This window comes from Zea mays, chromosome 7 (genome assembly GCF_902167145.1).
Source record: "Zea mays cultivar B73 chromosome 7, Zm-B73-REFERENCE-NAM-5.0, whole genome shotgun sequence".
Taxonomy (NCBI): domain Eukaryota; kingdom Viridiplantae; phylum Streptophyta; class Magnoliopsida; order Poales; family Poaceae; genus Zea; species Zea mays.
The window spans coordinates 28,606,075-28,678,163 of record NC_050102.1 but is presented as its reverse complement, the minus strand read 5'-3'; the positions used below and the strand labels follow the sequence as shown (position 1 = coordinate 28,678,163).

The 72,089-nt window shown below is 47.0% G+C and overlaps 1 protein-coding gene across 1 annotated transcript; it reads right to left on the bottom strand.

Annotated features, from left to right (window-relative positions):
• Window positions 1-20,005: 20,005 nt before the first annotated feature.
• Window positions 20,006-22,095, bottom strand: LOC100381307 (uncharacterized). Its single transcript, NM_001195855.1, has 4 exons — window positions 21,994-22,095; window positions 21,836-21,889; window positions 21,679-21,730; window positions 20,006-20,261 (listed from the first exon to the last, which is right to left on the bottom strand). The coding sequence occupies exons 1-4, from the start codon at window positions 22,083-22,085 to the stop codon at window positions 20,130-20,132; spliced, it is 330 nt and encodes a 109-aa protein (NP_001182784.1). The 5' UTR covers window positions 22,086-22,095; the 3' UTR covers window positions 20,006-20,129.
• Between the last annotated feature and the right edge of the window lie 49,994 nt (window positions 22,096-72,089).

Genomic DNA, 72,089 nt, shown 5'->3' with positions numbered 1-72,089 from the left:
AGGTGAAAAAGCTCAAAAGTCTTTCCTAAGGGGATGCAGAGCTTAAATGCCACCGAAATAGAAGGTGAAGAAGCTCAAAAGACATTCCTAAGGGGATGCAGAGCTTAAAAGACTCAAAAGACGTTCCTAAGGGGATGTAGAGTCTTGTGTATTCCAGTGTGGGCGCGTGTGTGTCTTCGGCATCACCATCATTTAGCATCCTATCATCATATCATTCCGCATAACATTACATCATACATCATATCGCATCAACAACAAAAAAGATTGAATACGAAGCAAATCTTCGGCAATACTTTGGTAAAAGAAAATGTGCTGAGGCACGAAGTGAACTTTAGGAAATACGTTTTATCGGACTTACCAAAGGAGGGGTTTCTTTCTTTACGAAGCATGAAAAGAAGGGAAGGTGTTTTTTCGCCGACGGCTCAAAAATGGCATGTGCGTAAATTTCATGCATCGTAAAGAAATATATTACAGTAATTTACATGTCTGATTAATTGTTCCATACATCAAATATTACAAACTATTATTACAATAAAGTCTAATCTTCCCTAAGAATTTTTTCCGCGGCTTCGTTCAATAGCTTGTCGACGACTTCGTCGACAATAGAGTTAGCAACGCTTATTACATCTAGGGCTTCCTTCATGTCCGGATCAGCCAGGGGGTTGTATGGCTCCGGCAGCGGTGACAGTTCAGCTGTAGTAGGTAAACTATTAGTTCAAAGCCACAAAGTAAGTACCAAAGCTAAAATTTAAAACCAATACTATGCGCCTTTCGCGTTCAGCAGCTTCTTCAGCTCGCCGAGCTTCTTCTCCGGCTTCATGGGTGTCTTTTTCATTCTTCTTTATAATTTCGTTGGCCAATTCTCGGCCACCGTTCACCTAGACATCAGAATAAAATTTTCCGCCCACCAAAGTAGCTTCGGCTGAAGGGTCTTTTGTGTCGTCTATGGAGAAGGCGGCTTCGGCCTAGGCTGTAGCTTTAACATGATCGCATCCAGCCTTCTCCAGAATAGCCGCGATTCCCCGAGCGCTAGAGAAAGCACATATATCCCCACGATCGCTTAGGATTTCTTCGAAAGCTTCGGCTTCCCCGCTTATCCACTCAATAACGCCCTCGGGGTCGTCTCGGATAAAATTCTCCTCAGAAGAATAAACACCCACTTTGGAAAAGCTAGTTTTCAATTTCTTTACGCAATCCAAGGATTTTTCAAAACATCTTTCCTTGGATTCACGAAGCTCCTCAACATTTTTCTCTAGCTTGGTCTTCCACCATTCACTAATTTCTTGGCCAGCTTTTGTGAGAGCGCAATTTTCATTGGCTTCGGCAAGTTTTTTACGAAGATCTTCAATTTTGGCTTTATAAGCTTCGGATTGAGTATTAAATTTTGCTTCATCTTCTTTTTTTATCCACCAATGAAAGTAGAATTTTGTCTTTCTCCATGACCTCGTTTCTCAGCCTGATAACCTCTGATCGAAGGTTGCTGAGAGCTATAGTGCAGCTCTCGTCTTCGACATTCTTTTGCGCCCTTAGTGCGTTGCTAAGGATTAAGCCCTGCAAGAAAGAATAAAGGATTAGCATGAGAATAAAAGACTTCATTCCAAAGTCCATAAGCCTCAAAATTCACAACTTTTGTACCTTCAGACTGTTATATGTGAGGTTGTCCGCGAGGTCAGCCTTCATCATGGCGCAGAGCCCAGCTTCGAGCTTCAAGAAACCAATACTTTTGGCCATCTCCCAGCAGACGGATAACTCTTTGTTGTCCGGGAGGCAGTACAGAAAATCATCTTCGTTCGTACCGTTAAACACTAATGTGGCGGAACTGCCCGAATTATTCCAACTTAAGTGCCTAAGTCCCGCATTAGAGGCTAGACCACACTTAAATGGGAATAACCCGTCAATCCCTCAGATCTAGTCCGACGAGGCCACTGACAGGATCAAGTACCACAGTCTCACTCGATGGTGAGTCACAGAGCAAATACAATAAAGCATAAAACCATACATTAAGGAGTATTAAACTTATTACATCATCATCGGAGTTTTAGCAAAAGTAGTCATCATTGTTCGAAGTGCAGCGGAATAAAACTAACGGTAAATAAAAAGAGAGATGGGGAAGCCTATCCCATCACTCCTCATGCTCCTCCTCAGCCGAGGCAGGGTCCCACTCGACTGTCCAACCCGGTGGCAAGATGGACGGCCAAGTCACTCCAGCAACCATATCCTCCAGAGAACCTGTAAAATTATGCCACAAGCAAGGCTGAGTATACTAATACTCAGCTAGACTTACCCGGTGTGAGGAGTCTACTCCTCTACCTCTAGACATGCAGTTGTTTGGCTGAGGGGTTTGGTTGCCAAAAGCACTAGCTGAGTTTATAAATCAAGTTTTTAGCTTTGTCAAGTTTTAGTGTGACTCTCTTAAGACTAAATGTATACCTATCTAATCATACATGGTATCAAACATTTAGCAATCAATAGCTTTTGCCGAGTCATCTCATTTCCACTTGTTACTCAATGTAGCAGCATGGATCAAGCAGTCTCATTAGCTGCGAGAAGCAGACGATTCGAATCGAGTTTTTATCCTTGCAAGGTAAACCTAAACACACGACGTGGCGAGGCACTCCATCCCCACACACATCAACCGTCCCCATCAATTCTCCGTCAGCAGATCAGGGCTCACCGCCTTGGCGTACAATGCCTCACTGACCCTGACTGCCATCGTGCAGTGACCGCACTTGTACCCACCATAACCGGAATGGGAGACCACATCTCAGGTTGCGTGAGGGGATATGTCCACTGCCAGGTTCACTCAGGTACTAGGCTTACCGATTTACCATATTTCTCGGCATGTGCTTAGTACATTCAAACGCTTGACACACGGTACCACACCTTAATCCTTATTCCAATTTCCGTCTCGTAGACAACGCATCCCCATGGATTGTTGCCCACAGACCATCATCATTATGATATAAAAATGGATACAACCAATTCCTGACCTCGCGCGAGTGTAAAAAAAATCACTCGACTTCTACCGAGATCCCTAAATAATAAAGCAGCTACTCGACCTAGCATACTAGTATTCATCTCAATAGGATTCCTAAGATCATGCAAGTAGGGTTTCAAACAACTCCTACACTTAAGTGCACATTCAATCCTACAATCATTAAGTGTAGTAAAATAGCATAATAAACAGGTTATGCATAAAACCGGGGCTTGCCTTCCAAAGCTGGGGCAGGCAGATCCTCTAGGGCAGGCTCTGGTGCTGGATCCGGGGCTACCTCCTGAGTAACTCCTTGCTCCGGCACGAGGATGTACTCTCCGCCCGCGAGGTTGCAATCTATCGAATGCAATGAATAAGATATATGCATGCTATGATATGTAGAATTTAATAACCATTATGCCTTAGTGCAGAAAACTAAATTAGTTAATCATTTTAGGGTTTCTTTGTCATAAGAGGCTCTTAGGGTTTTAGGCTTATTAGTTTAGGTTTGAGGTTCTTGCCTAAGTATAGTGGATTAATACTTGGGATGCCCCTTAAATGTTTTAGTGGGTACTCAAGGGGTTTTGCTGGTTTAGTTAGGGTAACATTAGTCTCCACTATTAATTCCCCTTTTTCAATTTCTATTTATGAATTCTAGTGTGGGTTTGAACTACAACAGTGATTCAACTCCTTCCAAAAATTCTGAAAAATTTACAGTGGGTTACTATTGGTCACTGTAGTCTGTCCTATAAATCTGAGGCCCATAATAAATAAAATATGCCCTAGACAAAAATAACAAAAGTTGGGGCAAAGGGGTCACTTTGCACTACAACTCTTAACTAGGGGTGGGTTCTGTCCTAAGGGTCATTTTTGCTGGTATCTAAAAGTAATAACATGCTTCTGTGCCAAAAATCACAGAAGATTAGTTGGTGGTTATTTAATTGTGATTTTCTAAAGTTTAATGTTAAAAAGGCACTTACTACTATCTTGTTATTTGAAAAATGTCAAACAACAGATTTCATATTTTTCCTATGTTTTTAATAACAAAACATTAGTTACCCCAAGGTTTGGGGTGTTTTCTCCTTGGGGTTATTTTTCTAGGGTTTTTCTAAGGTTTCCTTGTTTTTCTAATTTAAAAGGTATCTCCTTTCTTTTGCACTAAACAAGGGTATAATAAATTTTTCTAGTGAACTACACTGAATAAGTAAACTAACAAAAATGTGGGTGCTCCCTGGTTCTTTATTTAAACTACCTTTTATATTTTCTTCTACTTTAAGCAAAAAGTGATTTAAATGGCAAGCTCTACCTTAAAGGGGTGTACAGAGGGGTTTATTATTTTTAAACAGGTTAGGAAGTGATTAAGTACTTCTCTAAATTTTCTTAACCCCAGTCAAATAGTGTAGCTACTTTTCCTTATTTCTTTTATCTTTTGACCAGTTAATTATTTAAATCATAACTTCAAAGTTTTCTGCAACACTTAGGGGTTTTATATTTTTCCTAAGTAGTTTACATTATTTAGGATCTCGCAAAATTGGTTTGACTCGATTTGGGTAAACCAAACTGAAGTTATGAATTTTTCAAGTTCTGTTTGGATTTAAATCAGAATATTTTTAAAAGGTTTCCTGGAAAACTACTTTGCACCGAAGACCCTGGGTTCTTTCTAAATCAATCCATTCATTTCTACCCCTGCGCTACTATTCTCCTGAGTCACTGAGAGCGCACAAAACCCCCTGGCCTTTTCTTCTTCCCCCCCGAGGTCCCTCCCCTTATGTAAACAGTACCCGTGGAAAGGAAAAGGGCGGCGCGGCTTACCAGCGGTGAGAGAGGTCCGACGAGGGGCGGGGTTGGCTTCGAGAGGTCCTAGCGGTCACAGCGAGGTACGACTCGACGGCGGTGGTGGCCGGAATCGATCGGTCCACGTGCGCAGGCGGGTGATCTCGTCAGCGGCGAGTGTTCCGGCCTAACCACGGCGATCTAGTCCAATTAAACGGCACGATGAGCTCCACGGGATGACGTAGAAGCTATGCGCACAGGGAATCGGAAAATGGTGCAGAGGCTTACCCGGTCTACGTTCACCGGCGGTTGGGTGAAGTTCGGCGACCGTGGACTAGCTTCTCTGGCGAGGCAAAGTCCGATTCCTTGCTCGGGGAGCTTCACCGAGGCATGCACGGTGTATTCCAAGGGTCGGGCGTGGCTGGGAAGGGCTCTGCATGCCGGTCTACGGTGGCAGGGGATCGGGTGGCCGCGGGCACGCCGTTTGCAGGGCAAACGCCGGTGATCTCTGGCTCCGGTGAGGTCGAGCGTGCGCGAAGGAGTACGGTCGACATCTATGGGGGCTTTATAGGCGTGGGCGCAGGCAACGGCGCCGGCTCGGCTTTGGCGCGACGCGGGGCACGCGGGGGCGCGCGCGGGCGTGCTCTGGCGAGCTCAGAGCGCGTCGAACACGTGGCTCTTTGCTTCTGTTCGTGTTCTACCCTCTGCTGAGTGGCCAAAACGTGCGAATCTTGCCCTAAGACCTGTGAGAGATCTCTTCCCTGTACCTAGGGCTACCTAGTTCATGTGAGTTCCAAGGGGAGATGTGGTCGGGTTAGAGAGATATGGGGGTGGGAAGTTGTCTCTGTCCTAGCTGTCCAAACCGAGACAAAACTTGTGCCAAGTCGTGTCAAACGATTTAGGGTTGGGTTCAAACTTCTCCAGAGTGTTCTAGAGGTATTTTGGCGCCACTTTGTCAATGGGGCCAAATGGTTTTAAGTTTGGGATCAAGGTGAACATGTTTGATCTTTGGAAAGGGGGTGGTTTTGGACTTAGAAGAATTCTGATTTTTCTTTTGTGCTTAACCCTTTGGTGAATCTTTTGGGGTTTTTCTGAATTCTTTTTGGGGTCACTTTCTTACTCTCATTTGTGGGGTATCTAGTGTACTACATCTTTTATAATTGGCCCAAGTCATGATCATATGGTTTTCATACCCTTTTGTTCATGCTTACTTCTAGTGCTCCACTTGTCCAAAAGGGGTTTGAATTAGGGCTTGGGCAATTCTCACCATTATATGTGCATAACAAGCCAAGGTATGACTTTTAAGGTGGGTTGCACTTACTTAGGATCTTGAGCTCCAACTTTGGTGTACTTTTCCCAACTTAAGTCACATGTGATGATGGGCTTACTTGTGTAGTCTTGAGTGAAAACCCTAAGTAACACCTGGGGTGTTACAACTAAGGCCCCCTTCGAATACTTCAGTTCCCGGGCATAGTGTTTGGCTTCAAAAACTTCTTCTTCGGATAATCTTTTTCCCGAAGCATGTCGAATGATATAATCAAGACCTTCGGACGGTGCTTCAAGAGTAGGGGATTTGGATTCTTTGGCCACACTTTTCTCTAGAGCTACGCCAGTATCTGGAGATTCTTCTTCGGCCCTCTGCTCGGCTGCGGCGAGCTTCGTCTCAGCAGGCATTGAGGGCCCAGCTTCGGTTTCCGTATGTGCTGTAGCAGCTTCGGCAACCTTCTTCACAGGATAAGGAGTCAGCGCTCTTGTTGTTTCCACAATGGCGTCTAGCATGCTAGCCATTCTTCTCCTCTTGGGAGTGGTGGCGGGAGCTTTTGCAACCTTCGGCAGCTCCGCTTCTACTGGTTGGCTCAGAATTTCTGGCAGATCTGTTGCCTTTTCTAATTCTAGCTTTCTGGTTGTCTCATCTTCGGCTGGCTCGACTATAGGCACCTTCGGCACTACATTCGATTCTTTAGGACTCCGAGCGGCTGGAGCAGCCGGTTCCGCCTCGGCAGCGGAAGATGTCTCGTCACCAAATTTCGGCATTGTGGTCGTTTCAATATATCTGGGCCTGTGGGTCAAAACTTTGATTTTCTTGCCCTTCGGCACAGCAGAAATGGCCGAAGCGGCAGCTTTCCTCTTTTTTCCCTACTTTTGCAGGGATAGCAATAATCAGGATATATAAAACCAATCGCATCGAAAACTCTGTTTAACCTTTTCTTGCCCCGACCCCTGAAGGCTGAGGACAAAGCATCATCTTTGGCTTTGGTATATGCCCCAAGTAACTCGTTGCTAGTAGCATCAATACTTTTCAGCCAATCGTCATTTGGTTCGTCAAACCGATCCCTGAATCTGAAGGTATATTTTAATCGAACTAATCCACCTTTGATGGACCCGACAACAGTCTCCTTCGGCATCTCCCAGTTATCCATAAGTGGCCACACTCTGTAGGCTATGTGCTCTTGGATTATGTCTCTTGTGCCAATGAAAGCGCAGACATTGCTGAAAGCCTTTTGACACGCTTCGACATCACTTTCAATCGCCACCCTCGGTCTTCGAAGGCCGAAGCGAGACCATATGGGGCGCTGGATAATTTCCTTAATGTCCTCCCTCTCAATCAGATTATTCTTAACATAAAACCATTCCTCCATCCAGGCCCCGGGCCACCTCTTCCAAAATGTTGGAACCGGGTAGCTTGCATTGGGACGAGCAATAAATCCATAACAACCGAAGTTGTTGTGATACTGTTCTTTGCCAGTAGCCTTCGTCTCGTACAACTGTTTGTGCAAATTGCAGAAACACTTTGCGCTTGGTTCTAGCCCTTGGCTTCTATCTTCAACACTTCAACCACAAATTTGCTCAATGGGAACCGAAGGCCTGCCTTCAAAAAGCTTCGGTAAACGACAACTTCATTTTCTTCAGGAGCAGGGGCGGTGCTGTCTCCTCCAACCCTCACAATAGACATATCACGAAAGTACCTTACCCTCATGGCGTCAACCTGACTTTGTTTAATGGTCGACTTTCCGAAGATAGTATGGCTTGGCCGCCAGGGTCGATCTTCGGAATCTTCATCTCCACTTTCCACATCAAAATCATCACTGTCATCAGAATCTTCAGATAAATCTGCCATTATCTTCTTGGTAATCTTCTCTATATTTGTTTTTTCCATAGATCCATAAAACCCAACAATAAAAGGGTCCACAACCTTCTTCTCCCCGGCCACCTTCGTCACCTCAGACAGCTTCTTCTCCTCAGACATTTCTTCAAAACTCCAGTATATCACAAAGATTGAAAATCAAGCAAGAGTTGATGGCAAGAGATTTAGAAATTTGAGAAAACAGCGCAAGCAATAGAAATGGCGTAGCAAATGCCGCTGTTGTTGGTTTCTATTTATACGCCTAGTGCATTGCAACTTGGCGGGCCCCGTTTGTCATTGACTTTCGCTATTGTAGCGAAGGGAAGGTGTTTTTTCGGACCTTCGGCTTAAGGCCTTCGTTCACGTCGCAGTCTGAATTCGTTGTTACAAAAACAAATTAATATTGCGAGAAGCTACTGTTGGGGGCCTTCGTCTTCTGAAGGTCCTCAAAAACACGACTAACATGCTTTCCAAGTATAATATACTATCACAGGAACCTTCGGCTTTGAGATGAAGGTGTGCACGACATGAAAGGCACGATTTGGGAGAAGGATGAATCAATTTCGAAGCTACGGATGAAGAAGCTTCGGCTTAGTGCAAGGGCGGTGATGGAGAATGGAACCAACCTAAAGGGGAATATACTGCCAAGTCCTCGACTGATTACTCTTTAGTCAGTAGTGTCAAGGACATGGATGTAATTTTACCTAGGCTGCGTCTTGTGCCTATAAATAGATGAACAGTAACACCGTACTGTTCACGCTGACTTGTAATCACTTGCACGTCGCTCTTGGATTCTCACGTCCTGTCAAGCCGAAGGTACAAATGTAATTAATATCATTAATGCTTGTTCATGATTATATAGAGATGGCAATGGGTACCCGCTACCCGAAACCCGGTGGGTTTTTGCTCTATTAGGGTATGAGTTTGGGTCAATTTCTCTACCCATGGGTTTGTTAATGGGGTCAAATGGAAACCCAACGGGTACGTGGGCATGGGTTTGTTCTTCCACTACCCATACCTGCAAACTATGGGTTTTCAAAACCCGACTTAAAATCAACATTCCTTATAAATATGTCTCATAATATTATTAATTGAATATGTTCTAATTGAAATAAACTTCATGTAACAAATTTTAGGCTAAAATTATTTATCACTTGTTTCTTTTATGCTAGCTTATTAATGTATTGATTGTCATTTACATGATGAATTATTTTTTATGTTGATGTTAGTGGGTATGGGAAACCCGTTGGGTACCCGAAACCCGCATGGGTATGGGTTTGGGCAAAAATTTATACCCGTCATGGGTATGGGTTTTTTAGCGGGCGTGTTTTTTCTTCGCGGGTATGGGTTTAGGCAAGTAATACCCAGCGGGTTTTTACCCATTGCCACCTCTATGATTATATAATGAAAACACAAATAATCTGATGATTTAATGTGATTATTCATGTTCTTTTCTATGTTTCTTATGTTTATGCTTTCATTATTACATACTGAAATGATGAAGGTATGTCCTTCATAACCTTCGTCTGAAGATCATTATGTCCCAAGGGAGATAATGCTTCGAAAGACGAAGGTCTTTAACCATTAACATTTGTGTTGCCTTGTTCTTAACTCATAGCATTTGAGAACAAGTCCCCAACATACCTATGTCGCCTCATACCTATGTTGCCTCATAATATTTGTGTTGCCTTGTTCTTAACTCATACCTATGTCGCCTCTAGATGCACAGGTCTTCGCCGTGTCCTTCTCCGACAACGAACAGGTATGCCCGCCTCTTCCCTTCCTTTCCTGCTCTACGAAACCTTGGAAGTGGGGGAGGCGAGGGATAGGGTCCCTAATTTACTGTCTATGGTACCCGTTCGATGGCTCGACATCGCCTGTCTACATGGCATTTCCATTACCACGGTGTCGACTCGGTATGCTTCTATCACTTCTATATACCTGTCACCCATCCTTCTGTCATTGCAAAAATTATTGTGTTGTTCCTCTATTATTTTGGGTGTTAGTTTTTTGTGGTGCTAAGGACTAAACATAATTTGGGTGTGTTAATACTTTATTTATTGTCTGCACATGGTTTGTGTTCTTCTGATGATGGCTCATGAATCCTACAAAATATGTGTTAGGATTTATAGATCCATGCGGGCACTACCACATGGTGCTCATCCCATGTATTCTTGGCTCTTGAATGCATTAGGTCATTTATGAGACCACATTGGCGTAATGGACTCCATGGTCTTTGAGGTTGCTGAATTTGATGGAGCAGCAATGATTTGTCATGCTAATAGTAAAAGGAAAGGTTATTTATTGTTTTAAACGTTAGTAATTGCTACGAAGTACCATAATTTCTATGGAGCACATCTAGTTTTTATTGATGCCTTACTTTAGCAATCACTCCATATTTTGATCTATCTTTTTCATAAGTTTGAGTTCATGTGACTTATTTTAGAAACTTGAGCTCACAAACTTCTTATTTGGTCTCTGTATGGTGGAATTATGTCATTCTATAATCTTTGTTTCTTCAGTCAATCGTTGTGAACTCTCTTCTCTTCTAATCGCTTCCTTCATTGGTCGTGTTGTACCAAGACATATTGGATGTAGTAAACAATAACATTAGTTAGTTAAATCAAAAAGTATATTATGCGGAGAGTGCAATCAATAAAAAGTATTGAGATCTTTTTTGTAGATAGTTTACGTGAGTATCGTTGTGAGCCGTCACAACACACGGTCAACCGACTAGTTGTAAATAATACAACCGTTTATAGCACACTATTAATAATTCCATTAACTACCCAGATTCACTTTTATAATTAAAATCTTACTTCAGATAATGCACTACAATTTGCACCATTATGTGTCATAAACTTACATACGGGGTGGGTGCGTCTCGGCATACTCTGCCCCGACCAAAGAATACTTGCGTCATTGTAACACGTGATGTTACACTACACGTCTTTCAGTTATCTGCAAGACTACATGCAGTCCTCGTATACGTAGGAATAAGACTGGGCGTTCGGGTTACCCGTTTAATTCGGGTCGGGTAGATCGGGTTTTGTTAAATTCGGGTAATAGAAATTGTTACCCGATAGCAGCCAAGAAAAAACGCTACCCACAAGTTTGGGTACCCGCAAGTTCGGGTTCGGATTCGGGTATACCCAATTTACCCGAAATATATAAAAGCACAACTTGTCTCTTGTCTGAATTTTTCCAGTACAATTTATAGTCCATACGCCCAAAGGCCAAACCGCAAGGCGCCAAAGCACATTACATGTACGTGAATGAAGATACTTAAGTACTTGAGTACTTGACATGTGCTAACAACTTGAGTACTTAACATGTGCTAACATGAAGATACTTAAAAATGCGACATGCAAATGCAAACCACAACACCGTGAACACATTACACATTCAGACATTCCAGTGAAACAGTCACAAAACACAGATCCACAAGTTGTTCTCCAGGGCTCCATTGGCACTTTGACTGGCTAGCACTGGCAGCAACCTAGTTGTAGACCTTCAGTCGGCCATAGTCTAAACTGTCCAATAAAGATTAATGGATCAAATTTGGGCACAACAACACCAGCATAATTGAAAAACATGCTAAAAACTCCAATTACACTTGACATCACATACCTTCAAGTACTGTGTGGAGCCATAGTCGAGGTTTGAACATTAATGCTTGGTGTTTGTGACCTGGATATGCTGACAGTCACAGTTGGCTGCTCATTCTTTTTTTCCTTTGCCACCATATTCTTCTATCCACTCTGCAAATGCATAGCATAGTTACATATTTAATATTACATTCCTTTGATTCATAAATGCAATCAAGGAAGGAAATATGATACCCTTTTCTATTATTGCCAATTCCTCTGTACTCTCTTTTATGTCAACAGTAGGTCTTTGAAGCCAATCTTGCATGCATACTAAAGCCTCTAACATGAACGGAGTAAGAGAGGTACGAAAGTCATCCAAAATACGTCCACTTGTGCTAAAAGCTGACTCCGACGCTACTGTTGTGATGGGTATAGCAAGCACGTCACAAGCCATGTGACCCAAAACTGGAAACCTATTTGAATTGACTTTCCACCAAGCAAGAATATCTATTTTTGACTCTGGGTCTTCTGTTTCTTCAGAGAGATATTTCTCAAGTTCAGATTTGTTGGTGCTAGTAGAACAATTGTTTAATTTCATCTTCTTGGCAATTTTTTCTTTAAGCATTCCTCGCGATACTCTCTTAGATTTATCAACATCAACCACTTGAACAACTTCTTCATTTGGAGCATACATGGTCTTATATTCTTCAAAAAGCTCTATCACAGAAGTATTAATTGCTTCCCAAACCAATTTACCTGATTCCTCACCAAATATCTCTTCAACACTAATCTTTGTGTACAACGATAACTTGTACCTTGGATCAAGTAAGGCAGCCACAAATATCAACAAATTGATGTTCTCTTTCTCCTTCTCCTTTCCCTTGCATTTGTTGTGCCCTTTATCCCTTTCTTGCTCTTGTTGATGTCCTTTCTCATTGTCTTTGCTGTTGGTGTGCCAAAGTCCCCAATACTTATCAAATTTCTCTTTCATTATGTTCCCCATTGAAAGTTGCAAACTATCTTCACTACTCAGCCATTCTTGAATCAGCATACATATTTCTCCTATCTCATGAAAGAAACTGTTACTGGTGACTTGGAGAGAAGAAGATATACGAACAGTAAGGTCATAGAAGTGTTGTAGAAATTGTGCCATCTTCTTTGCATTATCCCAATCATCTTCATCATGATGCCCTGGACCATCTCTTACTTCAAACAAATCAATGACATAATTTGTGTCACCTTCAACTAATTTTAAAAACACTTTCTCATAAACAATTGCAGCCTTCAACATCAAATATGTGTAATTCCACCTTGTTGGCACATCAAGTTTCAAAAATGTTTTGTTGTCCACATTCTCTTCTTAAGCGATTTCTTTGAACTTGACCAATCTTGAAGTCCCATTTTTTATATATCTAACAGCAGCCCTAACACACTTAATAGATTGGTCCGCTTCTTGCAATCCATCTCTTACAATAAGATTCACAATGTGGGCTGCACACCTCATATGCAAGTACTTGCCCTTGGCAATGTTGGTTTTCTGCAGCTGCTTCCTCAAATAATCAACACCACTGTCATTCGCACTTGCGTTATCCATGGTTATAGTCATTACTCTATCCAAACCCCAATCAGCTAAGCATCTTGTCAAGTTCTTCCCAATATCCTCCCCCTTGTGACCCTTTACCATGAAAAAACTTATCACTTTCTTGTGCAAGTTCCAATTTTCATCAATAAAAGTTGCTGTAACAGTCATATATCCATCTTGAACCTGAGAAGTCCAAGCATCTGTTGTCAGGCACACTCTCTGACAAGAATCTTTGAACAACTTCTTGAGCTTGGCTTTCTCTTCAAAGTAATGATGTACAATATCCCTTGTGCAAGTTCTCCTAGATGGGACTTGGAAACGAGGACAAGCTTTGGACATAAATTTTCTAAAGCCAGGCTTCTCACCAAAACAAAAGGGTTGCTCATCTTCTTTTACCATCTCAGCAAAGGCATCTCTAAGTGCTTCTTGATCAAACCTCCAAGTGGCAGGAGCTTCCCCATGACATGCTTGCAAGGTGCCTTGCTTCGAGTCCTTGTTGAAAACATGAGGATTGCGTTTGCATGTACCAAAGTGTTTCTTCAACGCAGATGTTCCATGCCCCCTTGTGTCAGCCTTGATTTCATGGTGGCAATATTTGCACCTTCCAGCCTTCAGAGACCCTTTGTCATCCTTGATCTTGATAAAATGTTGCCACATCTCAGACCTTGAAGCCATCTCCCTCCTCTCGACTTTCTCTTTCTCCTTCGCTTCCACATTAATGACCATTTTTTTTATTGTCGTCAGTTTTGTCTTGCACTTGAGTCTCTACTTGCACCATTGTCGTCTCCTGACTTTTAAATTGAGTCCTGTTGGCTAGTGACTTAATATTATCCTCTGGTTCTGGCATCTACATAAATCAAAATTGAACACTATAATCAATTAATCATTCACTAATATAAATACAATAAGAACATATCATAAAATACACATCACAGGCCAAATTACAATATTTTCATATTATTAAGTTCTATCTCTTAAATTGTTCAGTCAGTGTTCCTTTTGACCATTTTCCAAATTTATTATTAGGCTGCAGGTTAGGGTTGCAAATGCTCTATAAAATAAATTGTCCTATTCAAGAACAGTGTCACTCACAGACTAAAAAATAGTAAGGGGAATAGGGTTCCAGGCTAGGACTAGGAAATACATACATTGCACGACGATTCCGATGTGGTTGTTGTCCTTCAATCTCCTAGTCACCGGCGGCTGGTGACAGGTGACCTGATGATGGAGGTACCGGCGGCCAGGGGAATCGGTCGGTAGTTGGGTACTTGGGTTAGGTGAACTGGCATGGTGAAGAATTGAAGAAGGAACAAGAACCAGTGACCTGATGATTGGTGAAGAATTGGCCGATGTCTGGCTCGGGCACCACCACTCCACCGAGGACGAGGGACTGGAAATCTGGAATGCTGGAGAAAGGTGCCTGGCGGTGATGGGTGGCGGCTGGCTACTTCTAGGTTTTGCAGGTTGCAGCGTCGCGCCTTGGCTAATTGGCTTGGACCGTTGGACGCTTGGTGCGGTGGAGCCTTAGTGGGATCATGGGCCATGGCATGTGTGTTATACGTGATCACGCACGTCCAGTCCAAGGCCCACTTCTCCACTCCACCAGACCACCACGCCCACGGTGTGCACTGTGCAGTCGCAGGCGCAGCAGGCCAACAGTCACACTCTGCAAACTAATATGAGTACTTCGGGTACCGGGTGCTACTACCCGAAATACCCAAACTAATTTTGGGTAATAACATTTACTATCCAGATTAGACTTCGGGTACTGAGGGTTCGGGTATTTCGGGTCCGGGTCTGGGTTTTTTGGGTTCGGGTAGCGGGTAATATGCCCAGTCTTACGTAGGAAACAGATGCGCTACACACTAGAGTAAAGAACGGTGGTGTGTGAATTAGACAATTTAATTTCTCTCTAAGCTATAACTTATATTTTTAAGTCAAAACCTATATAATACAATCAAGTTATCTTTTGTGCAACTATGATTTCGTCTAAATATTGCTATATTTTACCATAACATATATAACATAAATTCTAAACCTACCCAATAGCCTATAACTAAGCTAGATAGGTAAAGTACACAATCAAGGTAACACAAAATATAAATGTGGAAGCTTAAATGAGATAGAGATATAAATTGTTGTTGACACATTGGCATTTTTATTAACGTATCGAAAAGCGCCCAAGCTTTTCCCTAATTCTCGTTTGAGGCCCAAGCAAGGGAATTTTCACACGAGGCCCAAGCTGCGATTAGGTAACTCCGTAGATAGCTCTAGGTCTTCACACATAAGTGTGGTGCTCCGATTGTGGCCTCTTCCGGATGCTTCCCATCGTCTCCCTATTGAGTTTTGGTCGAAACATCGCGAGCCCCATTCCCTCCAATACTCGATAGCAGCCACACCACAAACACAATCAATATGATCTCACTACATCCTCTCCTGATACACCTATTACAATGACGCGCAGAAGCATCAAGGGGTAAGAGGTGCGCCTGACCTCACTTCTAATCACTAGGCCTAAATCTAGAGCAAGAGCCAAAGATAGTGGTATAACTAATATAAGTACTTCACAAATTACTCACGCTAATCATCAAGTGATATTGGACCACTTTGGTGTCTAGGGCTACTAGAGATGAGATTCAATTGTCTTGGTATGTTCCTTAGTTTCCACTCATCTCAAATGGTTGGTCTGGGTCCTAATTATAGCCCCAATCAGTGCACTAGTCGTTGGAAAGCCCACTCAATCATATGCACACTTTCACACGGTAATACAATCAAAACATATATTATGGTCCAATGCTCTCTCATCGCACCATGTGTACTCAAAGTTTGATTCTAGTCATTACAACACATTAGCTAGTTTCTGTTTAGTCTGATGCTCTCTGGTCCAACGATCTTTGGACTATAGTCATATTGTCTGATGCCGTACAAAAAACTCCTTAAGAACTACCAAGTCCTATCAGACTAGTTGGATGCCTCCCCATCCTACACATTGATCAATGAGCCCTCCAGTGAACAGTATCCCCATCTAGTCCAACACTGTCTAGGCCATCAATCTGAGAGTCACGTCCAACACCCTTCCCTCAGCCAATTAGGTCCACCATATAGTCCAAGACTCTCTAGTGAACAGTACGAGTCTAACAATTTCGTGGGGTGAATAGTACCAGGATATGTCCTACGCCTTGATACCATAGTCCAAGGTTAGGGTCTGACACCCTATAATATCTTTTGTTCTTTGTTTATTTACGATCTTTGTGTACATTCGGGTTCCTTCTCATGTCTTGGATTTTGCATGTTGTTATAGATTTTCAAAGAGTCTTCTATTGTATTTCTTGAGGTTTTTATTATCTTGATCACCACTTTGCCTTCTATTGGGGAGCACATGAACCCAAACACGATATAGGGGGGAATGAACTATATTGAATAAAGATTTCTCATGTCTATGAACAATATAGGTTGGGGGTATTTATAGGGGTCCCCATTTTCATAATTCTTATATAAAGACTTCCTGCCCCTGAACTATAAAGTTAAGTTTGTTTAGGGTAATATGATCTTTATCCATCTCCTACAACCATTCCCTGATTAGTTAGTCTTCGCATGCATGTCCATGCGTCTATGTTGCAACAAGGACTTCATCATAGATTGTGATGCTTTCGGTATAGGCTTCGGTGTCATGCTTCCCCAAGGTGATGGCACCATTGCTTTCTTTAACCGAGCAATGGCACCTTACCACCATAAGCTTATAGCTTACACTCATGAGTTTATTGGCCTTGTAAAGGCGATGCATCACTAGTGTCCTTATCTCTAGGAGAGTGCCTTCATTGTAAGGAATGACCACTTCAACCTCAACTTCATCCTGATAAATCAGTGCATATATACTATTCCATAGCATACATGGGTGAGCAAGATATTCGAGTATGATTTATGGTAGAGTCTCAACTAGGCAACTAAATTAAGATGTAGGTGCATTGTCATGGCGGGATGTAGGGGAGATCATCCATAGTATTTTGGCCCCAACCTTCCTTAGATACATTATGACCTAAATATGTTTTCAATCCATACGAAGATGTAATAAGGGTCAATATGGTTGATGGTATAGAAACAGAAGTATGGACCGAGATGGATGATATGTTGTTTTTTAAAGGAAATAATTTTGTTTCATATGCATCAATATTGTGGCCGACTATTCTAGTTGAGGTGCATGAATGCAGACATCAAGGACTCTAGAAAATATTACATATACTGCTAGCATCTTTTATAACCCCCATATTATGGCACGAGTCACGGAATTTGTATGGGGCTGCTCCATCTATCAATGGCACAAATGAGAACTGCACCATGTTGAGTTATTGAAGCCCCTTCTTGTTCCATTTAAGGTATAGAGTGACATAGCCATACATTTTTATTGAAGGCTTTAATAAAGTGTGTAATAAATATGTAATCCTCATGATGATGGATAGGTTCTCCAAATTAGTTTATTTACTTAATTATGTTGGACCACCTTACATGGCTACCTCGATAGCTTAAGCTTTTTAATATATTATCAGAGTATATGGGTTTCCTTGCTCCATAGTGAGTGATCGTGATACAATTTTAACTAGCTTTTTCTTGTTAGAATTGTTTTGGCCTGTCGTAGTAAACTGCATATGAGTTTCACTTTTCATTCGCAATCTAATGGACAGTCAAAGGTTACATAAAGGATCATCATCATGTACCTCTATTGTCTGGCTAGTGATCTTCCTAAATCATGATTACAATGATTGTCTTGGGTTGAATTTTGTTAAAATGCTTCTTACCAAACTAACACTTAAGTGCTATCTATTTGAAGTCCTCTATGGCAAAGAGCCCCTCATTGGCCCGTATTACTATCATACCAAAAGGAGTCCACATGGATAGCAACGGTGGATTGCTAGACAGAGGACAAAGACGATTTTTTTGGAGAAAATCAAGGTTTCGTTGGTATAGGCCCAAGTAACAATGAAGCAATTCCAAGATAAGTCGCAAGGAACATGTTTTTTGTAGTACGTGAATGGGTTTGGTTGAAGCTGCAACAACTAACAGTTGTGGGAGTCATGATAGTTGCTCACTCTAAGTAGAGTCCTAAGTTTTATAGCCTATATAAAGTGCTTGAAAGCATTAATGAAGTTTCTTATTGATTAAAGTTTCCCTCAAAGGACAGCATTCATGATATTTTCCATATGGCATTGGTCAAGAAGTATAAAGGAGAGGCTTCAAATGTAATCATTCTTTTACTTGAGATATTACATGGGTGTGTCATCCCTGCTGCTAAAAAATGATCAAAGCTTGACTAAATCATGGAGTGTGTGAAATTTTGGTGCATTGGGTAGTTAGGCTAGCTATAGACTTCTCATATGAATAATTGAAAGAATTTAAACAAATATTTCTAGAGGTACAGCTTGTGGACAAGTTGATTGTTGGTGAGGGGGAATGTTATTCTTTTTCTATTGCCGCCAATACCAAACAAGATGCAACTAGGAAGCATAGCCAAACCAAGAATGAAAAAGCAACAAAAGTGACTAAGATTTGACAATCAGGTAAGTTTATAAATAGAGATATTCTCAACTAGTTTATTTAGGAGTTAGTTTGTTGCTTCCCATTGTAAGTCAGTTTGTTGTTCCCTAATTTGTTTAGATTGATTAGTTGGCTTTTCAATAAAGTCAGTGGCATATATCTCTATATAAGCACCATAAAATGTGATACAGAGAACAACAAAGAAATAAGAATTTTCTATAGGAGCAATTCCTTCAGCACCCTCGGTGAGTCTCACATTAGTGCAACCAACAAAGGGATCCGAACCTTTATTGTGTTCTCCCCCACAATCCTTTTTATTGCTCTATTCTTCCCTACGCACACCCCCAAAAGGACGAGAACACATCATTTTAGTTCTTTGATTTTGTAGGGACATGTTAACCACTTCGAGTAAAGGAGAAGCTACATTTAAATTACTAAAAAAATATGAAAATAATGGTTGTCACATATTTATGCACATGAGTGATGGATGTGAAGTGAACCACAGGAGTATACACCAGGGACTTGGTGGAGTGATGGATGTGAGCCACAAACGGAATCCACAAGAAACACAGAAGAAACGGACGGTGGAATTCCTAAGGCCTCCTAAACCAAGATTGCAGTGCTACAGAACAGTCGAATTACACATGTTGCTGGCATTGGAGTGAAAGGGAGGGTGTGGGAGTTGGAGCAAGGAGGCAACCGGGCCATGTAATTTATAGACTAGAATGGTACAGGCTTCATTACATATACCTTGGTTTTAGTACTGTTGATGCCTGCTGCGAAAATGGCAGTTTAAGAAATTCCACTCATCAAGTCTTGGGAGGGGACTGATTTAATCAAACTATCCCTTACTTACGAATAAATGCCAGATTACCACTCACAAGCTATCTAATTCGATAATAACAATATAAAATCTTCCACATCTTCATGCTTATCACTACTAATAAATAATTTTCATTAAAAGTGTGCTGAATTGAACTACATTACTGTCTTCATGCGGAATTATTTGTTTGTCTTCATGCGGAACTATTTATTTTGTCATTCCTTTTATCATTACCATCCCAAATGCTGGATTTACTTTAATCAAAACATGCAAGGTGAATAGAACAATAATTATTTCTCCACAGACAAAAATATATATCCCATGGCATTATTCTGAAAAGAGGTTTGTGAACATTATCACTTCAAACCTATGTAAGTCGCAGCTCTTTAAGACTAATCCCACAGTAAAACCATCTAATTAAAAATTTTAATCAATCAACATAACAACATTATGTACCAAAGTGAGCATGAGATGGGCGCTATCCTTTTCATTCGCTACGTTAATTCAGGTTTAAAAATAGAATGGCCCTTGTCATTCAGTACTGCCATGAGTTCATGGTTAGTGCCCCAGTAAAATAAATGTGCCATCATTGCCACATTAGAGTAGAAACAGGACAAATAGCTTTTTGCTAAGGATAAGTGTCTCATAATTTTCTGATACCGTGCTTACAGATGATCATGCTTCTTTACGGAACACATGCAACCAGTTGTGGTGCATTCTAGTTCAGAATGGCTTCAAGTCTGTATTAACTTAAGATCAGCTACAACTCCCGAGCATTCAAGTTCACGGAACCAGGCTTGCTGCTTCTTGTGGAGTCTTTTGGGGCGTTCCAGAACTCTGCTGATTGAACTGACAGCATAGTTAATCTGTGATGGAAACAACCAGCTGTTAAATATCAGGAGATTGTTTTACAAATATAGCCAAATCAAAGTTTTTTTCCATTTCTCTCTTTATGATTGGGATAACCTGCATGATTGATGTACTCAAGTAACCACAATAACAGATGTGTAGAAGTAGAGTGGATATTATCATCAATAAAGACTTGTTTGGGAGCCAGGGGATTGCAGGAGAGTGAGGAAGCTAAAATTCCTTTGCTCCCAAACAAGCTCTAAGGATCCGTTTGGATCCCTTCATTTTGAAGGAATTAGAATTTACTTAATAGAGTGTAGGTTATTTGCTTTGGAATTTGACATTCCACTACTTTCTAAGATTTAGATATAAGTCTATCCCAAATTTATAGCATGAAGGGTGGAAATTGATTTTATGTATCACTAGTCTATGTTTTTATTCTGCAACTTATAACCGAAACTGAAACACCAATCGGTAGATGAGGGGTGCAACTTATAACTTCGGTACAAACTGAAACACCAACAACCGAAGATGTCGGTTTTTAGTTTGGCTAAGCACCAATCGGTTCTCTGTTTCTCAAAAACGAAGTTTTATAACACCCAAAAAACCAAACCGAATAAACCGATTGTCCACTCCTTCCACCTCCGCCTAGCAGAGCCGCCCGCTACCAATGGCACTGCCAAGCACACACTGCCCCCACACCACTTGTGTCTAGCAGACCTGGCCCCTGTGGCTTTCTCTATTCAGCTTTCCATGCTCACATCATGATTCCCTGTGGCTCCCTCCCTTCAGGTCCCTGCCCTTTTGGCTCCTCTGTTCAGCACCACATTGCCTCCCAAGATGCTCCCTTTAGAATCCTATCCTATGCTGAGTAGATGAGGGGTTTCAGATGAGCATTCTCAGATGATTATTTCTCTGATCAATTCTCCCATTTGATTGTGCGTTCCTGGCGATTAATTCCCCCGTTCAGATTTGTGTTCCCAGTTATTTGTGCTCACATTAATGTCCTGCCCCATCTTCCTAGCATTGCTTACTCCCCTTTTGTTCAGACCTGTTAGCCCCAGGTCTCCCATTGTCCTTCTGATGGAGACCCTAGAACACTGGCCTGACCTGGTCTGCACATTGTGACAGGTAAGGTTACAGACATAGGCCCTTCTGCTCTGCAATGCTCTTTCAGTCCCCTCTGCTCTCCCGATTAATTGGTTTGTTTCAATTCCAGGCTCCTCTGCTGTATTCTTGCTCTGTCTGTCGATTGGCCTCCTTTCAATTTTTGTTGCAGGCAAACTTTAGTTCCAAGCTAGTATGTCTGGATTTAGAGTTCATATTTTCTTACATGTCCCCGCAATCCCCGCAATCCTTTCACAGCAATCCAATCCAGCAAAGATAACCAAAAAAAATTCAGCACATAATCTAACTTGTCAGCGAGGCGATTACCGAGCACGCCGCAGCGCTCACCAGCGACCGCGCCATCGTCAGCGCACAGAACCTGAGAATCAGCATGGAAGATATGAACTCATCATTCCTGTACCAGAGTAGAGGCTGGGAAAATGGGGAAAAGAAGGAAGTCGGAGGGAGTGTTAGAAGCACTAACATTCCGCGGCCGCCGGAGAGGGCTTGGTCGGCGGGGTGCGTCCATTCGTCAAAGCTGCGGGAGAGAGGAGGGGCGAGGGAGCGTCAGAGCACGGAATCAGGACGTCGGCGGATACCGCAGGGGGGAGGTGGGGCTGCGGGTGCTCGTGTGTCTCTTACATCCAGCCGTAGCGGCGGTCGAATACGAGGCGGCGCGGACGGCGGCGGAGGTGCGGAGCCAACGAATCGGTGGAGGACTGAGCCGCCGCCATGGCTGGCGTTGACGCTGTCACGCTATCCGCACTGTATATACCAATGTTTTAAATAGCCAGCTATAGCATTTCACCAGGTCTAAATCTAAGAGATGCACCATTTAATGCTAATTAAAATTAGCCGCTAATAATTTTATTTAGCTCGTTAAATACATAATATTAGTTTGATTTAGCCACTAAACATGTAACCTTTTTTTACTGTTCGAACCTTTGAAACATTGAGGCCCAAAAATAAACTATAGGCAGGTCCTTTAATTTAATATTTGTTAAGCAGTGGTTAAATGTCTTTTACATGTGTCGTTGAACGTCGTTGAACATTGAATTTGCATATACGTTGATTTATTATTGAATATTTAAACTACTACTTTAAATTTTCAGATTCAAATAATAAACATTTAATTTATCAATAAAGTTATGTCATTTTCTTTTAAAAACCCGTTAAATGGATTAGCTCGTAGCTATAGTCTTTATAGTTTATCAAAAGCTCGTCGCTAAGGCCCTTAGCTGGACATTTAAAACAGTGATCTATATTAGTGTATCAAGAACCTAACGTGGGCGTCTTCTCCCTTCGCGCGGACACTCTAGACCCGTCTCATGCGCACCGCCTCGAAGCACAGTGCTCTCTCAGCTACTGAGCTATGGACCCCAGCGCCCGTGTAACCAGCTTCCGCACCTGTCGAGCACCCAACCCCGACCGTGCAGCCACCACATCACATAAAAAATAGTGCAAAACGAGCACTTGAACTCAAGCCCCCTCCTCCAAAAATTTGGAGCTAACAACCAGACTACACATGCTTAGTGTTTAGAAATAAAGAATAAATTGTATTTGAATAAATATTTGAATATCTATTTATATGATATATAACAATTATAGTAAATACGGGCAACCGGCTAGTATACTATTATTAACTAAAATACATTTTTGGTATTTAACCTTGTCTATTGTGTCATTATGGTCCACAAACTTTTAAAATATATTAGTTCGATCATAAAGCAATGTTCGAGCCTTAGTTGGATCCAAACGGACTGATTTCGCGATAGAGCGTAACATTGACATATTGGGAAGAAAATTCTGTATATACCGGATGTAAACGCTATTTTTTACAGCCTCCCACATCAATCACTTGAAGGCCCACAAACACAGATCAAAATTTACAAAAAAAACCCTTTATTAATTTGTTTTTCTTCTATTTATATGGACAAGCAGCTAAAATATGTGAGGGGCTGTAAAAGAGATTTTTTACATCCGGTATGTAAAGAATTTTTTTCCACATATTGACATATGGACCCTATATATCAGCGTGACGAAACGCTCCCCCTTCGCCTTACTCCCGCACATGGCTTCGAAGACACGCTAGCGTGCAGCCACCGGACCATGGCCGTGCACAAACGAGCGTGTTGGCCGAGCCACCAACGTCGTCATGGATGAACACACGGGCACAGCACCGAGCCGTCGAGTCCTCGAGGGCGAGCGGTAAGGCCGTGTCGCCACCGCCGCTGGCAAGCGCGCAAGCCACGCCGCCGCGAGCAGGCATGCGGACGCGAGCCTCACAGCTGCCCTACAGGCGAGTGTGCAGGCTGCCCGCCGCCCCTGTAGGCAAGCACGGGCACGGGCCCCGCTGCCGCTACTTCGCGCGTGAGTAGGCGAGCCCGGCGTCGGGCGTCGCTCCATGGGTGAGGGTGCAGGCAAGCTCGGTTGCCGTCGAGCAGGGAGAGCGTGCAGGCAGGCACCAATTCGGGTTCGCGGTGACTAGTCCAACGACGGCAACGACGGAGATAGGAGAAGGTGAGAGAGAACCAGAAAAAGCACATACTGACATGTGTGGACCATGTATCAATCATAACCTGTTTGGACCTAACCGAGACCCAACCAGCGATTAAGGACCAGATTGACAAATTTTAAAAGTTTGTGGACTAGAATGACACATGACGACGAGTTTAAAGACCGAAAATGTATTTTACTCTATTATTATTCATAGCTCATTCATTAAATTTTCTTACTCTATATTGTAATCCTTCCCACTCATATTCCTATGTATATTCTCTTTATATCAACTACTCCCCCTATCCCAAAAATGCTAGAGATGTATCCACGACATTGCTCAGTGAACATGTGGGAAGGGCTCACAATTTGGTTATAGATCCTGGTAGTCATTATATCTTCTACATCTATGGTGAGGAAGGCTTTTGTTCAACATGTAAGCCATTAAACATGTGCAACATTTTAGGTGTTTGTAAAATGACCTATAACCAAGTGTAATCTTTCTTGTGCAGTTTGATCTCAGAACAGACACGGCCTCAAAACTATTTCTTTGTAGAAGCTCCTTCATTAAATCAGTATCCTCAAGTCATGTTCATCTAAATGCAATTGAAATGGATTCGAGGAACCCAACTCTTTTTGTTGTTGGAGGAAGCGATGCATATATATGCTCGTGTGCATGACATTCACAAGTGCAAGTGGGATGGATCATCTGATTTTGGTCACGCATCTGACTGCTATTGCTCACCATATCTTGTTGACAATAAGAGTGTTGGAATAACATGGTTAACATTCTCTCCCATCCTCTAGTGATGACAATGATAGTGATAGCAATGATGATAAACCCTCTATAGATGAACTTACGCATGCTGTTAATTTTTTTAGGATGTATTCACTAAACAAAAAACTCAATTAAAAGTGCTAAAATCGAAGTTGCTTAGCTCTCAAAATTATTATAAGAATTTGCTAGAAAAATGTGAATTTTTTTGCGAATTTGAATGTTGAGCTAACAACTAAAGTTGAGCAACTAGAGTCTAAAGCTCCATCCTCAACTATCGATGATAGCCTTGTTAAAAAGAATGAAAAACTTAATGCTAAGTTAGTTAGCTCTCAAGATGGTATTGAAAATTTGCTAGAGAAAATGAAAATTCTTAGCATCCATAATAATGAGCTAACTACTAAGCTAGAAAGCATCGGTAGTACCTAGAAGCTTCTTTAATTGAAATACCTAAGGCTATTAAAAATGATACTTCTACTTCTTTCTTAGATTTAATTGATGTAAATTCTAATCCATGCAATCAAGTCCTTGTTAAGAATATTATTGTAGGAACTTGTTCTGATGAGATTGCTATGAAAAATAAGTTATTAAAGTAAGAAGTCGACCGCCTTGGTAATGTTTTATATGATAAGAAATGCAAAGCCAAAAACCCCAACCACCTCAGGATAACACCACTGCAGAGTGAACAAACCTATGGAGGGAGAAACTGTGGTTTGTTGGCTATGTCATGAGGAAGCCCACAGGTATTACCAATGCAAGGCGTGAAGATCGGGGGAGAAAAGAAGAAAAAGGCAACTAGCAAGATCTCCAACACCTATACCAACAAGGTGGACAAAAAAGTGGATACACCATACTTAATCTATACTACTCTATTAAGAATCTAATGTGGGCACCTGGTGCTACCACGGCTTCACCCTCCGCGCTGACACTCTGGGCCCGCCCCATGTGCCCCGCCTCAGTGGCGTGCTCTATGGGCCCCACGCCCAGCACCCAGGTAACTCTCTCTCAACTTGTCGGGGACCATAATTAGGGGTACCCCCAAGACTCCTAATCTCAGCTGGTAACCCCCATCAGCACAAAGCTGCAAAGGCCTGATGGGTGCGATCAAGGTCAAGGCTTGGTCCACTCAAGGGACACGATCTCGCCTCGCCCGAGCCCAGCCTCGGGCAAGGGCAGCCGACCCTGGAGGATTCACGTCTCGCCCGAGGACCCCCTCAAGCAACGGACACACCTTCGGCTCGCCCGAGGCCTAGTCTTCGCCGAGAAGAAACCTTGGCCAGATCGCCACGCCGACCGACCGTATCGCAGGAGCATTTAATGCAAGGATCGCCTGACACCTTATCCTGACGCGCGCTCTTCAGTCGACAGAGCCGAAGTGACCGCAGTCACTTCGCCGCTCCACTGACCGACCTGACAAGAAGACAGCACCGCCTGCGTCGCTCCAACTGCTGTGCCACTCGACAGAGTGAGGCTGACAGCAGCCAAGTCAGGCCTCGGGCACCATAGGAAGCTCCGCCTCGCCCGACCCCAGGGCTCGGCCCCCGTCTCGGCCTCGGACGACGAACTCCGCCTCGCCTGACCCCAGGGCTCGGACTCAGCCTCGGCTCCGGAAGACGACGAACTCCGCCTCGCCCGACCCCAGGGCTCAGACTTAGCCTCTGCTCCGGAAGACGACGAACTCTGCCTCGCCCGACCCCAAGGCTCGGACTCAGCCTCGGCTCCGGAAGACGACGAACTCCGCCTCGCCCGACCCTAGGGCTCGGACTCAGCCTCGGCCCCGGAAGACGACGAACTCCGCCTCGCCCGAGCCCAGGGCTCGGACTCAGCCTTGGCCTCAGACGACAGTCTCCGCCTCGCCCGACCCGGGGCTCGGACTCGACCTCGACCTTGGAAGACAGACTCGACCTCGACCTCGGAGGAGCCTCCGCCTCGCCCGACCCAAGGCTCGGACCGACCACGTCACAGGGGGGCCATCATTACCCTACCCCTAGCTAGCTTAGGCTACGGGGAACAAGACCGGCGTCCCATCTGGCTCGCCCCGGTAAACAAATAATGATGGCGCCCCGCGTGCTCCATGACGACGGCGACTCTCAGCCCCTTACGGAAGCAAGGAGACGTCAGCAAGGACTTGACAGCCCCGACAGCTGTCCTTCCGCAAGGCTCCAGCGCTCCTCCGACGGCCACGACATCACATGAACAGGGTGCCAAAACCTCTCCGGCTGCCACGACGGCATGTACTTAGGGCTCTAGCTCCTCTCTGCTAGACACGTTAGCACACTGCTACATCCCCCATTGTACACCTGGGCCCTCTCCTTACGCCTATAAAAGGAAGGTCCAGGGCTCTCGTACGGGAAGGTTGGCCGCGCGGGAGGACGGGCCGGCGCGTATAAGGCTCTCGCTCTCTCCCACGCGGACGCTTGTAACCCCCTACTGCAAGCGCACCCGACATGGGCGCAGGACAACACGAAGGCCGCGGGTTTCCCCTCTTGCCCGTCTCCTTCTTTCCCCCCCTTCGTGCTCCGTCTCGCGCCGACCCATCTGGGCTGGGCCACGCGGCGACAATTTACTCATCGGTCCAGGGACCCCCCGGGGTCGAAACGCTGACAGTTGGCGCGCCAGGTAGGGGCCTGCTGCGTGTTGACGAACAGCTTCCCGTCAAGCTCTAGATGGGTAGTCTCCAGCAACCTTTCCAGCCCGGGACGGTGCTCCATTTCGGGAGTCTTGAGTTCATGTCCCTTGACGGCGGCTACGACATGATACTCCTTCCTCCGCCGTGCGACAGCGACAATGGCGGCCGACAGCCCGCCCGCCGGCGGCGGAATCAACGACGTCTTCCCCACGTGGCGGAAGAACAACATTCGGGTTTGTCCCATCACCTCCCCCTCCGACGGAGGAGGAGGCGAGGCAACCATGGCCAAGCAGGAGGCGGCACCACGTCGGCTGTCGAGCAAGTCGACGGCACCGGCGCCCCAACGGGGGACACGTCAGGCTTCGACCTTGCATCTGAGATGAAGACGAGCGTCGTTTCCCCGCAACACGCTAACTCCAAGCAGACGGACGACGCCAGCACGCTCGCGAGGGACTTGCTGGGCGTCACCCTCGTACCCGGTGCAGTCCGCTCCTGACGCGACTTCGTCACCGCCCGTCGACCAGGAGGTACCGACTGATTCCCATCCCGTGCCTTTTAGATCCACCAGCGACCCACCGAGCGACCTCGCTTTGGTGGACGCTTTTATAAAGGCATGTTCAAACCCTCCGGGGTATCATATGCGGTCATCCTGGGACCGGCTGACGGCCGTCTCGACCTACGGACCCTCGGGTTCCGAGGAAGATGACGAGCTTGACTTTTGTTGGGATTTCTCCGGGCTCGGTAACCCCAGTGCCATGCGGGACTTCATGACCGCATGCGACTACTGCCTTTCCGATTGTTCCAACGGTAGCCGCAGCTTCGGCGACGAGGACTGCGGCCCAAGTCGTGAATGTTTCCACGTCGATCTAGGGGGTCCCGGCGAAGGCAACCATCTTGGTATACCAGAAAACGGTGATCCCCCTAGGCCTGCGCCTCGCGTTGACATCCTTCGGGAGCTAGCTGTGGTCCCAGTCCCTGCGGGCGGTCAGGACGCACAGCTCGAGCAAATCTGCGAGATGCAGGCCAGGCTCGACGAGGGAGCAGGAACACTTGAGCCGTTCCGGTGGAACATCGGGCAGGAATGGGCAGACCAAGCTCCGGCCGAACAAGCGCGTCATCTACCCCAGGGCATCCAACACCGCATTGTCGACGACGTCAGGGCAAGGCTGCCACCGGCTTCCAGTGGCGTCGGCCAGAACCTGGCTGCAGCAGCAATACTTCTCCGTGCGATGCCGGAGCCATCGACCACCGAAGGGCGGCGTATCCAGGGAGAGCTCAAGAATCTCCTAGAGGATGCCACGGTCCGACGGGCTGAAAGCTCTGCCTCCCGAAGGCAGGGGTACCCCTCGGAGCATCGCGTCGCAACTTCCTGATTCATGTGGGAAGCCTCGGTCCACACCGGGCGCACGCGCAACACAGCGCCTGCGGCCCCGGGTCGCCTCGGCAACGAGCACCACCACCGCAACCGTCGAGCCCACCTCGACGAGAAGGTGTGCCGAGGCTACCACCCCAGGCGTGGGGGACGCTACGACAGTGGGGAGGATCGGAGTCCCTCGTGCGAACCACCCGGTCCGCAGGCTTTCAGCCAGGCCATACGACGGGCGCCGTTCCCGACCCGGTTCCGAACCCCGACTACTATCACAAAGTACTCGGGGGAGACGAGGCCGGAACTGTGGCTCGTGGACTACCGGCTGGCCTGCCAACTGGGTGGAACGGACGATGACAACCTCATCATCCGCAACCTCCCCCTGTTCCTCTCCGACACCGCTCGAGCCTGGCTGGAGCACCTGCCTCCGGGGCAGATCTCCAACTGGGACGACCTGGTCCAAGCCTTCGCCGACAACTTCCAGGGCACATACGTGCGCCCTGGGAACTCCTGGGATCTTCGAAGCTACCGCCAGCAGCCGGGAGAGTCTCTCCGGGACTTCATCCGGCGATTCTCGAAGCAGCGCACTGAGCTGCCCAACGTCACCGACTCGGATGTCATCGACACGTTCCTCGCCGGCACCACCTGCCGCGACCTGGTGAGCAAGCTGGGTCGCAAGACCCCCACCAGGGCGAGCGAGCTGATGGACATCGCCACCAAGTTCGCCTCTGGCCAGGAGGCGGTTGAGGTCATCTTCCGGAAGGACAAGCAGCCCCAGGTCCGCCAACCGGAAGATGTCCCCGAGGCGTCCACTCAGCGCGGCACCAAGAAGAAAGGCAAGAAGAAGTCGCAAGCGAAACGTGACGCCGCCGACGCGGACCTTGTCGCCGCTGCTGAGTACAAGAACCCTCGGAAACCTCCCGGAGGCGCCAATCTCTTTGACAAGATGCTCAAGGAGCCGTGCCCCTATCATTAGGGGCCCGTCAAGCACACCCTTGAGGAGTGTGTCATGCTTCGGCGCCACTTTCACAAGGTCGGGCCACCCGCAGAGGGCGACAGGGCCCACAACAACGATAAGAAGGAGGATCACGAGGCAGAGGAGTTCCCCGAGGTCCGCGACTGTTTCATGATCTACGGTGGGCAAGTGGCGAACGCCTCGGCTCAGCACCGCAAGCAAGAGCGTCGGAAGGTCTTCTCGGTAAAGGTGGCGGCGCCAGTCTACCTAGACTGGTCCGACAAGCCCATCACCTTCGACCAGGGCGACCACCCCGATCGCGTGCCGAGCCCGGGGAAATATCCACTCGTTGTCGACCCCGTCATCGGCAACGTCAGGCTCACCAAGGTCCTCATGGACGGAGGCAGTAGCCTCAACATCATCTACGCCGAGACCCTCGGGCTCCTGCGGATCGATCTGTCCTCGATCCGGACAGGCGCGGCGCCTTTTCATGGGATCATCCCCGGGAAACGCATCCAGCCCCTCAGGCAACTCGATCTGCCCATCTGCTTCGGGACTCCCTCCAACTTCCAAAGGGAAACCCTCACGTTCGAGGTGGTCGGGTTCCGAGGAACCTACCACGCAGTACTGGGGAGGCCATGCTACGCCAAGTTTATGGCCGTCCCCAACTACACCTACCTCAAGCTCAAGATGTCGGGCCCCAACGGGGTCATCACCGTCGGCCCCACGTACCAACACGCGTACGAATGCGACGTGGAGTGCGTGGAGTATGTCGAGGCCCTCGCCGAATCCAAGGCCCTCATCGCCGACCTGGAGAGCCTCTCCAAGGAGGCGCCAGACGTTAAGCACCATGCCGGCAACTTCGAGCCAGCAGAGACGGTTAAGTCTGTCCCTCTCGACCCCAGCAACGACGCCTCCAAACAGATACGGATTGGCTCCGAGCTCGACCCCAAATAGGAAGCAGTGCTCGTCGACTTTCTCCGCGCGAACGCCGAGGTCTTTGCGTGGAGTCCCTCGGACATGCCTGGCATACCGAGGGATGTCGCCGAGCACTCGCTGGATATCCGAGCTGGAGCCCGACCCGTGAAGCAGCCTCTGCGCCGATTCGACGAAGAAAAGCGCAGAGCCATAGGCGAGGAGATCCACAAGTTGATGGCTGCAGGGTTCATCAAAGAGGTATTCCATCCCGAATGGCTTGCCAACCCTGTGCTTGTGAGAAAGAAAGGAGGGAAATGGCGGATGTGTGTAGACTATACTAGTCTAAACAAAGCATGTCCAAAGGTTCCCTACCCTTTGCCTCGCATCGATCAAATCGTGGATTCCACTGCTGGGTGCAAAACCATGTCTTTCCTCAATGCCTACTCAGGGTATCACCAAATCAGGATGAAAGAGTCTGACCAGCTCGCGACTTCTTTCATCACACCTTTTGGCATGTACTGCTACTTTACTATGCCATTTGGTTTGAGGAATGCGGGTGCGACGTACCAAAGGTGCATGAACCACGTGTTCGGCGAACACATTGGTCGAACGGTCGAGGCTTACGTCGATGACATCGTAGTCAAGACGAGGAAAGCTCCGACCTCCTTTCCGACCTTGAAACGACATTCCGGTGTATCAAGGCGAAAGGCGTAAAACTCAATCCCGAGAAGTGCGTCTTAGGAGTCCCCCGAGGCATGCTCTTGGGGTTCATCATCTTCAAGCGGGGCATCGAGGCCAACCCGGAGAAAATCGCGGCCATCACCAACATGGGGCCCATCAAGGACTTGAAAGGCATACAGAGGGTCATGGGATGCATTGCGGCTCTAAGCCGCTTCATCTCGCGCCTCGGCGAAAGAGGCCTACCTCTGTACCGTCTCTTAAGAAAGGATGAGTGCTTCACTTGGACCCCTGAGGCTGAGGAAGCCCTCGGGAACCTGAAGGCGCTCCTCATGAACGCGCCCATCTTGGTGCCCCCCGCTGCCGGAGAAGCCCTCTTGATCTACGTCGCCGCTACCACTCAGGTGGTCAGCGCCGCGATCGTGGTTGAGAGGCGAGAAGAAGGGCATGCATTGCCCGTCCAGAGGCCGGTCTACTTCATCAGCGAGGTACTGTCCGAGACCAAGATCCGCTACCCACAAATTCAGAAGCTGCTGTACGCAGTGATTCTGACACGGCGGAATTTGCGACACTACTTCGAGTCTCATCCGGTGACTGTGGTGTCATCCTTCCCCCTGGGGGAGATCATCCAGTGCCGAGAGGCCTCGGGTAGGATTGCAAAGTGGGCGGTGGAAGTCATGGGCGAGACAATCTCGTTTGCCCCTCGGAAGGCCATCAAGTCCCAAGTCTTGGCGGACTTTGTGGCTGAATGGGTCGACACCCAGCTTCCGGTAGCTCCGATCCAATCGGAACTCTGGACCATGTTTTTCGACGGGTCGCTGATGAAAACAGGGGTGGGCGCGGGCCTGCTCTTCATCTCGCCCCTCGGGAAGCACCTCCGCTACGTGTTGCGCCTCCATTTCCCAGCGTCCAACAACGTGGCTGAGTACGAGGCTCTGGTCAACGGGTTGCACATCGCCATCGAGCTAGGGGTCCGATGCCTCGACGCTCGCGGTGACTTGCAGCTTGTCATCGACTAAGTCACTGTTGGGGGCCTTCGGCTTACGAAGGTCCTCAAAAACAGGATTTAACAGTATTTCTGGAGTATAATGTGTGAGCAGGTATCTTCGGACTCAAGTCGGTATCGCAACAGAAGAAGACCAGAATAATACGAAGGTCGATACAGCGCCGAAGATGTGAGCAGGAAAGCTTCGGCATGGTAGCAGAAAATGAAACCGACTTAGAGATGAAAAGGCTATTTAGACCTCGATAGACTACTATAGAATTATTATCAAATGTAAAGGGTATGAATGTAATTTTGTATGGGTTGTCCCGTGCCTATAAATAGGTGAACAGTACCCCTGCACTGTTCACGCTGATTCGGCATTCGCTTTTGCGTCACGCTTGTACTTTCATCTCCTTCAAGTTGAAGGTACATTTGTAATCCAACGTTATTTCTGTTTATACATGATAGTAATATATAATTGTTTATGTTGTCCTTTATATTCCTTACAATTCATCCTTCGTCATTGTATAATGTATTTATGAAGGTACGCCCTTCATAACCTTCGTCCGAAAACCATTATATCCTAAGGGGAATAATGCTTCGAAGGACGAAGGACTTTACCGATTAACATTTTCTATGTTGCCTTGTTCTTGACTCATAGCATTTGAGAACAAGTCCCCAACATTGGCGCCCACCTCCGGTGAACTCACTTCCACACTCAGTTTTCTGAACACCTTCGGCGATCATAAACCTTTGTTATGGCGCCGAAGAAAGCTTCAGCAACTGGCACTGCAGCTCTTCAACCGCTGGACCACAATCAGGAGACTGTCTCTCTTCGGGAGGCCCGAAGCCAGAAAAGGAAGGCTGTCAGCCCGACACCACCAGAGGACGAGATAGATCAAGAAATTAGAGACATGGAGATGCTTCATCAACAGGTGCAGAGAAAGAAAGAGAAGATGGCCAGGCTAGCTGAACTGCAAAGGCAGATAGACGAAGCCTCTGAAGAAGTTCGTCATCTTGCTCAGGATGAGCAGCACCGAAGGCCTCAGCACCAAGACCTTCATCAGGAGGGCTTCCTCAACGAAGATGACTGGTATGATAATTTCCATCATGGGAATTTTGTTTTCGATGATGCTTCTCCTCTGTCCGCTGAGCTGCAGGCTACACCTTGGCCTCCGTTCTACAAGCCGCCTCAGCTTCCCGTATTCGATGGCCACTCAGACCCGAAGCAGTTTTTGATGAGCTACGAAGCAACAGTATCTTCGTATGGTGGCAATGCTGCAGTCATGGCCAAATCTTTTGTTATGGCTGTCAGGAGTGTTGCTCAAACCTGGTATTCCTCCCTTCGACCAGGAACGATCACTTCATGGCAAAAGCTGAAGGACTTGTTGTTAACTAGCTTCCAAGGGTTTCAGACGAAGCCGGTTACTGCTCAAGCTCTATTCCAGTGCACCCAGGATCACGAAGAATACCTTCAGGCGTATGTCCGGAGGTTCTTGCGTTTGAGGGCACAGGCACCAACGGTGCCCAATGATATTGTCATTGAGGCCATGATCAAGGGGCTTCGGCCAGGACCGTCAGCTCAGTACTTCGCTAGGAAGCCTCCTCAAACTTTGGAGAAGCTGCTCCAGAAGATGGACGAGTACATTCGGGCCGATAATGATTTTCGTCAAAGAAGGGAGGAGGCTTTCAGGTTTTCTGAAATGACCAGGGGCTTCGGAGGAAGGTTCTATCCAAGGCACGTTAGATCAATTCATAACTCTACCCAAAATGATGATCGAGGGAGCCAACAGCAAAGGCCACAGTGTTCCTCACAGGCTTCGGGGCAACAGCAAGGCTCCTTCCGACCACCAGCTCCAAGAGGCAGAGGCGCCAGGGGCTTCGGTGGAAGATTTGGAGATCAACCAAGAAGAACCTTTTGTTTGTTTTGCGGTGAGAACAAAGGCCATACCACCAGGATGTGCCATGTTACCATCCAGAAGCAAAAGGAAATAGCCGAAGCCGCAGCACAACAAACTCAGCCGAAGCAGGTCATGCATACTGCTTCGTATCATTCGCCCTACATCCCAGAATATGTGGGTAACCACCCTGCAGTTTCTGTTGCTTCAGCGAGTCAACCTCAAGCTTCCTGGCAATAGCCTCCGCCCCCACCACCACCACTGCAACAAGGCCAGCAGCCAGAAGGGGGCCAATATGAGCAACGTCAAAGGGACTTCAGAGAACAATCCGAAGCTCGTACAGTCAATAGCACTGTGCCAGAGTCGAAGCACATCTATTAACAAATATCTTACCCTGATTGCAGTCTTTTCCATTCAGTTTTATTTTCTGTATAATAAAGGACACCTTTTGAATTTCAAGTAATAGTTTTGTTGTTTGTCACAAGGTAAACATATCTTCTACACAGGCTTAAGTTGCTGGAGCTTGAGAATTTGCAATAGTGAATATATACGATATGAATTCTTCGAAACAACAAAAAACCGTTCCAAAAGGAGCGCAGTGTAAGTTTTTTGCTCCAAAGACGTTCCTAAGGGAATGCAGAGCTTACAGCGAAAAGTCAACGCTGATTCCGCCGAAAGTAAAAGGCGAAGAAGCTCCAAAGACGTTCCTAAGGGAATGCAGAGCTTACAGCGAAAAGTCAACGCTGATTCCGCCGAAAGTAAAAGGCGAAGAAGCTCCAAAGACGTTCCTAAGGGAATGCAGAGCTTACAGCGAAAAGTCAACGCTGATTCCGCTGAAGTAAAAGGCGAAGAAGCTCCTAAGGGAGGCTTACAGCGAAAAGTCAACGCTGATTCAAAAAAGGATTATGTATTTTATCGCACGGATGTGTGTGTACCTTCGGAATGAATACCATCTCACATAGCATAACATCATCACATCATTTTGCATAGCATAAGCATCATACATCATGCTGCATATGGCACAAGAAGGGGGCATAATATCGATCTTCGGGAAAATGCTTCGGAAAATATTTTCACAAAGCTTCAGAGTATAGCTTCGGAAAATATTTTCACGAAGCTTGGATATTCTTCATCAGAACACTTTGGATATTGTTGTGATAAATGACAATCCTTCTTCACGAAGCATGAAAAGAAGGGAAGGTGTTTTTTCGTCGAAGACTCAAAAACGGTATGTGTTTAAAATTTCATGCATCATAAAGAATTAAACCATAAAAACAAGTATATTACATTCAGGGTTACAAGATATTACACATATTACATTTCAAATGTTTTTACAAGTAGCATCTAGTTTTCCCTAAGTACTACTTCTGCAGCTTTGTTCAGGAGTCGATCGACAACTTGATCCATGATAGCTTCAGCCATCTTTTTAATTTCATCGTCATCTTTAGGCTGAGGGCCCGGAGACGCTTCAGTAGGATCTGAGGGAGGACAGGATACGACTACATTACTATTACAAGATTGCGAGCGAAGTTTAAAATCAAAAGTTACAACACAATAAAAACCATTAGTTAATACCTATTTGCCCTTCGGGCTCTATGTTTTTCTCAGCAGCTTCGGCTACTTTTCTAGCTTCGTGGATCCCTTTTTTGCTTTTCTGGATGATTTCTCGGGCCATTTCTCTACCACCATTGTCCCAGATATCGGTGAAAAATTTTCCCCCAACTATGCTAGCTTCGGCTGAAGGATCTTTTACATCTTCAACGGACAAGGTGGCTTCGGATTGCGATAAAATTTTTACATGTTCGCAGCCCTTTTTCTCTAAAATGGTGGCAATTCCTCTGGCACCCGAGAAAGCACATATATCTCCACGGTTATTCAAAATTTCCTCGAAGGCCTCAGCTTCGTGGTCGATCCATTCGATGGGACCTTCGGGATTGCCTCTTGTGAAGTTTTCTTCGCTTGAGAATGCGCCGACTCTGGCGAAGCTAGCTTTTAACTTCTTAACACACTCTATAGATTTGTTATAGCATCTCTTCTTGGACGAACGAAGCTCTTCAACAGTTCCTTCTAAGTGATCTGCCCATTGGTCGCTGAGTTCTCGCTTTGTTTCTTCAAGTATACGTTCTTCCTTGGCTCTGGCCAGTTGTTTCCGAAGATCTTCAATTTCGCGCTTCTGAGCTTCAGCTTGACCTTTAAAAGCAGCTTTGTCTTCCTTTATTTTATTTATCAATGAGTGTAATATTTTATCTTTTTCGAGACCTTTGTTCCTCAGTTCAATTATTTCGGAACGAAGGTTGCTCAGGGCTATAGCACACCCTTCGTCTTCAGCATCTTTCTGTGCCCTGAGGGCATTGCTAAGTATCAGGCCCTACAAAGAGAAATATGTGTGCGTCAATAGGTTTAAGTAAATGAAAAATTTTGGTCCCAACAAAGAATACAAAGATCCCATTTGTTGCACCTTTAAGCTATTATATGCCAGGCTGTCGGCCAGATCGTTCTTCGACAGCACTGAGAGCCCGTCCTCTAATGTTGGGAATCCGAAGCTCTTGCTCATCTCCCGACAGACAGAAATCTCCTTGCTGTCAGGGAGACAATACAAAAAGTCTTCTTCTCCACTGCCATTGAATATTAACGCCCCCTTTGGATACTTCAGTTTTTGGGCGTAGCGCTGGGCCTCTTGCTCTTCTTTTTCTGATAGTTTTTTCCCCGAAGCATGACGAACAATATAATCACGGACTTTGGAGGATGCTTCGGGGGCAATGACACCGATTTCTTCAACAAAAGTTGGCTCTGTTATTTTTTCTTCCTCAGTTTCCAAGGATTTTATCTTCGCGGGCTCTGAGGACCCAGCTTCGGCTTCAGTTTCTTGCTCTGGAGCTTTAGTATCAGAAATTTCAGTTTTCGCTTCGGGAATGGCAGTAGTCTTCTTCGGAGGTGTGCTTGAAGATTTAATTGTTTCTAGTACATCTAGCACATTTGCCATTCTCTTTCTTTTCGGAGTCACTGCTGGCACTTTTTGATTTTTTACTGTCTCAATATTTGCTGCAGGACTAAAAACTTCTGATGTTTTTTCTTCAGTTGGTTTTTTCACTTCTTCCATTTTTTCTGTGGATGGCGCTTCGGCCATCTCTTTGGTTTCTGGTAGCAAAATCTTCGGTTCTTTCAATTCTATCCTTGTTGGCGCTTCAGCCATTTCTGCAACTTCTGGCAGCAAGGTTGATTTGATTGGCTTTTCAGCTTCGGTGGCCGAAGAAGTTTCTCCGGTGAACTCGGGCACCGAAGCTGGTTCAATATAGCGCGGCCGATGTGTGAGGACCTTTATCCTTTTTCTTTTCGGTTCTGGCTCGCTAGGAGCAGTTGCAGCTTCTTCTTTTGCAGAGGTTGTGTTTTTTCTCTTCTGCCCTCGAATGGGGTAACGATAGTCAGGGTAGACGAACCTGATTGCATCAAACACCCGATTCAGCCTCTTCTTTTTTCGGCCTCCGAAGGCTGCTGACAGTGCAGTATCTTCGGCCTTCGAATAAGCCCCAAGCAGTTCATCACTTAAATTTTCAATGCTTTTTAACCAGTCATCATCTGGCTCAACGAATTTATCTCCGAACTTAAAAGTGTACTTCAGCCTGATAAGTCCACCTTCGTCGGCCTCTTTTATGGTTTCTTGCGGCATTTCCCATTTCTCCGCGAGCGGCCATACCCTGAAGGCAATATGCTCTTGTACTAAATCTCTAGTTCCAATAAAAGAACAGATAACGCCAAAGGCTCTCTGGCATTCTTCGGCAGCTTCATTCATTTCAACCCTCAGCCTCCGAAGGCCGAAGCTTTGCCAAATAGGGCGCATAATTATACCCTTGATATCTTCTCGTACTGTCAGGTCATTCTTCACATAAAACCATTCTGTCATCCAGTCGCCGGGCCACCTCTTCCGAAAGGTTGGCACGGGACAGCTTGACCCGGACCGAGAAACGAAGCTGTAGCAGCCAAAATTATTGTGATACTGTTCCTTACCCCAAGGTTTTGTTTCGTATGATAATTCGTGTATATTGCAGAAACTTTTTGCATCAGGCTTCAGACCTTGGCTTCTCACGGCCCACACGAAGATATTCAGCCTTATGATTGCCTCAGGGGTAAGTTGGTGAAGATAGACTTCGAATATTTTCAGCACCTCTACAATGAAGCTGCTCAGGGGAAATCTTAGTCTAGCTTTCAAAAAGCTTCGGTACACTACGACTTCATTCTCTTCAGGGTGTGGACAAGTCTTCTCCCCTTCGTCGGCCCTCACAACGGACAAATCCCGGAAATACCTTCCTCTCATGTTGACAAGATGATTGTCTTTTATAGTTGATTTACCATAAACTGAATGGCTTGGTCGCCAGGGACGATCTTCGGAGTCTTCACCACCGCTGTCCACATCATAACTGTCGCTGTCACCAGTATCCTCAGACAAACCTTCTAGAATCTCCTTGGTGATTTTTTCTGTGTTGGTCTTCGACATTGCTATAAGAAACCCCAGATTTTTCTCTTCATCGAGACTTAGCTTCATCTCGGTAGCAGCCTTCTTATCTTTAGACATCTTCGGGAATACTAAAAAACTGTTTTCAATGCCGAAGCTTCAAAACTTAAAAGTTCAGCAAATCTTGGTGCGCAAAAGCTAAAAATTGAGTGAGCGGGAGCAGATGGCAAGAAAGCCTGCCAAATGAGTTTGCGGTATGATCTTATTTATACGCCCAGTGCGTTGAAAGTGGAAAGACCCCGCTTGTCAGTGAATGTTGCTATTCTAGCAAAGGGAAGGTGTTTTTTCGGACCTTCGGCGTAAAGCCTTCGTCCATGTCGCAATCTAAATTTATTATTTTAAACAAATTAATATTGCGAGGGGCTACTGTTGGGGGCCTTCGGCTTACGAAGGTCCTCAAAAACATGATTTAACAGTATTTCTGGAGTATAATGTGTGAGCAGGTATCTTCGGACTCAAGTCGGTATCGCGACAGAAGAAGACCAGAATAATACGAAGGTCGATACAGCGCCGAAGATGTGAGCAGGAAAGCTTCGGCGTGGTAGCAGAAAATGAAACCGACTTAGAGATGAAAAGGCTATTTAGACCTCGATAGACTACTATAGAATTATTATCAAATGTAAAGGGTATGAATGTAATTTTGTATGGGCTGTGTCCCGTGCCTATAAATAGGTGAACAGTACCCCTGTACTGTTCACGCTGATTTGGCATTCGCTTTTGCGTCACGCTTGTACTTTCATCTCCTTCAAGTTGAAGGTACATTTGTAATCCAACGTTATTTCTGTTTATACATGATAGTAATATATAATTGTTTATGTTGTCCTTTATATTCCTTACAATTCATCCTTCGTCATTGTATAATGTATTTATGAAGGTACGCCCTTCATAACCTTCGTCCGAAAACCATTATATCCTAAGGGGAATAATGCTTCGAAGGACGAAGGACTTTACCGATTAACATTTTCTATGTTGCCTTGTTCTTGACTCATAGCATTTGAGAACAAGTCCCCAACAGTCACGAAGAACTCCCACTGCCGCGACCCGAAGATGGAAGCCTACTGCGACGAGGTTCGGCGCCTGGAAGACAAATTCTACAGGCTCGAGCTCAACCACGTCGCCCGACGATACAACGAGACTGTGGACGAGCTGGCTAAGATAGCCTCGGGGCGGACAACCGTCCCTCCCGATGTCTTCTCCCGAGACCTACATCAACCCTCAGTCAAGACCGACGACACACCCGAGCCCGAGAAGGCCTCGGCCCTGCCCAAGGCACCCTCGGCTTAGCCCGAGGTGCCCTCGGCTCGGCCCGAGGCACCCTCGGCCCCCGAGGGTGAGGCACTGCGTGTCGAGGAAGAGCGGAATGGGGTCCCGCCTAATCAAAACTGGCAGACCCCGTACCTGCAATATCTCCACCGAGGAGAGCTGCCCCTCGACCGAGCTGAAGCTCGATGACTGGCGCGGCGCGCCAAGTCGTTCGTCTTGCTAGGGGACGGGAAGGAGCTCTACCACCGCAGCCCCTCAGGCATCCTCCAGCGATGCATATCCATCGCCGAAGGCCAGGAGCTCTTACAAGAGATACACTCGGGGGCTTGCGGTCATCACGCAGCGCCTCGAGCCCTTGTTGGAAACGCATTCCGACAAAGTTTCTACTGGCCGACCGCGGTGGTCGACGCCACTAGAATTGTCCGCACCTGCCAAGGGTGTCAATTCTACGCGAGGCAGACCCACCTGCCCGCTCAGGCTCTGTAGACAATACCCATCACCCGGCCGTTTGCTATGTGGGGTCTGGACCTCGTTGGTCCCTTGCAGAAGGCACCCGGGGGCTACACGCACCTGCTGGTCATCATCGACAAATTCTCCAAGTGGATCGAGGTCCGACCCCTAAACAGCATCAGGTCCGAACAGGCGGTGGCGTTCTTCACCAACATAATCCATCGCTTTGGGGTCCCGAACTCCATCATCACCGACAACGGCACCCAGTTCACTGGCAGAAAGTTCTTGGACTTCCGCGAGGATCACCACATCCGGGTGGACTGGGCCGCCGTGGCTCACCCCATGACGAATGGGCAGGTAGAACGTGCCAATGGCATGATTCTGCAAGGACTCAAGCTGAGGATCTACAATGACCTCAACAAGTTCGGCAAGCGATGGATGAAGGAACTCCCCTCGGTGGTCTGGAGTCTGAGGACAACGCCGAGCCGAGCCACGGGCTTCACACCATTCTTTCTAGTCTATGGGGCCGAGGCCATCTTGCCCACAGACTTAGAATACGGTTCCCCGAGGACGAGGGCGTACGATGACCAAAGCAATCAAACCAACCGAGAAGACTCACTGGACCAGCTGGAAGAGGCTCGGAACATGGCCTTACTACACTCGGCGCGGTATCAGCAGTCCCTGCGACGCTACCACGCCCGAGGGGTTCGGTCCCGAGACCTCCAGGTGGGCGACTTGGTGCTTCGGCTGCGACAAGACGCCCGAGGGCGGCACAAGCTCACGCCTCCCTGGGAAGGGCCGTTCACCATCGCCAAGATTTTGAAGCCCGGAACATACAAGCTGGCCAACAGTCAAGGCGAGGTCTACAACAACGCTTGGAACATCCGACAACTACGTCGCTTCTACCCTTAAGATGCTTTCAAGTTGTTCGTACACCTCGTTCACATACAAAGTCTAACCATCAAGGAAGGGTCAGCCTTGCCTCGGCAAAGCCCGACCCTCCCTCGGGGGCTAGAAGGGGGGAACCCCCTCTGCGTCAAAATTTTCCTCGAAAAAAGTCTTCCATCAAAAAGTCTTTCGCGTCTCCCGGCTATATCAGTAACATGACCCCAAGAAACGAATAAGGGTGCATGTAAGTGGCAAGGCCGACCGAGCCGAGGGATTCCTACGCCTCTGGGATACGGATACCTCACTCGTCGCCTACCACGGAAAATAACTCTTACTTGGGTAAGCAATCTTGCTACTGACGAACGAGTCCGGATACGCAAAATAGGAGGAAAAGAGACACAACCTTATATTACGATGATAAAGTGTTCAGGCCTCAGCGGCCGCAAAAGACACACGTGCATTCGAAATAAACTGCTCCGGCAGAATCAGGCGTCGCCCGGAGAAGGAGCCATGCCCTCGGCTTCGTCTCCACCCTCGGCGAGATCCGCCCCGACCTCGGACGACGGCGCAAGCGAGAGGATCTCTGCCTCGAAGGTGGTCGCCAGCACCGCGCTTGGGCCCACGGCGGCCGCGTCAAGCCTCTAGACTTCGGCCAGGGCAGCTTCATCTTCGTCAGGAAGGCAATACCCCTCGCTGACCCGCTCCTGATCCACGTCATAGTGGGAAGCGAGCACGGCGAAGGCCCGCCTGACGCCGTGATGCGGCGCCTCGTGGAGTCTACCGCGCGCATGGTCACCCAAGGCCTGCAGGCGACTTTGAGGGGAGCTTCTCGAGGGGACGTCGTCGAAGCCAAAGACCCGGCAGAAGGCCGAGATGGCCTCGGACATGGCCGCGTGGTCGGCCTCCCTCTGCTCGGCCGCCTGAGCAAGCGCCTTGGCGGACTTATCAAGGGCAGACTCGAGCTCTGCGAACAGCCAAAGCAGAAGACTTCAAACACGAGTTGAGGAACGAAGCTGAATCAAAATCTTAAAACAGCCAAGACATACCTTCAGCTCGGGCGCGTTGCTCCGAGGATGTGGCTTGGGCCACGGCTAGGTCTGCCGCAAAGGCCCCGGCCCGAGCAGACGCCTCGGCTAACTGGACTCCAAGAGCCTTAGCCCGGTTTTCAGCCTCGGTGGCCCGGCCCCGAGATTGGTCCCGCTCGCCGAGGACCTGGCCAAGCTCCAACTGCTGCCGTTGCGCCTCTACGCGTGCCGCTGCTGCCTCTGCTCCCAGATCGACACAGAGCAACCGAAGGTCCACCACCTCGACGCTCCATTGGGAGAGGCGCTCGGTAGCCCTGGCAAGCGTGGTCCTCAGGGACCACAGCGAACCCCAGACATCGGCCTCGCGGCGGATGAACGACGACTTGGCGGCGCTCAGATCCGTCAGATCCCGAGGGAAGGAAGCGGGGCATCACAAAGAACGCCTTAATCACGTGAAAGGTATGCTTGAAATCATTACCTGGAGGATCTTGGGAACGTCCCTGCAAAGGACCTCCAAGGTCGACCGAAGCGACCCCACCATTGCCTCGGCACACTCGCGAAGCCCGTCCCAAGACTGCTCCTCTCGCTCATCGTCAAGAACGAAGAGGGGATCCGAGGCCCCATGGGTCCGGAACCGGAGCAACTGACGCCGCCCGTCGGGACCGCGCCGCGCGGGGACAAGATTGCCGCTCCCCGGGACGGGTCGCGGTTCCGTGCCCCCCTCCTCTGAGGCACCAAGTAGCAACGCCTCGGCCATCTCAGCATCAGCGGCGACGGGTGACTCCACGGCCAGAACGGCAACGGCCTCGGCAGCAGCTGGTGCCAGCGCCGGCGACATGTCTGGTGGGCCCGAGGCCACAGCTGCGCCAGCAGCCTCCCCCAGCGTGACGGCAGCCTCGACAGAGGAGTCAGCCTCGGGAGCTCGCCCCACGGCAACTGGTGCCGCCTGAGCCCCTCGCTGTGGGGCGTCTTGCGAAGGGGTTAGCTGGCCGGCGAGGCCCGGCGCGGCACTAGCTGTAGAAGCCGACGCCATCTTGAGGACCTTCCGGGGAGCCAGACCGGTCGAACCGTGCCTCCGCTTGCTAAGGAGAAAGGGAAAATCAGGATCAGGACATACGAAGGAGGAGCCAGGACGAAGATATCCTAAGATACTTACCCACTCCGGGCCATGATCAATCGTGCATGTGGGGAGGTCTCTCGAACCTCGATCCCCGAAGGTACCACCGAGGTCTGCCCCGCTGCCGGCTTCGGTACCGTCCTCGCCTTGGGCGCCCGAGGCACCCAAGGGACGGACTGCCCAGGCGCAGCCATGACGACCCGAGGATCACCCTCCTGCGCAGTCGGCACGGGCAACGGTTCTCGGGGAACATGCAGCTCGGCCTGACTCCCCGAGGTCACCTCAACTACCTCGGCCGAGGGGTCAAGTACCCCCTCGGTCTGCCCCCGCTCTTCGGACCAGGACCCCGACGTCCCGGCCCCTGATACCGACGGCACCAGCCCGCTCGGGGGCTGGCTTGACGACCCCTGGCCCAGCCTCAGATCCGGGCTGAGGCCGAGGCGGGCAGCCATGTCGTCGTCTTCATCATCGTCTTCATCGTCGTCATCGTCGTCGTCAGGCGTCTCCGGCGACGGCTCCCTCGGGAGCCCATCCCTCTCCTGCCGATGACGGAGCCTTTCCAAGGCATCCCGAGCCCGCGTCCGCTCGCGGGCCCGAGCCTTCTTCGCGTCCTTCTTCTCCTTCCTCTTCTCCGCGGTGACCCTCCGCGCAGCTCGGTCCACCGCGTCCTCCGGGACCGGTGGCAGGGAAGGCTTGTGAGCCCCTACCTCCTGGAAACGAACGAAAAGTCTCGACTGTGAGAATCAAGGGCAATCCGACACAAGAAGAAAGAAGGAGTGGACACTCACCAGGGACACACACCCGCGATCGGGACGCATCAAGAGCTGGGAAAGGGCGCCGGTGTCTGACTTCCCTACCGTGCCGGCTACCCGCCTGTGGAGGTCGTCCACGGGAAGGGGATCCGAGGACATCCGCAAACCCTCCAAGTCGACCCTCGGCGTCATCTCCCAAAGCGGCAGCCACCGCTCCGTCATGGGGAGCACCCTCCGGCGATGAATGGCGGCAACCACCCCCGCGGCGGTGAGCCCTCCTTCTCGCAGCTCCTTCTCGGCGGCGGCGGTCACCACTCGCTGAGAAAACGACGGGAGCCTCCCGTCGTCATTTCGGAGATAAAACCACCGGCGCTGCCACCCTTTGTTCGAAGACGCGAGGATGGCAGGGATGTACTGCAGCGCTCGCGCCTGCCTCAGCTGGAGGATGCAGCCACCGGCCCACACCGCCATGCGAACCCTTCTTTCCCCCGTCGGCGAGGCAAAAAGCTGCGCGGAGAAGAGATGGGTCCACAGGTCCTAGTGAGGGTCAATCCCCAAGTATCCTTCACAAACCGCCACGAAGATGGCGGCTTGCGAGATGGAGTTGGGACTGAGGTTGTGCAGCTCCACCCCGTAGACGTGCATAATCGCCCGCATAAAACGGCTTGCCGGCACTCCGAACCCCCGCTCGTGAAAGGAGACGAAGCTCACCACATACCCCGGCGGCGGGGACGGGGCGGCTCCGCTCGGAGGGGCCATCCACTCCGGCTGCGAGTCACCGGAGAGAGGGCGAAGCAAACCCTCAGCAACAAGCCTCTAGGTCATCCGCCATGACGGTGGAGAAAGGCCACGGGTCGCGCGGCGAAACAATGGTCACCCGGTCGGCCATCACCAAGCAGAAGAGGTGGCGGCGGAAAGGACTAGGTGCGCGGTTTCCATTCTCTGGCTATTCCCTCGGTTTGCGAAAACCTAAGTGGGAGGCAGCAGCAGAGTAAAGAACCGTCACTGGTCCCTCTCCCGAATATATAAAGGCCCAGGCGAGACCCGTTCAACGCTTCGCCCGAACCCGCCGCGAGATTCAAAACTCAAAGCGAGACGCCCGTTCCTCGAACGGCTCGCGCACGCGCAACGGCCGCCCCGTGAGCCACTCGTCCCGTTGCATTAACTCTGCGGCAGGACATGCGGCACCTTTGGCAGGCGAAGCAGGCGACGCTTCACCCCCGCCATGATGACCGCGTCAAAAAAGGTGCGCCACATCATTCGATTTCATATCCTTTTCCACTTCCTCTTTCTCTCTCTTGCCACAGGGACCGGGAAAGGGGATACTCCGAAAGGATCCTTCTCCGTGAAGGAAGCGGGCCCCGAGCCCCCCTACTGATCAGAGGTTCGAAGGTTGGCCCCTCGGAAGGGTTCAACAGCCGCCTCAGAGCACTCGGACTCCGCACCCACTACTGGTCAGAGGTTCGAAGGCTGGCCCCTCGGAAGGGTTCAACGGCCGCCTCAGGCCACTCGGGCTCCGCGCCCACTACTGATCAGGGGTTCGTAGGCTGGCCCCCGAAGGGTTCGACAGCCGCCTCAGACACAAAGCGAGGGATGACCCTGGGTACGTTCGATACATAACCAAGGCTCGGGCTACGCTCCCGAGGTACCCTAGGACATTTCCGAGACCAACGGGAATGATTTTGTAACGGAATCCCACCAGAGGGAGGCATCGAGCCCTCGGACCCCGTCAAAAGGGGACCGGGTCCGGCAAATCACCCGCAGGTACTTTTGGAGCGCGCCTCCGGGTCACTAGCCGACCCCTAACGAATGGGGCACGGGCGTCCATTCGGATTACTCGTTAGCAACTCACTGGAGACACCATGTTCGGCGCCCTCCGAGGGCAACATGGCGCTTTCCCCCCCTCCTCCTTGTGGAAAGGCGACGCAGGGGCGTATGTAAAAAAGCCGAGTCTGTCCTTGACCGTCCTCTCGCTCTGTGCGGAGGCTCGGGGGCTGCTCTCGCAAACCCGGCTCCGGCAAACCGTTGACAGCGTCAACATATCAGCCCAAGAACTTGGGACTCGACTATGCACCCGGGCTACGGCCAGTTCGCATGAGGGAACAACTAGACCAGCCGAAGCATCACGAAACGTGCTAAGACCTCGAAGGAGTCAAATCACTCCTCCGAGGCCTCGGGGGCTACACCCGGCGGGTGCGCTCGCGCGCACCCACCGGAACGAAACGCAACCAAGAAAGGTCAGTCCCCTTGCAAAAACGTGCGACAAAAGCCTCCAAGCGAGTATTAACACTCCCTTCGAGGCTCGGGGCTACTGTCGGGGACCATAATTAGGGGTACCCCCAAGACTCCTAATCTCAGCTGGTAACCCCCATCAGCACAAAGCTGCAAAGGCCTGATGGGTGCGATCAAGGTCAAGGCTCGGTCCACTCAAGGGACACAATCTCGCCTCACCCGATCCCAGCCTCTGGCAAGGGCAGCCGACCCCGGAGGATTCACGTCTCGCCCGAGGACCCCCTCAAGCAATGGACACACCTTCGGCTCGCCCGAGGCCTAGTCTTCGCCGAGAAGCAACCTTGGCCAGATCGCCACGCCGACCGACTGTATCGCAGGAGCATTTAATGCAAGGATCGCCTGACACCTTATCCTGACGCGTGCTCTTCAGTTGACAGAGCCGAAGTGACCGCAGTCACTTCGCCGCTCCACTGACCGACCTGACAAGAAGACAGCACCGCCTGCGTTGCTCCGACTGCTGTGCCACTCGACAGAGTGAGGCTGACAGCAACCAAGTCAGGCCTCGGGCGCCATAGGATGCTCCGCCTCGCCCGACCCCAGGGCTCGGCCCCCGTCTCGGCCTCGGACGACGAACTCCGCCTCGCCCGACCCCAGGGCTCGGACTCAGCCTCGGCTCCGGAAGACGACGAACTCCACCTCGCCCGACCCCAGGGCTCGGACTCAGCCTCAGCTCCGGAAGACGACGAACTCCGCCTCACCCGACCCCAGGGCTCGGACTTAGCCTCGGCTCCGGAAGACGACGAACTCCGCCTCGCCCGACCCCAGGGCTCGGACTCAGCCTCGGCCCTGGAAGATGACGAACTCCGCCTCGCCCGAGCCCAGGGCTCGGACTCAGCCTTAGCCTCGGACGACGGTCTCCGCCTCGCCCGACCCGGGGCTCGGACTCGACCTCGACCTCGGAAGACAGACTCGACCTCGACCTCGGAGGAGCCTCCTCCTCGCCCGACCCAAGGCCTGGACCGACCACGTCACAGGGGGGCCATCATTACCCTACCCCTAGCTAGCTCAGGCTACAGGGAACAAGACCGGCGTCCCATCTGGCTCGCCCCGGTAAACAAATAATGATGGCGCCCCGCGTGCTCCATGATGACGGCGGCTCTCAGCCCCTTACGGAAGCAAGGCGACGTCAGCAAGGACTTGACAGCCCCGACAGTTGTCCTTCCGCAAGGCTCCAGCGCTCCTCCGACGGCCATGACATCACATGAACAGGGTGCCAAAACCTCTCCGGCTGCCACGACGGCATGTACTTAGGGCTCTAGCTCCTCTCTGCTAGACACGTTAGCACACTGCTACATCCCCCATTGTACACTTGGGCCCTCTCCTTACGCCTATAAAAGGAAGGTCCAGGGCTCTCGTACGGGAAGGTTGGCCACGCGGGAGGACGGGCCGGCGCGTATAAGGCTCTCGCTCTCTCCCACGCGGACGCTTGTAACCCCCTACTGCAAGCGCACCCAACCTGGGCGCAGGACAACACGAAGACCACGGGTTTCCCCTCTTGCCCGTCTCCTTCTTTCCCCCCTTCGTGCTCCATCTCGCGCCGACCCATCTGGGCTGGGGCACGCGGCGACAATTTACTCGTCGGTCCACGGACCCCCCGGGGTCGAAACCCCGACACAACTACTGCCCTGTGGACCCTAGCGCCTGCACAACCAGCTACTGCGCCTACCTAGCACCCAACCCCACCCGCATAGCGAGCACTCGAACCCACGCCCCCTACTCTAGAAATTTGGGGCTAACCACCATACCACATATATATATATATTAGTGTTTATAAATAAATAATAATTATATTTAAATCAATATCTCAATATCTATTTATATTATATATAACAACCATAGCAAACCACAGGCAACTGACTAGTCAATAAGAAGAATGGGAAGGTGATAGCCATCAAGGCCAACAAGCAAGCCAACATAGGAAAGGGGGCAAACGAATCTGGGTGCCAAAGAAGATTATCTCAACCATGAAAAGCGCTAAGAAAGTTTGGGTCCCAAGAGTAAAGTGAGGAGTCCAAATGACTCTGGGGAATTTGGAAACTTAGCAAAATGGTATATATATCATGGGATACATCATATTAGTTCAAGTCTATTGCCAAGTGGGTAAGTGAATACTATGGACCCAAATTCCCCTCCCATGACTAAGGGTACTAGATTTGTTATTTATTTCTTCAGATATGTGTATCTACTTTCATGTATCTAGTTTAGTTGTCATGCCTAGTTCCTTTCAATTGTTATGTTTTTTCAATCGGTACCATGCCTTTATATTTTCAATTGGTATTTAGTTTCAATTGAATTGCATGCATACTAGGTATATTATATGGTAATACTGCTAGCTTTTAATTCATATGCTTTGAGCAAACCTACATGGTTTTAAATGCAAAATAAAGCATGGCACATAGTTTGATTAAATTGGTAAATGACTCATATTATTGCTTATCGTTAAGTAATATCCTTCACTTGGTATCATTTTGAATTATATGTGCCAAAACTCAAATTATAGATAATTTACCCCTATATGATCTTAAAAGTCCAAGTATATGTATCCTACAAGTATTCTAAACTTGTATGCACACTTTTAGGGGAGGTTACTTATAATTTTATTTCTTTGAGATTAACACTCTTTTCAAGCCTATTGAGTGTGTAGTAGTCTCATTGAAAGAAAATGGTGTCCCCAGAAAAAGATAATAAGCTTCCAGTGCAAGAGCTTTCATGTGGTTTCATTCCACAAATTGGTATCATTTACATGTCTTCTCCAATCTTGAATAGACTATGTCATATTTCACATCTTGTACCCCACGTGTTGCCATATGCATATGCTTTTAAATTTTTCAATGTTGGATTAATGTGGGCCTTGCCCAAATTAATATTCAATAATAGTCAATGCTAAAGGCCCACTTCAGTGCTACGGTGTACTAATAATTTAGTACCATACTGGAAGTTCAAGGGACAAATCAATCAACTTAAATAGGTGGACCATTGGTGCATCTATTGAGAGGTTGAGAAAAGGATGAAGGATTGCCACACGCACGTGTGCGCCGCCGGGCCGAGGTCGTGGCTCGTGGTAGATCGGACCTTGGTTTGAATATTCCTTTCTAACGGTTGCGCATTTTGCCTGGAGTAATGACCGTTTGTTTCCTATCTTATGGCTAGTAACGGACGACTCTTATGGCACGTCGGTTTCTGGCTGGCTGTAATGACTGTCAGTTTCTAGTTCTTATGGTGACCGTTACTGCTATTCCCCTCTCTCTGTCTGTGTACAAATACGGTGGAGGTGGACGCTCTTCTGGTCACACGAACAGTCTCTCGGATGTGTTACACTCAGCCAATTCCCATCCCACCTTCTACGAGCACAGAGAGAGTGGGAGAGCAGGCTTCCGAAATCGCCGTCCGCAGAGCTACACTTGCACCGGTGTTCGAGCGATCAGGTTTTTGGGGAGCGTACTCGCGACTGCTCGCTCCGTCCGCTCGACCAACATTGATATGGTTCTTTGTTGTTGGCACCGTTCGAGGGACTGCACTTCGTACATCTACCTACATCGAACATACACACGAGATGTCTCGTGTGAATGGAGCCACTGATGCCTTGAGCATCGGTTCCTCCATGGGGTACACTCTGTTCTTCGTATTTATGCATGTTTTACTATTTTTTACTGCTTATGTGGGTAGTTATACACACATGCACATACATATCATCACATACATCACTCTGGTTTTCTGGATTAAATTAAAACTGATAATGCCTATTTCTCTAACAATCCAAAAACCTGATATTAGACATTTTTCTGTTAGTGGTTTTGTTGCTGCGTTAAAACCAAGTGACCTTTTGATGGGACATTTTACAAGAGGTGGCGCAGTAAGATGATATTGTGGTTGATTGCAATGAACTGCTATCACGCCGCACAGGGAAAACCCGAACAGTTCACTCCTGAAGAGGAGAGAATGTTCGACGTTGCCGATAACCTATTTCGAGGCGTCGTGATTGACACTCTTTCCAACAAGTATAGGATGCATTAGATAAGAAGTTCAATGTTTCTGATGCTAGTAGCGAGCTATACATCATGGAGTAGTTGTTTGACTACAAGATGGTGGAAAATCGTCCTGTAGTTGAACAGGCTCATGAAATACATGCACTGGCTAAGGAACTCGAACAATTCCCATGTGTCTTGCCTGACAAGTTCATGGCTGACGGTATTATCGCTAAGCTGCCAACTTCTTGGACGGATTTTGCTACCACTCTAAAACATAAGAGACAAGAGTTTAGCATAGCTGATCTTATTGGTTCTCTTGATGTTGAGGAGAGGGCAAGAGCAAAAGACACTCGTGGAAAAGGAATTGAGACTTCTAGTGCCAACATGATACAAAAGAAGAACTCTAATGCATCATATAATAATAAAAAGAAGAACAAGCAACAGAATGCAACGAAGCCCAAGCAGGCAGCCTCATTCAAAAAGAATAAAGGAGCTGGTTGCTTTGTTTGCGGTAGCACTGATCATTAGGCAAGCGCTTGTCCAGACCGCAAATTTAAGCAAGAGAAAAAACCAGCTCAAGAGAAGAAAATAGTAAACATGGTTGTTAGCGAGACTGCAGAAGGAACATCAGGGTATGGTAATATTTTACCTACTGTTCTTTTAGTGTGTCAATCCCCTGAGTGGTGAGCTGATACTGGTGCTAACATTCATGTGTGCGCTGATATTTCTTTGTTCTCTTATTATCAGTGCAAAGGGCCTAGAGCCTTGTTGATGAGGAACGGATCACATGCGCGTGTTCTTGGTGTTGGTACAGTCATTCTGAAGTTTACTTTGGGAAAGATGGTGCTATTGAAGAACGTGCAGCATGTCCCATCTATCAAAAAGAATCTTGTTAGTGGCTCACTTTTATGTCGAGATGGCTATAAACTTGTGTTCGAGTCTAACAAATGTATACTGTCAAAGTATGGGACATTTGTTGGAAAAGGCTATGACAGTGGAGGCTTGTTCCGTTAAATTTTGCATGATGTGTGTAATAAGTCTGTGAACAATATGATTTCGAATGAGTCGTATATTTGGCATTCACGACTTTGTCACATTAATTTTGGTTGTGTCTCGCGGTTAGCAAATTTAAATTTAATCCTAAAATTTAATTTAGTCCAAGGTTCTAAGTGTCAGGTGTGCGTGCAATCTAAGCAACCTCGCAAGCCTCATAAGGTTGTGGAGGCGAGGAATTTGGCACCACTAGATTTAATACATTTTGATTTATGTGAGATGAACGAAATATTGACTAAAGGAGGCAAGCGATATTTTATATGAGATGATGAGAGCATTTTGTGTGACTTAGCATTTGGTGGGGATAGTTGGATTAATGTGGGTCTGGCCCAAATTAATATTCAATAATAGTCAATGCTAAAGGCCCACTTCAATGCTACGGTGTACTAATAATTTAGTACCATTCTGAAAGTTCAAGGGACAGATCAATCAACTTAAATAGGTGGACCATGGGTGCATCTATTGAGAGGTTGAGAAAAGGATGAAGGACTGTCACGCACGCGCGCGCCGCCCAACCTAAGGTCGTGGCTCATGGTAGATCGAACCTTGGTCTGAATATTCCTTCCTAACAGTTGCGCATTTTGCCTAGAGTAATGATCGTCCGTTTCCTGTCTTATGTCTAGTAACAGATAACTCTTATGGCACATCGGTTTCTCATTGGTTGTAATGGTTGTCAGTTTCTTGTTCTTATGGCGATCGTTACTGTCTGTTCCCCTCCCTCTGCGCGTGTACAAATACGGTGGAGGTGGACGCTCTTCTGGTCACGCGAACAGTCTCTCAGACGTGTTGCACTCAGCCCATTCCTGTCCCACCTTCTGCGAGCACAGAGAGAGTGGGAGAGCAGGCATTCGAAATCGCCGTCCATAGAGGTACACTTGCACGGGTGTGCGAGCGATTAGGTTTTTGGGGAGCGTACTCGCGACTGCTCTCTCCATCCGCTCGACCAATGCTGATCCGGTTTTTCGTCGTAGGCGCCGTTCGAGGGACTGCATTGCGTACATCTGCCTGCATCAACTGCGTACGACTACATCGAACATACACACGAGATGTCTCGTGTGAATGGAGCCACTGATGCCTTGAGCATCGGTCCCTCCGCGGTGTACACTATGTTCTTCATATTTGTGCATGTTTTACTGTTGTTTACTGCTTATGTGGGTAGTGATACACACATGAACATATATGTCGTCACATAAATCACTCTGATTTTCTAGATTAACATTAAAAGTGATAATTCCTATTTCTCTAACATTCAATTGGTGTCTCTAAAATATATTTTACCATTTAATTGTGCATACATTAAGGGTGAGTTAGTCTATTCATTCATGTCTTGTTTCTTCTTGTGTTTGTAAATCTTATGCTTTTCCAAATGAGGAGAGTTTTCCAATAGGGGGAGTATGTCTTCTTTCCAAAGGAGGAGAATGCTTTTCTAAATGGGGAGAGATTTTTTTAGAGGCTTCAAGATTTTTTAGCTTCATATATGTTGTTAATGTCTTCCTTTTCGGTGTTTGATTCCACGGGGGAGAATTTTGAAAAGTGGTGGAATGTCACATTCTAAAAAAATAGCCTATTCCATTAGTAAGATTCCAATTCCTCAAAATGAAAGGAAACAAACGGGACCTAAGTGATTTTGGTGTTTGATGATCAACATAACCGGTGAACTAATGTGTTCTGCAAGTGTTTGTGTTTTATAGTTCATAAGATGCAGAGTGCATTGTCTGAGTGTCACACCCGGATTTAAGGGATAAAGTCGGGTGTGTCTCATATGTGCGCCAAAGAAGAACAACATATATAATGACAAAGTGTATAGAGATAAATGTCACAAATATCATAAATGTCATTATTACATAGTGGAAGTCTTACAAAAATAAATGATAAATATAAAGCGAACTAAAAGTCCATACATGGCGTCATAAAGCTGACTGGGAGACGCCACCTAGATCAACTCGTACTCCTCATTGCATGACTCCTCATGAACCACATGTTCTTCTCATGTGGAGGATTTATATATTGCAAGTGTGAGCTCACAAAAGATCATAGCTCAACAAGTTGTGGGGAATAATGTGCATGAACTCACTAAAGGTGGGAGTTCATGTGAAGTGTAAGGCTGATCAACAATAGGGGTTAAAGCTGAGCATTACTTTTAATAAGTTGGTCAAATTTTATTAGCAATTACTAGATGTAAGTAAATATCATACCAGAATAATAATAAATCAAAATTAATAATAAATCCCAATGCGATGCAAATAACAAATTTAATTTAATTCCATAATTTAATCATGCGAGAGTCCTGAGCTGCTCATGACCGCGAGCACGACTAGTATACCAGTTTTACACTCTATAGAGGTTGTACCCTGTACCCACAAGTCATGTTACCCATCTGCCACGGGGTTGTACGGGCCCCATACACCTCTACCAAGGAAGCGAGGCAGGGTAACACTAGGAGGCCTTTACAAAGTTCTACTAACTTCAGAAAACCCGCTACAGTTTCTAGGAAGAGCAATGCAGGAATTCCCTGTCTGACCGCCATCGCAGCAAAATAAACCCAGAAACCTCCCTACACGCCTACTCCCCTACTGTTGAAAGGGAAATGTGCCCCTGGGCCATTTCTAAGTATTTTGGTGATTAAGTGTCCAACACAAGTGCCTAAGTGTTAAATTGTGCCAAGGACTCAAGAAATGCAAATCAAGATTAAAGGTATGTTTCTAGACTTAGTACATTGTTTTGAAGACTAATGTATTGTGTCTAAGTGCTAGAAACAGGAGAAACAATTATGGAGAAGTTGGTTGTGTACAGCCAAAAGACTGCTCGGTCTGGGTGCACCGGATAGTGTCCGGTGCGCCAGGCTGGCGTCTGTCAACTGGCTGCTCTCGGGACTTCGACGGTGGTGTACGGCTATAAATCATCGGACTATCCGGTGGTGCACCGAACTGTCCGGTGAGCCATTCACATGCGAAGTCGTCGCTCTCGGGAAGCGATCAACGGCGTACGGCTATAAATCACCGGACTGTCCAGTGGTGCACCGGACTGTCCGGTGAGCCAACAGTCGGCCGGGCCAACGGTCGGCCGTGTAATCCGTGCACGACGCGTGGCTGAGCCAACGGTCAGAAGTGGGCACCGGACTGTCCGGTGTGCACCGGACAGTGTCCGGTGCGCCAACGGCTCTGAATCTTCAACGGTCGGCTGCACCAGAATAGGAAAGAGATCTGCACTAGACAGTGTCCGGTGGTGCACCGGACTGTCCGGTGCGCCAGGCGCCAGAAGGCAAGAATTGCCTTCCTGGAATGCTCTCAACGGCTCCTAGCTGCCTTGGGGCTATAAAAGAGATCCCTAGGCGCATGGAGGAGCACACCAAGCATTCTCTAAGCATTCCTAAGCACCAAGACTCCAATTCCGCGCATTCGATTCTTTGTGATAGCAACTAGAGCTCCATTTGAGTAGAGAACTCTTTGGGTTGTGTTGTGAGCTCGAGTTGTGACTTGTGTGCGTGTTTGTGCTCTAATTTTGTGTCTTGTGTGCGTTCCTCATCCCAGCCTTACTTCCATGCTTCTTTGTGAACATCAAATTGTAAGGGCGAGAGGCTCCAAGTTGTGGAGATTCCTCGCAAGCGGGATATAGTAAAAAGCAAAACACCATGGTATTCAAGTGGGTCTTTGGACCGCTTGAGAAGGGTTGATTGTAACCCTTGTCCGTTGGGACGCCACAACGTGGAGTAGGCACGTGTTGGACTTAGCCGAACCACGGGATAAAGCATTGTGCCTATCTGTGTTGATCTTCTTGTGGTTATCGTGTCTTGCAAGAACTCCTCTCTTGCCACTTGGCTTTATTGTGCTAACTCCTAATCAAGTTTTGTGGCATTAAGTTTCAAGTTTTTACAGGATCACCTATTCACCCCCCCCTCTAGGTGCTCTCAATTGGTATCGGAGCCGTTCTCTTCACGTAAGGGAATAATCGCCCGAAGAGATGGATCCTAAGGGCAAGGGGATGGTGATCAACGATAAGGATAAGGAGTCCTTCGTCAATGAGCCAAAAGATGACAAGCCTACTGACTCGAGCTCAAGTCATAAGAAGAAGGACGGGAAGAAGAAGAGGCGCATCAAGAAGATCGTCTACTACGACGACAGCGACGAGTCCTCCTCTTCCCAAAAGGACGACGATGACTACGATAAAAAGAAAACGGTCAATTCAAACTTTTCTTTTGATTATTCTCGTATTCCGCAAAGTTCAAATGCTCATTTGCTTTCCATTCCCCTTGGTAAACCTCCTCACTTTGATGGAGAGGACTACGGATTTTGGAGTCACAAAATGCGTAGCCACTTGTTCTCTCTCCATCCAAGTATATGGGAGATAGTTGAGAATGGAATGCAATTTGATAGTACGGATAGTCCCTTATTTATTAATGAACAAATTCACAAAAATGCACAAGCTACTACTGTGTTGTTAGCCTCATTGTGCAGGGATGAATATCATAAAGTGAGCGGCTTGGATAACGCCAAGCAAATTTGGGACACCCTCAAGATCTCACATGAGGGGAACGACGTCACCATGCTCACCAAGATGGAGTTGGTGGAAGGCGAACTAGGAAGGTTCTCAATGATCAGGGGAGAGGAGCCAACCCAAACGTACAACAGGCTCAATACCCTTGTCAACAAAATAAGGAGCTATGGAAGCACACGATGGACGGACCACGACGTCGTCCGCCTAATGCTAAGGTCTTTCACTGTCCTTGATCCACATCTTGTAAACAATATTCGTGAGAATCCTAGGTACACCAAGATGTCGCCCGAAGAAATACTTGGAAAGTTTGTAAGCGGGCGGATGATGATCAAGGAGGCAAGATACGTTGATGATGCATTGAATGGTCCAATTCATGAGCCTCAAGCCATCGCTCTCAAGGCAGCAAGTAGCAGGGAGGCGCTACGTAGCAAGGTGGCGCAAATTGAGGCGGCTGGGCTAAATGAGGATGAAATGGCTCTCATCATCAAGCGATTCAAGACGGCACTCAAAGGTCGCAAGGAGTATCCCAACAAAAGCAAGACGAAGGGAAAGCGCTCCTGCTTCAAGTGTGGTAAGATTGGTCATTTTATCGCTAATTGTCCCGATAATGATAGTGACCAGGAACAAGAGAAGAAGAGGGAAAAGAAGAAGGCCTACAAGAAGGCTAAGGGCGAGGCACACCTTGGCAAGGAGTGGGACTCGGATTGTTCGTCATCCGACTCCGACAACGAAGGACTCGCCGCCTCGGCCTTCAACAAGTCGTCCCTCTTCCCCAACGAGCATCACATATGCCTAATGGCAAAGGAGAAGAAGGTAAACACTCGAAAGTCTACTTATGCTTCTAGTGATGATGAATCTAGCGATGATGAAATAGACTACGCTAGTTTGTTCAAGGGCTTAGATAGAACTAAGATTGATAAAATCAATGAGTTGATTTATGCCTTGAATGATAAGAATAGATTATTAGAAAAGCAAGAGGATCTTTTGTATGAAGAACATGATAAATTTGTAGAAGCACAAAATTCTCTTGCTTTAGAAGTTAAAAGAAATGAAATGCTTTCATGTGAATTGTCTACATGCCATGAATCTATCTCTAGCCTAAAAAGTGTTAATGATGATTTGAATGCTAAGTTAGAAATAGCTAGTAAATCAACCTCTCGTGAAGAACATGTTATGATTTGCAATAGGTGCAAAGATTTTAATGTTGATGCTTGTAGTGAACACCTAGTTTGCATTTCTAAACTAAATGATGAAGTGGCTAGTCTTAATGCTCAACTTAAGACTAGCAAAAATGATTTTGATAAACTAAAATTTGCAAGGGATGCCTACACGGTTGGTAGACACCCCTGAATTAAGGATGAGCTTGGTTTCAAGAGGGAAGCCAAGAACTTAACAAGTCATAAGGCTCCCATTCCCGCCAAGGAGAAAGGGAAGGCCCCTATGGCAAATAGTGTTCAAAAGAACCATGCCTTCATGTACCATGTAGGAGACATTCTAGGGATGTTCATTATAATAGAAGTTATAATGCTTTTGCTTCACATGCCATGATTGCTTCAAGTTCCTCTAATGTGTATGGTAGAAATATGCCTAGGAAAAATGTTGTTCATGCTCCTAGGAAAGTATGTAATGAATCTACCACTGTATTTCTTGCATGCAATACTAGATTTGTTCTTTCATGCAAAAATAAAAAGGTGATTGCTAAGAAAGTGGGGGCCAAATGCAAGGGAGACAAGACTTGCATTTGGGTCCCTAAGGCTATTGTTACTAACCTTGTAGGACCCAACAAGAGTTGGGTACCTAAGACCCAAGCCTAATTTGCCTTGCAGGTTTATGCATCCGGGGGCTCAAGCTGGATTATCGATAGCGGATGCACAAACCACATGACGGGGGAGAAGAAGATGTTCTCTTCCTACGTCAAGAACAAGGATTCCCAAGATTCAATCATATTCGGTGATGGGAACCAAGGCAAGGTGAAAGGACTAGGAAAAATTGCTATTTCATCCGAGCACTCTATTTCTAATGTATTCTTAGTTGAGTCGCTTGGATATAACTTGTTGTCTGTGAGTCAACTTTGTAACATGGGATATAATTGCTTATTCACAAATGTAGATGTGTCCGTCTTTAGAAGGAGTGATGGTTCATTAGCTTTTAAGGGTGTATTAGACGACAAACTCTACTTAGTTGATTTTGCAAAAGACGAGGTCGGTCTAGATGCATGCTTAATTGCTAAGACTAGCATGGGCTAGCTTTGGCATCGCCGCTTAGCACATGTGGGGATGAAGAACCTTCACAAACTTCTAAAGGGTGAACACGTAATAGGTCTAACAAATGTTACTTTCGAAAAAGATAGACCTTGTGCAGCTTGTCAAGCAGGTAAACAGGTGGGAAGCTCTCATCATACCAAAAATGTGATGACCACATCAAGACCTCTGGAGTTGCTTCATATGGATCTCTTCGGACCCGTCGCCTATCTAAGCATAGGAGGAAGTAAGTATGGTCTTGTTATAGTTGATGATTTTTCCCGCTTCACTTGGGTATTCTTTTTGCAGGATAAGTCTGAAACCCAAGGGACCCTCAAGCGCTTCCTAAGGAGAGCTCAAAATGAGTTTGAGCTTAAGGTGAAGAAGATAAGGAGCGACAACGGGTCCAAGTTCAAGAACCTTCAAGTGGAGGAGTACCTTGAGGAGGAAGGAATCAAGCACGAGTTCTCCGCTCCCTACACACCACAGCAAAATGGTGTGGTGGAGAGGAAGAACAGGACACTCATAGATATGGCGAGGACAATGCTTGGAGAATTCAAGACGCCCGAGCGGTTTTGGTCGGAAGCCGTGCCACGCCATAAACCGGGTGTACCTTCATCGCCTCCTCAAGAAGACTTCAGAGCAAGTTGTTGATCTTGATGATGTATATGAAGAAGACGTTCCAACGGCCGCAATACGCACCATGGCGATTGGAGATGTGCGGCCACATGAACAAAAGGAGCAAGATCAACCTTCTTCCTCAACAATGGTGCATCCCCCAACTCAAGACGATGAACAAGTTCATCAAGAAGAGGCGTGTGATCAAGGGGGAGCACAAGATGATCATGTAATGGAGGAAGAAGCACAACTGACACCTCCAACTCAAGTTCGAGCGACGATTCAAAGGAATCATCCCGTCGACCAAATTTTGGGTGATATTAGCAAGGGAGTAACTACTCGCTCTAGATTAGTTAATTTTTGAGCATTACTCTTTTGTCTCTTCTATTGAGCCTTTCAGGGTAGAAGAGGCCTTGCTAGATCCGGACTGGGTGTTGGCCATGCACGAAGAGCTCAACAACTTCAAGAGAAATGAAGTTTGGACACTGGTGCCTCGTTCCAAGCAAAACATTGTGGGAACCAAGTGGGTGTTCCGCAACAAATAAGACGAGCACGGGGTGGTGACAAGGAACAAGGCTAGACTTGTGGCAAAAGGTTATGCCCAAGTCGCAGGTTTGGACTTTGTGGAGACTTTTGCTCCTGTGGCTAGGCTAGAGTCAATTTGCATATTGTTAGCCTATGCTACTCACCATTCTTTCAGGTTGTTCCAAATGGATGTAAAGAGCGCTTTCCTCAATAGGCCAATCAAGGAGGAGGTGTACGTGGAGCAACCCCCTGGCTTTGAGGATGAACGGTACCCCGACCACGTATGTAAGCTCTCTAAGGCGCTCTATGGACTTAAGCAAGCCCCAAGAGCATGGTATGAATGCCTTAGAGACTTTTTAATTGCTAATGCTTTCAAGGTTGGGAAAGTCGATCCAACTTTATTCACTAAGACTTGTGATGGTGATCTTTTTGTGTGCCAAATTTATGTCGATGACATAATATTTGGTTCTACTACCCAGAAGTCTTGTGAAGAGTTTAGCAGGGTGATGACTCAGAAATTCGAGATGTCGATGATGGGCGAGTTGAACTACTTCCTTGAGTTCCAAGTGAAGCAACTCAAGGATGGCACCTTCATCTCACAAACGAAGTATACACAAGACTTGCTCAAGAGGTTTGGGATGAAGGACGCCAAGCCCGCAAAGACTCCAATGGGAACCGACGAACACGTCGACCTCAACAAAGGAGGTAAGTCCGTTGATCAAAAGGCATACCGGTCTATGATAGGGTCTTTACTTTATTTATGTGCTAGTAGACCGGATATTATGCTTAGTGTATGCATGTGTGCTAGATTTCAATCTGATCCAAGGGAGTGTCACTTAGTGGTCGTGAAGCGAATTCTTAGATATTTAGTCGCTACGCCTTGCTTCGGGATCTGGTATCCAAAGGGGTCTACCTTTGACTTAATTGGATATTCAGACTCCGATTATGCTGGATGTAAGGTCGATAGGAAGAGTACATCAGGGACGTGCCAATTCTTAGGAAGGTCCCTGGTGTCATGGAGCTCTAAGAAACAAACTTCCGTTGCCCTATCCACCGCTGAGGTCGAGTATGTTGCCGTAGGACAGTGCTGCGCGCAACTACTTTGGATGAGGCAAACCCTCAGGGACTTTGGCTACAATCTGAGCAAAGTCCCACTCCTATGTGATAATGAGAGTGCTATCCGCATGGCCAAATCCTGTTGAACACAGCCGCACAAAGCACATAGACATCCGGCATCACTTTTTGAGAGACCACCAGCAAAAGGGAGATATCGAAGTGTTTTATGTTAGCACCGAGAACCAGCTAGTCGATATCTTTACCAAGCCTCTAGATGAGTCGACCTTTTGCAGGCTGTGTAGTGAGCTAAATGTCTTAGATTCGCGGAACTTGGATTGATTTATAGCATACATGTGCTTTTATGCCTTGATCATGTTCCTTAAGCATTTTGTTGTTTTATGGTGTTTAAGTTGTACAAACACTCCCCGGACCTCAAAAGTCCATGTGTGAGTGATGCACATATTTAGGGGGAGATGTACTACAACTTGACCCTTTGAGACTAACCATGTGCTTGAGTTTGCTTGATTTAGTCTCAAAGGTGAATTGAAAGGGAAAAGGTGGACTTGGACCATGCAAGACTTCCACTGCACTCCGATGAGAGGGTAACTTATTCCAAGTTCATCTCCATGCTCTTATTGCCTTTTTACTCTTAATTGAAGATTTTGGTGACGCGATGGGGTTCGAGGGCCAAAAATGATCCCATTTTGGTGCTTGATGCCAAAGGGGGAGAAATTAAGGGTCAAACCAATAAATGGATCAGCTACCACTTGAGAATTTTGAAAATAGTAGAATAGAGCTTTTGGTTTGACAAAACTCTCTTATTGTCTCTTTTGTCAAAAGTTGGTCTCTTGTGGGGAGAATGGTTGATTATGGGAAATAGGGGGAGTTTTTGAATCAGTGATCAATTTCTCTTGGAATACCTTTCTTTATGTCTCAACAAGTGTGTTTGACTTAGAGATAGGAAATTGAGTTTGATTTGCAAAAACAAACCAAGTGGTGGCAAAGAATGATCCAAATATGCCAAATTTGAATCAAAACAAATTTGAGTTTTCATTTGCATTGATGTTGCACTTCTTTTAGTTGCTTTTTGTTGTGTTGGCATAAATCACCAAAAAGGGGGAGATTAAAAGGGAAATGTGCCCCTAGGCCATTTCTAAGTATTTTGGTTATTAAGTGTCCAACACAAGTGCCTAAGTGTTAAATTGTGCCAAGGACTCAAGAAATGCAAATCAAGATTAAAGGTATGTTTCTAGACTTAGTACATTGTTTTGAAGACTAATGTATTGCGTCTAAGTGCTAGAAACAAGAGAAACAATTATGCAGAAGTTGGCTGTGTACAGACAAAAGACTGCTCGGTCCGGGTGCACCGGACAGTGTCCGATGATGCACCGGACAGTGTCCGGTGCGCCAGGCTGGCGTCTGTCAACTGGCTGCTCTCGGGACTTCGACGGCGGTGTATGACTATAAATCACCAGACTGTCCGGTGGTGCACCGGACTGTCCGGTGAGCCATTCACAGGCGAAGTCGTCACTCTCGGGAAGCGATCAACGGCGTACGGCTATAAATCACCGGACTGCCCGGTGGTGCACCGGACTGTCCGGTGAGCCAACAGTCGGCCGGGCCAACGGTCGGCCACGTAATCCGTGCGCGACGCGTGGCTGAGCCAACGGTCAGAAGGGGGCACCCGACTGTCCGGTGTGCATCGGACAGTGTCCGGTGCGCCAACGGCTCTGAATCTTCAACGGTCGGCTGCGCCAGAATAGGAAAGACATCCGCACCGGACAGTGTCCGGTGGTGCATCGGACTATTCGGTGCGCCAGGCGACAGGAAGGCAAGAATTGCCTTCCTGGAATGCTCTCAACGGCTCCTAGCTGCCTTGGGGCTATAAAAGAGATCCCTAAGCGCATGGAGGAACACACCAAGCATTCTCTAAGCATTCTCTAAGCATTCCTAAGCACCAAGACTCCAATTCCACGCATTCGATTCTTTGTGATAGCAACTAGAGCTCCATTTGAGTAGAGAACTCTTTGGGTTGTGTTGTGAGCTCGAGTTGTGACTTGTGTGCATGTTTGTGCTCTGATTTTGTGTCTTGTGTGCGTTGCTCATCCCAGCCTTACTTTCGTGCTTCTTTGTGAACATCAAATTGTAAGGGCGAGAGGCTCCAAGTTGTGGAGATTCCTCGCAAGCGGGATATAGTAAAAAGCAAAACACTGTGGTATTCAAGTGGGTCTTTGGACCGCTTGAGAGGGGTTGATTGTAATCCTTGTCCGTTGGGACGCCACAACGTGGAGTAGGCAAGTGTTGGACTTGGCCGAACCACGGGATAAACCACTGTGCCTATCTGTGTTGATCTTCTTGTGGTTATCGTGTCTTGCAAGAACTCCTCTCTTGCCACTTGGCTTTATTGTGCTAACTCCTAATCAAGTTTTGTGGCATTAAGTTTCAAGTTTTTACAGGATCACCTATTCACCCCCCCTCTAGGTGCTCTCAACTATCCTTGCCCCTATTGGGTAAGGTAGTCCTCCACTAGCTTTCCTAGTTAGTCAGCCAAGGACGTCCCATTCCACCCTTGTGGTGGCACGTGTTTCTCAAGTTAAACTCTATGTTCCAATTAAAATAATGGTCTTATCATGAACAGAAATAGAACAATAATAAATAATTGGAACATAATCATGATGTAATATTAATCCCAAAACCATGTATAGCAATAGCAATGACTACCCAAAAATTCAGGGGTAAACAAGGTGAAAAGATAACCAGACTAGGGTGACCTATTGGGTCCCATCAAAAGATAACCAGACCATGGATTTCAAGATATGATTTTCTGAAGGTTTCATGTATTTGGTACAAGATTAATTAAGTGATCAAATTTAATATGAGTTTCATGCTAAAACAGTGTTACTGAGTGATGAAGAATATTAAAACAAAATTATAGGAACCGGAATAGATCAATTTGGACTTAAAATGAATTAAATATGAATTATACCAATTTCTGAAATTATTTATATACTAAAAATCAATTTCTATAATTATTTATCTGATTTTTCTGGTCTCTGGACTGCGCGCCAAAAACAGAGAAACTTAGAGGAGAACATATAAAATTTCCCTAGACTCAAATCTAACTCATGATGGACGGCGAGTTTATTTCTATTTTTCGCAAGGTCTACTTTGCAAAACCACTGGTCGAAGGGGTATCAGTCAATATCAGCCGTCCGATCCACACCTGACGGCCAAGATTAAATATATGTGATACATAAACGTATAATCTACTGCAATCGTCGGATCCGAAATCAACGGATGAAGAACGATCCCGCCCCTATCCGACCTAAGTCGTCCATTACCGAATCAACGTCTTAGATCTAATTGAGCGAAATGGTATCCCTAGGTCTAATCGGAGCTGTTCCCGTAGATCCAACGGCCCCGCGGTCTTCTCCTTCACCCATACCCACGCAACAGTAGCGCCGCCCAACCCACGGCGGTGGATGGCCGAAGTTGGCCCAGCCCGGCATCCCAAAGCCCTAATCCTATCGTGGCTACTTCTTTTATGGAGAATGGAATATGGTAACCCTAATTAGATACTCCATACCAGGAATTAATGAATCTGCAGCTCCGCCCACGGCGCCAGACGAATCCGCGGTTGCCCAAGGTCGTCGGTGAGCAATTCCTCCAGCACCAGCTGTAACACCCCTAGTGTTACTGTAACTAAAACTTGAGCATGACATCATAAACATTGGCATTGCATATGTTTGATACACCTAGAGTGCATTCACTAGGTAAAAATTTCAAACAAGTTGTATTGTTATAGCACTTTGCAAATAGAACCCTGGGTAGGAAGCTTAACCCTAAATAAGGATTAAAGGGGTAAAACATAACCCAAATTGAGAAACCCTAAAAGCTTTAGGGAGATAGTCATAAAATATTTCCAAGAATAAAGTTGAATCACTTTTATACCCCTGGGATACCAAAAACCCTAATTGAAACCCTGGAAAACCCTAAATCCAAACCCTAGGGACCTATGTGCAAAATTTGTCCACTTTTGGACTAAAGTGCAAAAACCAAGTCAAATAAGTATCTTAAGTCATTTGGGTCACTCATATGTGAATTTACAAGCCAAACCCTAAGTTTTGGATTCATTTGCAAAAAGGTCCCTAATTGAGAATCCACTCTAAGTCTGAAAAACAGTGTTATGGGCTCAACTTTTGAGCTTTGTAACTTTCAAACTATAGGGATTTTGCTCAGGGTCACCACATCAAAATTGTAGCCCAATCATAGGAGAACAACTTTGCTTAAGAGTGTTAGCATAGTTGTTAAGAAAATATTGGACATAATTAAGCCTGAAGTCAGGCTGTCAGGCTGATTCAGTCTGAATTTCAGATAGACAGTGACTTGGATCCAAGTTTGAGAGCCATTTCGACTAAGATCCAGTAAGAATCTACCTAGGGTTGCTATAACAAAGTTGTAGAGTTATTAAAGAGGAACAACTTTGTTATGGGTGTTTGGTTTTGGTACCACATGGAATTGGGAGAAAATGGTGCTCCAAAGTGCTCTGTCAGGTCGACTGATGGGGAAATCGCCATGGTACAGTGATCTGAATAAGATCAGATCGACTGCCCGGCCGTTCACCACCGACGATCGATCTGCGCCGTGATTTGCGTCGGGGTCGGGCTGAGCTATCGACGGGCATCTCCTCGCAACGATATTATTGAAGCAAGATAAGACCGCCGCGGTGGAGGGCACTAACTCCGGCTGCCACGCGGCCATCCCTCCTTCCGGTCATGTCCGGTCACCAGCGCCGCTCTCCTCTGTTCGGCCACGCCATCACGGATTTGACTGCCTTACGGCCGCGGTTGAACGTGGCAAGCTCTAGGGGAGTGCCGTGCTCAGTGCCATCATTGATCGCCAGCTAGGGCCGGCAATGGTTATCACCGTGGCCGCGACAGTGACTCACCGCGGCTATAAATTCACCACATCCTCGCTCCTTTCGCTCAAATCAACCGAGCTCCGACCTTCGTCTCAAAATTGCAAAGCCATAGCAACCACTCCCGTCCCCGATTAGCCCCCCTAGCCGGAGAATCGCCGTTTTCCCCCAAATCAGTTTTCCGCCGCCGTAAAAGCACCCTCGCCGTGGCCAGCCACTTCCAGGTTTGATCATGCTCTCTGCGGTTCTGTTTCAGCACCTGTATGCATTCGTGATGCTCATCAACCCACCCGATCGAACTAGACCATCCCCAATCCGCGGGAACGTGTGCTCCCATGCTCGGTGTCCGCCGTGATCGTGGACAAGCGACTCCCAGTAGGGTTCATGTTAGTTTAATGGTTGTTCCTAGGTCGCCTTAGGTCAGTGAAGCCTCCCCGTTAGTTATTCCAAGCAGCCATGGCCGGTACGGACCACGTCAGGGATGATCTGCGTGCGCGCCGTGGTCAGGGGCATTCGCGGGGAAGAGATAGAAGATGGAGGGCATTTCTGCAATTTGTCAGTGGCACAGAGGAACAGTAAACAAACCTACTTCGATTTAGCTAATAAACCGAGGGCCTCTGTGCAAAGTTGTCGCGGGCGCGCGCGCGTGGACGTGTTTCTACTGTAGTTGGGCTGCCTGGGCTGAAATCGGCCCAGGACTGTTCATTCTTTTTCTTTTTCTTTTTCCAGCAGAACTCCAACAAATGTAGAAAATTACAGAAAAATCCTAAAAATATGAGACCAATTTTCCTAGACTTCTTATTTTCCATAGAATTTAATGAAAATAGTTTCATGATTTTTAGGTTGAATAAGAAATTTTAAGGCATTTAAAGTAGTTTAAAGTGTTAGTTCTGGATTTTTAGAAAACATATAGTAATTCCAAAAATGTCCAAACTTTTTATATGAGTTCTATACATTATTTGGACGCCTGGGGTAGAGTTTGGGTTGATTTGGACCTTGTTTGATATTTAGAACCTAAAACCCCCTGCCCTCTGAACCCCTTTACTGACTCCGGAAACCCCAAGTTCTCGGAGTTCCGTGAAGGAAAGTTGTATTCAAGACTTAGATAATAAATCTTTATTATCTTCGCACTCTCATGAGCATTACATGGCATTCATTCTTATATATACCTATATGGTTATATTTAGAAAACGAAGAAGAGATTGAAGTGACCGAAGAGAAGACACCACCGCCTTCGGATTCTCAGGCCGGGAATTGTTTCTACTTCGATATCTGCGGGATCGAGCCTGACTCACCTACTAACGAAGGCAAGCCCCGATGCATTTGCCACCTTCCTTGTTGTTTTTAAAATCTTTCTCACTTGATTGCTGCATTAGGTGATAGGAGTCGAATACTTAAACAATTCCTGCATTACCTTCCTTGAACTTGATTACCTTCCTTGAAATCCTGTTTTTACAAAAAGGTTTTTCTATGCTTAGTATTGCTTTAGAAAAACAAAAGGATTTGTTTTACAAAAGATGATTGGCAAAGTGGGAGGGTGTTTTCAAAAATAAAACTTGATGGTGAATCTATCATGGCCATGATGGGTTCAACATCGGAAAAGATGTACCTCTGCCAGGTACCAAGATTTGGGTTGAAATGATTAAGCTGAGACCGGGTGGGTGACTTGCACGAGAAAAGAGTCTCGGTGTAGTGTCTCCATCTGAGTCGATTAAGGACCGTGTCGATGTAGGCCTGCTGATCGAGGACCCTTTAACTGGTCACATGCCTCGTCATGGGTAAGCCTTGCCTCAGGCAGACTAAGGCCAGAATAAGATAACACGAAATGGGCGTGGAGCGGTGGCGGGAGTAGCATGTACCCTCCGTGGCAAGAGGCTGGACGGTGGTGTATCTGTGCTCCCGGTTTGCGTGAACCTGATCTGGTCTTAAGAACCCCGGTGGTGGGTTGACATATGCAAGGGTTAAGTGCTACATATGTCGTGTGATTGGAGATCCTTAGCTGAGTATAATCGATTCGGATCGTCGTACCTTCACGGTTATGAAGACTTGGTCACTGACTTATACGTAGAACTCCACTAAAGAGAAAGGGTTTTGTTAAGAAATTGGCTAGTGCAGGACAAGTGATTGAACTAGGGTAGAAAGAACTCTAGTTGCAGGTAATTTTACTTAACTTGACAAATAAAATTGGATTTTTAAGGATCCACTTTAGTAAGCGTTTCTGCAAAACATAGTCTTTGATTTTTGAAAAGCCTTACCTTGACTCCCTTAAGCCAGCATACCCTTGAGAGTCTTTTCTTTAGTCGGGTAAGACTTGCTGAGTAATTCCATACTCAGGGTTTATCCCTCCGTTGTTTTTAGGTGAGGAAGCGACAAATTTTTGTTGCTTTTGCTCCAAGGTGGTTCCCAAGGAAGAAAAACAAGAGTGAAGCCGCGGGAGGACTTGGTCCTCCATATAGAACTTTTGTTTAAAAACTATCGGGAGGAGTTTTTGCCTCCCTTGGTATTGTAATAATATTACTCTGCACTCCTAGGATAACTCTGGTCTGTAATAAGTAACTTGATCTTACTTTCTAAATAAATGTAAGTTATGTAATCGCTTCCGCATTTCTTTATCTCCGATGTTCTGTAATGTCTGCAAGACGGGTGAAACGTTCCTGGAAAGGTAAGAAAGAAGATACCGAACTTGTCAAGTGATTTAGGAACATCTACAGGGTGTCTGATGTCTGTTAGACAAGGACAACTGTAGGTGGGCCTAATTACTTGGGAGGTTCCGTCACACCAGCCGCCAATTGCCCCCGAGGACAAGTCGTACACGTTCCGCGTGGTCCCACGAAGCTCTTCAGCCACCACCGGACGACTCCGTAGGCACGGTCGAAGTCGACGTCTCCAAACTCCCAACGTCGCCGACCCACACACTCACGACTAGCTCCCCTCACGGCCGCGATTGAAGCTGAAGTAAGTCGGCTCCAAGCGGAACTCCGCCGCAGGACGGCTATCTGGGTCGTAGATGGCGACCGCATAAATGAGTTGAGAAGAGATATCCGCCATCTGCGAGATTAGCTCGTGGACCGGGATTTGGCACTTGACTGGGTTGTTCAATCCCGTTCGCTTGCATGGGACAAGGAGCAAAAAGCTCAAGCTCGAGTAGCCGAGCTCAACTTGGTCGTTGATGAACTGCAGACATATTGCAATACCTTACATGAAGAGGTTCATGTATTATATTCGCAACTGCATCCCAGTGAGCCTACGGATCCTACTGAGTCGGAAGCTAGACCCTCGCATGTTGCGGGACACGCGCTTGGTGGTGAGTTAGACCTTTTTCAGCCCCCTCCTTCTATGAGGCTGGTTGACGAATGGTCTCCCACATCCGACGACGAGGCCGCCAAAAGCAATGGGAAGCAGGAATAATGGTGTAGTAGAAGTAGAAGTAGTGTATTGTATAACAGGTTGTACTATTGTATAACAGGTTGTACTATTGTATAATAGGTAGTGTATTTGTATAATAGGTAATGTATCCTGTTCTAAAAGTTTGAGTCTGTACATTACTCTTTTTGGTAATGTAAAATGGATGGTTTTTCTTTGGCATATCATATTGTTTTCAAATGTTGTTGCCACAGATGCCTTCCAAGACTCGAGCACAGGATGGAGCTAGTACCTCCCGTGGGAGGGAGTCTACCCCAAATCCACCTCCTGTTCCTCCCACACTGGACGAGGCGATTGCCGCCTTGGTAAATGCAACCGCGGATAATACCCGTTTTCTCAGAGAGATGGCGGGTCAACAATTTCACACATCAAGGTGGGTGGGGTTATCAACAGGGCCCCCGTGAAACTTCTTACATGGACTTCTCAGAGACGCGACCCCCGCTGTTTGTCAAAGCCAAAGACCCGTTAGAAGCAGATGAATGGCTTCGTGTGATTGAGCAAAAGTTCGGACTGCTGCGATGTTCAGAAACCCAGAAGCCTTTATTCGCAGCCCAGCAACTGCGCGGACCTGCCAGCACTTGGTGGGGTAATTTTGTGGCCGTTCAACCGGCCAATCATCAGATAACTTGGGAAGAATTCAAGGTGGCCTTCCGCGAGCACTATATACCAGAAGGTGTTCTTCATATGAAGCAAGAAGAGTTTATGAAGCTGAAACAAGGAGGGGATACTGTTAACCAGTATCTCAATAAGTTCAATCATTTGTGATAATATGAAATCGATCAAGTGAACACTGATTTGAAGAAGAAGAATTGTTTTATGAGAGGTTTAAATGATCGACTGCAAAGGAAGATGGCAACCTGCATAGACCTTACTTATGGAAGAGCTATCAGTACCGCACTGGCAGTAGAAGCAAAGTATGCAGGCGCTGGAAAATCCAAGGGTTTTGGCGGTGACAGGCCTAGTCAGGGCCCGGTGAAGAGGCAATGGTTCGTCATCCGGCCTTCTAACCAGAATCGTTCTTTCGCTCGTCCACCCTCATTCCCTTTTAAGCAGCCAGTATTTATTCGTCCCAACAATGCCCCTACTGCATCAAGTCAGCCGGGTGCCCCAGGCACTCGATTCCCTGCTTTGCCCAGCTCATCAACTGGATGTTTCAATTGTGGGAAGTCTAGGCATTTTATCAAGGATTGCCCTTATCCAAAGCAGAACCAGTCAAATAATCAGCAAGGATCTGGGAATTCATCTTAAGTTAAGGGAAATAATATGGGCAAAAATACAAAGAAGACGGGACGCATATATTATACACAAGTGGCCACTACGCCGGACGGTGAGCCGGTAATGATGGGTATGTTTCTTGTGGCCAATCATCCCGCAGTTATTCTCTTTGATTCTGGTGCTTCACATACATTCATCAGCAAGAAATTTGTGGAGCAACATTGCATCTCATGCCATGAATCAAAAGAGGGGTTTAAAATTCACTCACCAAGGGGACAAATATTTACTAGAGAAGTGGACTATCAAGTGCCCGTAACCTTGGCCGGACGGGACTTTCCTACTAATATGATCGTTCTGAAAGGCCAAGATATAGATGTCATTTTGGGTATGAATTGGTTAGCCAGACATAAAGCAACTCTCAACACTGATCAGAGAATTATCAGGTTGAGTCATAACCAGGAAGAAATTCTTTTGCCTATCCCCATTCCAACCAAAGCTACTGGCAGAGCTTATGAAGCCATTATACCGGAAATCAAGGATATCCCGGTGGTATGCGAGTTTCCCGATGTCTTTCCCGAGGATTTACCCGGACTGCCACCTGAACGGGAGGTAGAGTTTGTAATTGAGTTGAAGCCCGGTACGACTCCAATATCTAGAAGATCGTACCGAATGCCTCCTAATGAGTTGGCAGAACTAAAGATTCAATTACAAGATCTACTTGAGAAAGGATTTATTCGGCAAAGCTCATCGCCGTGGGGTTGTCCAGCCATATTCGTCAAAAAGAAGGATCAAACTTTACGGATGTGTGTGGATTATCGACTCCTAAATGAGGTCACCATCAAAAACAAGTACCCTCTTCCAAGGATTGACATTCTATTTGATCAACTGACTGCAGCAAGGGTATTTTCAAAGATTGATCTCAGATCGGGCTATCACCAGATCTGTATTCGGCCCGAAGATATACCAAAGACCGCCTTCACTACGCGGTATGGATTATTTGAATACCTGGTAATGTCTTTCGGATTGACAAATGTTCCGGCCCACTTCACGTATTTGATGAACTCGGTATTCATGCCCGAGTTGGACAAGTTTGTGGTGGTCTTCATAGACGATATTTTGATATATTCCAAGAATGAAGAGGAGCACGCCCAACATTTACGGATCATGTTAACGCGCTTGAGAGAACATCAGTTATATGCTAAGTTCAGCAAATGCGCGTTTTGGCTGGAGGACATTCAGTTTCTGGGACATGTACTGTCTGCCAGGGGGATTGCGGTAGATCCTAGCAAAGTCAAGGACATTTTGGAGTGGAAACCCCCGACCACTGTTCATCAGATCCGAAGTTTCCTTGGACTGACTAGATATTACCGCCGATTCATACCAGATTTTTCTAAGCTTGTGAAGCCAATCACAAGTTTATTGAAGAATGATATTAAGTTCAATTGGTCTTCAAAGTGTGATGAAGCTTTTGAACAATTGAAGACATTATTAACCACTGCTCTGGTACTGGCTCAACCGGACATCACCAAGCCCTTTGATGTATATTGTGATGCATCAGGCAGTGGACTCGGCTGTGTGTTAATGCAAGAAGGCCGAGTGATTGCATATGCTTCAAGGCAGTTACGCGGACATGAGGAACATTATCCTACTCATGATCTGGAGTTAGCTGCGGTGGTTCATGCCCTAAAGATCTGGCGTCATTATTTGCTGGGTAATGTCTGTCATATTTATACAGACCATAAAAGCTTGAAATACATCTTCACCCAGTCAGAATTGAATATGAGACAGAGGCGATGGCTCGAGCTAATCAAGGATTATGAATTAGAAATCCATTATCACCCAGGAAAAGCAAATGTAGTGGCAGATGCGCTCAGTCGCAAGGCTTCCTGCCATTGTTTAACAGTGAGGACTTCTGACATTACATTATGCCAGGAGATGGAGAAATTAAACCTGGGAATGATTCAGCATGGGACTTCAAATCATTTGAAGCTGGAGTCAATCATCTTACGAAGAATAATTGACGCACAAAAAGATGATGTGGGTATGAAGCACATACGTGAGAAGATAAGGGCTGGAACAGCCAAATGTTTCAAAGAAGACGATCAAGGTGTGATATGGTTCAATAACCGCATAGGGGTGTCGAAGAATGAAGAACTCCGCCAGCAAATCTTAGATGAAGCACATCTTAGTCGCTATTCTATTCATCCGGGAAGCACTAAGATGTATCATGA

Coding starts and splice junctions, on each gene's coding strand:
- LOC100381307 (NM_001195855.1), bottom strand. CDS start 22,085: ATGGCGGCGGCTCAGTCCTCCACCGATTCGTTGGCTCCGCACCTCCGC. Junction 21,731..21,835: donor CTCTCCGGCGGCCGCGGAAT/GTTAGTGCTTCT, acceptor GCTGATTCTCAG/GTTCTGTGCGCTGACGATGG. Junction 20,262..21,678: donor TGAGCGCTGCGGCGTGCTCG/GTAATCGCCTCG, acceptor TTTCCATCACAG/ATTAACTATGCTGTCAGTTC.